The sequence below is a fragment of the Nerophis ophidion genome, linkage group LG26 (assembly GCF_033978795.1).
Source record: "Nerophis ophidion isolate RoL-2023_Sa linkage group LG26, RoL_Noph_v1.0, whole genome shotgun sequence".
Classification (NCBI taxonomy): domain Eukaryota; kingdom Metazoa; phylum Chordata; class Actinopteri; order Syngnathiformes; family Syngnathidae; genus Nerophis; species Nerophis ophidion.
The window spans coordinates 16,908,768-16,980,856 of NC_084636.1; the positions used below are offsets into that span (position 1 = coordinate 16,908,768).

The following is a 72,089-nucleotide window of genomic DNA, read 5'->3' on the forward strand; positions in this document are numbered from 1 at the left end:
ATAATAATCCCCTCAATTCTCCCCCAAAAATTGATTAACTCGCTGGAATATAAACACAAAATAACATACATCCATAAACGTGGATGAATATGCAAAAGTGCAATATATTTACTGTATCTGTACAGTAATCTATTTATTTATATGTGCACCTTATTACTCTTTTATCCTGCACTACTACAAGCTAATGCAACAAAAGTTAGCCCCAGAAATATCCCCAGCAGGGCCAAATAGGGATTTTAAACATAAAAACACAAATAGCTTAAATGTAAACAATAAAGTTTCAATAATTTAAAATAAAAAATATGCACAAAGCAAACTATAGCCTGCTACCCAAGTATGTACAACAATTATTCCCAACAAAAGAGGAGAAATATAACCTTAGAGTGTTGTTTGTCTATCTGTGTTGGCCCTGCGATGAGGTGGCGACTTGCCCGATTGTAGCTGAGATAAGCACCAGCACCCCCCGCGACCCCAAAGGGAATAAGCGGTAGAAAATGGATGGAACATCTATTTTAAAACATTTGTATTCACGTACCAGAGGTGGGACCAAGTCACCGTTTTGCAAGTCATAAGTAAGTCTCAAGTCTTTGCCCTCAAATCCCGAGTCAAGACCCGAGTCAAGACAGACAAGTCCCGAGTCAAGTCCAAAGTCAAGACTGAAAAAGCCTCAAGTCAAGTCCCAAGTCCTGCATTTTGAGTTTTGAGTCCTTTCAAGTCCTTTTAACCACAGACTCATATATTTACACAGATTGTGTATGCTTTTAAAATGCTGTATTTATTTATTAAAACAAGTGCATTTAAAATTGCAGGAAAAAAAATTGTGCTGACTTTGCACTTCAAAATTGCACTATAAACTAGTCATTCTAAACATCCAACTAATTCCTTTACAGAATAAACACATTTGAAAAAAAAACAAGTGCAACTGTGCTTATTTGCACAAAAGTGTCAACCTTGTATTTCCATGGCATATTGCATTGGAACTAGTTCCCCGGCAGTTTCTCTCCTGTTCTCACTGTATCTCATTGATCTCATCTCATACTGTATGTGTGTTGATGTGTGCGTCCACATGAAAAACACAACAAATACATGAACATAACAATGAACAGAGTTGTACTTTTTAGATGTCAGGGATCCTATGTCAGATATCAGTCCACAACACTTAAAACCTTTAGCATATTAGTGTGTGGAATTAAATTATGGAATGGATTACCCAAAGAAATCAAACAAAGCACCAATAAGATTCAGTTTAAGAGACTGTTCTAACTACAAGTGTTCACAAAGTACACAGAACAAGAATTACGAAGAACATCTTCAACCCTTTTGTTTTTTCATTGACACAATGATTAATTATGTATTTAATATTGGTTTGCTTACTATAGTATATTATTTATTTATTTTATAATTTGCTCACTGTTCTGGTACAGAGAATAAGGGAATGAGATACAATTGCTATAGTATGAAGAAGCTCTGCTTCTTCATACTCCTTTTCAGACATGCTGTAATGAAACAACTGGAAATATGTGATGAATTACATTGTATTGTATGCATGTTCCAAATAAACTGAAACTGAAGTGAAAGTTCCTTTAATCATCGCAAATTACTTGAGTGGATTCCAACTAATTAGCCTATCGGACATGCCGTCAATGATTGTTTGAGTTTTAAAAAGGTCAGCATGTGTTACAGTGCTGCAGAAGCAGTGTCGGGTCGTGCGTTTCCCACCTAGGCCTTCAGTGATGTCCAACTTCGATGATTACCTCTCAAAATACCATAATTGATGTCACCACATGACCATTGCTGGAGATATACTATGCAGATACACATTCACGCACTAATGGGCACTCAAACCACATCAACAGTGTACAAAACGGGTTATTTTCTGGCGTATTTGAAAATCAATAAACCTGCATCAGCAATTAAAACATATTTTATGTGGTGCTGTCAAAATTAAAATGGCAAAAAACATATTAAACGTGCAAAAAATACAGAAATAAGATATTTGAACTCACAATTTGTAGCACCCCTTCAACGCCGTATAAGCCAGTGGTACCCCTCGGATGATTCGAATGGAAATGGCGGGCGTTTCCCTATTTCATGACAGCTGAGCTAGCTTCCGGGGTTGGCCAGAAATCGTCTCACAATATGTAGTTTCTCTTGAAATATCCTTCTTGAAAATGGCCTTGCAAATATATCTCTCTCATCTAATCAACATTTTGTTTTCCGTCTTTGTGGGTCAACACTTCCTACTTCACTTTGGAATGACAAGTGAATATACAATCACAGTCTCGTTAACATCAGGCTACCTAGATAGTCTACTGTCAACAACTTGTGATCTGATGGGCTATCGCAACTGTCTATCACCTGTATGTGTCCTCAAATTCATCCGGTAATGGTCCCGTGTATGGCTCTGCTGATCTGCATAGCACCGCGGCGGCTCAAACCAGTGAGTATCCAATCACAGGATGCATACATGTCACGTTTAACATGAGGCCAGCTAGAGGGCCTTACTGACAACAACTCGTGATCTGATTGGATATCGCAATTGTCAATCAACTCATGGAGAGGTTTACCTTCCGGCTCAGCTCTTTCTTCACCGCAACGGATCGATACAGCGTCCGTATTACTGAAGACACCACACGACATCTCACGATCCACTCTTCCCTCACTCGTGAACAAGACTCCGAGGTACTTGAACTCCTTCACTTGGGGCAAGATTTCCTCCCCAACCTGGAGATGGCACTTCACCCTTTTAAGCAAACAAATATTAAATACATATATAATTTTTGTCTCAATAAAAAAAACAAAAAAAATACTTGTGAACACTTGTAGTTTGAACAGTCTCTTAAACTGAATCACATTGGTGCTTTGTTTGCTTTCTTTGCTTAATCCATTCCATATTTTAATTCCACTTACTGATATGCTAAAGGTTTTAAGTGTTGTACGAGCATACGAATATTTTATATTAGATTTTCCTCCAAGTTTGTATTTCTCCTCTTTTGTTGAGAATAATTGTTGTACATTCATGGGTACCAGGTAATAGTTTTCTTTGTTCATCATTTGAGCTGTTTGCAAATGCACCAACTCGTTGAATTTCAATAATTGTGATTTAATAAATCCCAATTATTCTATATTTACATTGTAGATTGTCACTGAAGGCATCACAACTATGACACCTGTGAAGTGAAAACCATTTCAGGTGACTACCTCTTGAAGCTCATCGAGAGAATGCCAAGAGTGTGCGAAGCAGCAATCAGAGCAAACAGTGGCTATTTGGAACAAAATAGAATATAAAACATGTTTTCAGGTATTTTACCTTTTTTTTTTGTTAAGTACATAACTCCACATGTGTTCATTCATAGTTGTGATGCCTTCAGTGAAAATCTGCATTGTAAATAGTCATGAAAATAAAGAAAATGCATTCAATGAGAAGGTGTGTCCAAACTTTTGGCATGTATCTATTTATTTCACAATAAACACCCACACATATACATTGACAGGAAGTAGTTGCAAAAGTGACACCGCCAACTACAGGCCTGGCGTGCACATTACCGCATTCTTACCGTATTTTTCGTACTATAAGTTGCAGGTTTTTTTTCATAGTTTGGCCGGGGGTGCGACTTATACTCAGGAGCGACTTATGTGTGAAATTATTAACGCATTACTGTGAAATATCAAATAATATTATTTAGCTCATTCACGTAAGAGACTAGACGTATAAGATTTCATGGGATTTATCGATTAGGAGTGAGAGATTGTTATAAAAGAAGGTATAGCATGTACTATATGTTATAGTTATTTGAATGACTCTTACCATAATATGTTACATTAACATAGCAGGCACCTTCTCAGTTGGTTATTTATGCGTCATATAAGGTACACTTATTCAGCCTGTTGTTCACTATTCTTTATTTATTTTAAATTGCCTTTCAAATGTTGGGTTTTATCGAATAAATGTCCCCCCAAAAATGCGACTTATACTCCAGTGCGACTTATATATGTTTTTTTTCCTTCTTCATCATGCATTTTCGGCAGGTGGGACTTATGCTCCGGTGCGACTTATACTCCGAAAAATACGGTAGTCGTTTTTGCAGAAACCTTGTGTCTCTCCTATGCGAAAAATGCTCACAGAAAAAAAACAAAAAAAAAAACTATTTCTTTTTAAGTACGACACGATGCCACAAACATGCGCACATTAATTCACTGGGGTGTGTGCCCACCGTCTCCCTCCTCCCCCACCAGACAGTTTCATACAGAAGTGATAATTACCTCAGTCTGCATGTCGGCTGACTCAACACACACGCAGACGTGCAAACACCAAAACATGACACAAAGGCAACAGCGGCTTGTTTTGTCTTCCCGGAAACTTTTTTTGTCGACTGCGTGCATGCTCACGTGTGTGTGAGTGTGTGTGTGTGTGTGTATACGCTCACATGTCTCTGTGCAAATACTGTGTGTGTCTCGCTCATCCCCCTCCCCTTCACCCCTCTTACAGCCCCGCTGGGATTCGCACCTCCCTCCTCGTCCCATCTCCTCGCCTCTGACCCAGTCTGGAGGTGGCGAGGCTGAAGCGAGCTCGCCTTCCTCCGGGGGATTTTGACTGAGTAACAGCACAGGCTGCCGGGCACGAAGCTGACGTCCAGCCAGCTACAACAGCAGCTCCCACACAAGGAGCGCCAAACAAAGAGCCGTGCTGACATATAGGCTCAACCTCCAGTGAGGGGAGCCTTTTTCCTATACGGGGGGCCATTACAGTCCATTTAGGGACCGTATTACATTTATTAAATAAACTAATAAAATATGATATGGTCTTTTTGTAACACTTACTATGAAGTTTCTTTATTTTGAAAGTTAAATGCGTTCTATTACTTAGGGGTGTAACGGTACACAATAAATTCAGTTCGGTACTTACCTCGGTTTAGAAGTCATGGTTCGGTTCATTTTTGGTTCTGTAAGAAAATATGAAATATAATTTTTTGGGTTATTTATTTACCAAATTTATAAACAATGGCTTTATCCTTTTAACATTGGGAACACTGTAATAATTCTGCCCACGTTAATCCACATTGAACTGCCTCAAATTGTTGCTCAGATTAAATAAAATGACAAAACTTTTCTTCCACATATAAAAAGTGCAACATTTAACAGTTTCAAATCCACTCATGATGGTTAATTTATCACAGCATTGGGAAACATCTAGTTGATTTTTACTATGTAAATGTTATATAGTTATCAACATGTGATAGCAGGGACCCTGCCATTCAAAGCTTTTCTATCCTTAAAACACACACACACACACACACACACACACACACACACACACACACACACACCGCAAAATGAGCAGGTCCATTCTATATGTCATACTTGATCATTTTGCGATATTGCCATATTTTCGCTGAAAGGATTTAGTAGAGAACATCCACGATAAAGTTTGCAACTTTCGGTGCTTAAGACAAAAGCTCTGCCTCTACCGGAAGTTGCAGACGATGATGTCACATGTTTGATGTTTCCTCACATATTCACATTGTTTATAATGGGAGCCTCCAACAAAAAGTGCTATTCGGACCGAGAAAACGACAATTTCCCCATTAATTTGAGCGAGGATGAAAGATTTGTGTTTGAGGATATTGATAGCGACAGACTAGAAAAAATAAAAAGTTTTAAAAAAAAACGCGTTTGCATTGGGACGGATTCCGATGTTTTTACACACATTTAGCAGGATAATTCCGGGAAATCCCTTATCTTTCTATTGTGTTGCTAGTGTTTTAGTGAGTTAAATAGTACCTGATAGTCGGAAGGGTGTCTCCACGGGTGTGTTGACGCCAATGTCTCAGGGAAGTCAACGGCAGCTATGGACGGCACAAGCTTAGCTTTTCTCCGGTAAGAACTGACTTTTTAACCACAATTTTCCCACCGAAACCTGCTGGTTGACATTCCGTCGTGTTTCATGTTCGCTTGACCGCGCTCTGATCCATAGTAAAGTTTCACCTCCAGGAATTTTAAACAAGGAATCACCGTGTGTTTGTGTGGCTAAAGGCTAAAGCTTCCCAACTCCATCTTGCTACTTTGACTTCTCCAATATTAATTGAACAAATTGCAAAAGATTCAGCAACACAGATCTCCAAAATACTGTGTAATTAGGCCGTCAAAGCAGACAACATTTAGCTGTGTGTGTGCGTAGCGCTCATACTTCCTAAAAACCCGTGACGTCTTGCGTACACGTCATCATTACACAACGTTTTCAAGACGAAACTCCCGGGAAATTAAAAATTGCAATTTAGTAAACTAAAAAGACTGTATTGGCATGTGTTGCAATGTTAATATTTCATCATTGATATATAAACTATCAGACTGCGTGGTGGGTAGTAGTGGGTTTCAGTAGGCCTTTAAGTTTCTAGAAAGTCAACGGGCTCATAGAGATGTTAGTAGTAGTTGACTGGGAGGTGTTTATTATAATTCGGGGAGAGTCCGCTGCTCACTTGCTAAACACCTGTCTGCTCGACGCTGAAGCATTTACGACATGCGCTCTGAATACGCACTGCTGATTGGCTGTTACCGCTATATATGTAACCAATCAGATGATTGTGTGGGTGGGACAATGCTGGGTGCTGAGACAGAGTCAGAAGAAGCAAAGCAGCCTGTTAAGACTTTAGTTTAGAAACTCGTTCGGTACACACCCTGTACTGAACCGAAACCCCTGTACCGAAACGGTTCAATACAAATCCACGTACAGTTACACCCCTACTATTACTGTGTTTTCTGGACCATAGGGCGCGCCGGATTTTAAAGCGCGGGTCTAGTCGGGGTTTTTTTCTTACAAAAGGCGCACCGCATTACAGGGCGCATTAAAGGGGTCATATTATGATTTTTTTCTATATGTAAAACACTTCCTTTTGGTCTACAAAACATGTAATTGTTAAGTTAAAGTTAAAGTACCCATGATTGTCACACATGCACAAGGTGTGGCGAAATTATTCTCTGCATTTGACCCATCACCCTTGATCGCCCCCTGGGAGGTGAGGAGAGCAGTAAGCAGCAGTCGTGTCCGAGCCCGGGAATCATTTTTGGTGATTTAACCTCAAATTCCAACCCTTTATGCTAGGTGCCAAGCGGGGAGGGAATGGGTCCCATTTTTATAGTATTTGGCATGACTCGGCCGGGGTTGGAACTCACGACCTACCGATCTCAGGGCAGACACTCCAACCAGGGGGTTCTTTGGTCGAAATGTTGCATAGATTATGTTTTGCAGATCATCTTCAAGACGCTTTCTGACAGTCGCTTCAGGATGCGCCGTTTTGTGGGGGGTCTACCGTGAATTAACGTGGACCCAGACTTAAACAAGTTGAAAAGCTTATTTGGGTGTTACCATTTAGTGTTACCATTTAGTGTTCAATTGTACGGAATATGTACTGTACAGTCCAATCTAGTAATAAAAGTTTCAATCAATCAAAAAGTCTTATTTACGTGGCTCACCTTCGACAGCGTCATCTTTGTTGTAGCGGTGTAGCGTGCAAGGACGGGAGTAGAAGAAGTGTCAAAAGATGGAGCTAACTGTTTTAATTACTTTCAGACTTTACTTAAATCAATAACGTAGCAGCATCTCCTCATCCGAGGCTCACTAGTGTAATAACAAAGCCAGAAAATCGTCTGACCGGAACTCTCTAATAACTAAAGTTCCTTGGGTGAATAATGTAAACTTACTACACCGGTATGTTTTAACGCTTTCATGGCGAGTTTACTGACAGATATAAATAAGAACTTTATACTACTTTATATTAGAAATGGCATCAGCGGAGGATCAATGTCCCATAACAAGAAGATAGAGAAAAAGAAGACTATTGTAGGCTATCACGTCCTCACAGACTACAAAGGCGGATTCTCACAAATTTTAAGGACTCACGCAGATCCCAAATACAGCTCAGCAGGTACCAGAAAGTAAAAAAAGGTGCTTTTGCATAACAATGCAAAACAAAACGCCAGCTAATGTCTTACATTTTACACACACCATATTGGTATGTTGAAGCACAGTTCAAAATTTCTCAGCTACATAGCTTACAAAAATTGTACTAACACATTTCGACAGATTTTTGTAATGTTCTATATTTTCAACGGAAGGGAAATAAGCGGTAGCAAATGGATGGATGGCATATAACATTTTGGTGTTGTTTATTTGAGTCATACTGCAGTCTACACATATCTGCCATCTACTGGTCACACTTGTCATTGTACCAAATAAAATAGCTTTGAAGTCGGTAAGCACAACCAAAATTATTCCGTACATTAAGTGCACTGGGTTATGAGGCACACTGTCGAGTTTTGAGAAAATGAAAGGATTTTAGGTGCGCCTTATAGTCCGAAAAATACGGAAAATGCTCTCTTGGTTACCCATCCCTGACCTACACATCCTCTACGTGTCCCATTTTGAGCACATGCACAACATACTATAAAACGAGGTACTAAATCAGTGAACAAATACATGTATAAAAAATAGGAAGAGAATGAAAATACTCGGGGAAATGTTTTTAAAGCACCACCTAAACATAATGAAAAACAAAATGAAACAATACTTTTTTTTTCATTCATATAGTGTTCTATAGGCAGATCGGTGCGGCGTCTCCAGTAATGCGGACGTTGTATCGATCCGTTGTGGTGAAGAAGGAGCTGAGCCGGAAGGCAAAGCTCTCAATTTACCAGTTGATCTACATTCCCATCCTCACCTATGGTCATGAGCTTTGGGTCATGACCGAAAGGATAAGATCATGGGTACAAGCGGCCGAAATGAGTTTCCTCCGCCAGGTGGCGGGGCTCTCCCTTAGAGATAGGGTGAGAAGCTCTGCCATCCGGAAGGAACTCAAATAAAGCCGCTGCTCCTCCACATCGAGAGGAGCCAGATGAGGTGGTTCGGGCATCTGGTCAGGATGCCACCCGGACACCTCCCTAGGGATGTGTTTAGGGCACGTCCAACCGGTAGGAGGCCACGAGGAAGACCCAGGACACGTTGGGAAGACTATTTCTCCCGGCTGGCCTGGGAACACCTCGGGATCCCCCGGGAAGAGCTGGACGAAGTGGCTGGGGAGAGGGAAGTCTGGGCTTCCCTGCTTATGCTGTTGCCCCCGCGACCCGACCTCGGATAAGCGGAAGATGATGGATGGATGGATGGATAGTGTTCTATAATAAAGCAAATGGACAATGAGCAGTGATGCTCAGTTGTGATTGACTGTCAGAGAGGTATTAGTTGTTTTTATATTTTATTGTTGTTTGTACTGAGAGTTCGTTTTAATATTTGCACCCATTTATAGATAAATAAGCCAATCAAAATATTGGAAAACAGCTTTCACTACACACCGTAATACCGCAACATATTCGTGAATACATATTATTTCATGCAGTTTTCCAATTATTCAACATTTGCATATTTTGCTAGTGTACCTATCGCATACAGAGTTCATTGTTGTTCTTCGCTTCAAATGCCCTGGAAAAAATAAAACAGTTTTCTTTGCAAAAATCTGCTCAATTATTAATATATTCATTCAATTTTGATGCGTTTCTCTTGCTACAGAAGCTGCATATAGGACATTCTATCCCGCACCCCCTCTATCTGCACCTCTGTCCGTCCGTCTTTCACCACCTCCATTCCCAACCCCTCTTTGGCCTGTGTAGGAGTGTGTCTGCGATGCCTGACAAATCGGAGGAAAAGAGCACTGGAGAGCGGGGGGAAATTAGATCATGTAATGGGAGCTGCTGGCAGTGTGACTAAATTGGCTAACTATAGCTAACAACATTACACACTGTCCATCTGGGGCCTCGCTGGTCCTCCCTCTGCTCCTCTTTGTACACCCGTGTAAAGGGCTCCCTTATCCTTTTTTAAAGAGGAAGGAGGTCTTCTGTTGGGAATAACACGGAGAATGCAATGCAATTTGGAAACGCAATCTTACAAGAATTTGGTTCGAGAATTGCACAAAAGAAATAAGCTCTGTATCACAAACACAGAATAAGTCCTACAAATAAGGTCACTATTGGCATTGTCACGCCAAATTTCTTCCCCCCTACAAAAACCTTACCCCTGGAAGAAATTTAGCGTGACAGCCCCTCTAATGCCTGAATGACCCCAATGAGGGTGGGCAGACCTTAAAGGGGAACATTATCACTATTTCAAAAGGGTTAAAAACAATAAAAATCAGTTCCCAAGTGGCTTGTTGTATTTTTTGACGTTTTTTTCTAAATTTTACCGTTCTCGGAATATCCCGAAAAAAAGCTTTAAAGTGCCTTATTTTCGGCTCTCTGCGAAAACACTATCCATTTCCCTGTGATGTCATACAGTGCTGCCAATGTAAACAAACAATGGGAATACCACAGCAAGATATAGTGACATTAGCCCGGATTCAAACTCGGATTTCAGCGACTTAAGCGATTCAACAGATTACGCATGTATTGAAACAGATGGTTGGAGTATGAAAATATTGAAGAAGAAACTGAAGCTATTGAGCGAATAGCTATTGACGCTATTCATAGCCATAGCATGGCCGAATAGCTGCGTTAGCATCGCCGGTAAAATGTGCGGACCAAACGATCAGGACTTTCGCATCTTTTGACACTGGAGCAACTTAAATCCGTCGATTGGTAAGTGTTTTTTTTCGCATTGTTGGTGGAAGGAAACGTAATATAGTTGCAAATGCATCTACAGGTTATCCATACATCTCTGTTCCATGTCTGCTTTAGCACCGCCGGTAAATAGCATGTTAGCATCGATTAGCATAACATGTTAGCATCGATAAGCTGGCAGTCAACATCAACAAAACTCACCTTTGTGATTTCGTTGACTATTGTTGCAAATGCATCTGCCGGTTATCCATACATCTCTGTGCCATGTCTGCCTTAGCATCACCGGTCAAATGTGGAGACACTCTGGCACATTCAATGGGGGTCTGGCGGCAGACACTTTCGCATCTTCGGGCCAGTGGTGCAACTTGAATCCCTCCCTGTCAGTGTTGTTACACCCTCCGACAACACACCGTCGAGGCATGATGTCTCCAGGGTTCCAGAAAATAGTCAAAAAAACGGAAAATACCAGAGCTGAGACCCGGTGTTTGCAATGTGTTGAAAATGAAAATGGTGGGTGTGTTACCTCGGCGACGTCACATTCTGACGTCATTGCCTCCAGTGCGATAAACAAAAAGGCGTTTAATTCGCCAAAATTCACCCATTTAGAGTTTAGAAATCGGTTAAAAAATAGATGGTGTTTTTTCTGCACCATCAAGGTATATATTGACGCTTACATAGGTCTGGTGATAATGTTCCCCTTTAAAGCAGCCCACACAGCTGCCTGTTTTAAAAGCATTATAATTGGCTGACTGTCATTAGTGAAAAATAATGGTGGGGAAAATTTTTTAGCATTCCAGCATGCTAACCTTTCAAGCTATTTTTGCTTCGCTAATTTTGCAGCTGTAACCCTTAAGAGTCATAATACTTGGTAAGCAGCCCACAGAGCTGCCTGTTTTAAAAACATTATAATTGGCTGATTGTCATTGGTGAAAAATAACGGTGAGGAACATTTTTTTAGCATTCCAGCATGCTAACTTTTCAAGCTATTTTTGCTTCGCTAATTTTGCAGCTGTAACCCTTAAGAGTTGTATAACTTGGTATTGTCACGCCCTCATTGGGGTCCTTCAGGCATTAGAGGGGCTGTCACGCCAAATTTCTTCCCCCCTACAAAAACATTACCCCTGGATGAAATTTGGCGTGACAGCCCTTCTAATGCCTGAAGGACCCCAATGAGGGTGGACGGACCTTAAAGCAGCCCACACAGCTGCCTGTTTTAAAAGCATTATAATTGGCTGATTGTCATTAGTGAAAAATAACAGTGGGGGAAAAAATGTTAGCATTCCAGCATGCTAACCTTTCAAGCTATTTTTCCTTCGCTAATTTTGCAGCTGTAACCCTTAAGAGTCGTATAACTTGGTATTGTCACGCCCTCATTGGGGACCTTCAGGCATTAGAGGGGCTGTCACGCCAAATTTCTTCCGGGGGGAAGGTTTTTTTGTAGGGGGGAAGAAATTTGGCGTGACAGCATGCTACACGCAAAACACTCCATTTGGCCGGAAAAATGCACCATTTTGTTGCATTTTCGTTGTGGCTTTTGCAGCCCTTTGAGACACTTGTGAGTTTGGGGATGTATAAAAAAAACATTGATTGATTGATTGATTGATTGATTGATTGATTGACGGGCTTCACAGTGGAAGAGGGGTTAGTGTGTCTGCCTCACAATACGAAGGTCCTGACTAGTCCTGGGTTCAATCCCGGGCTCGGGATCTTTCTGTGTGGAGTTTGCATGTTCTCCCCGTGAATACGTGGGTTCTCTCCGGGTACTCCGGCTTCCTCCCACTTCCAAAGACATGCACCTGGGGATAGGTTGATTGGCAACACTAAATTGGCCCTAGTGTGTGAATGTGAGTGTGAATGTTGTCTGTCTATCTGTTTTGGCCCTGTAATGAGGTGGCGACTTGTCCTGGGTGTACCCCGCCTTCCGCCTGATTGAAGCTGAAATGGGCACCAGCGCCCCCCCCGACTCCAAAGGGAATAGGCGGTAGACAATGAATGGATGAATGATTGATTGACTGATTTTGACATGTTTTGAAGCAATTAATCAAGGTAGAGAACATAGTCCATCTGGCGAGTACAAACCCCAAAACCAGTGAACTTGGCACGTTGTGTAAATCTTAAATAAAAACAGAATACAATGATAATTAACTATAGTTATTAGAGGGTTCCGGTCGGACGTTTTTTCACGGGATGCATTTCCGGCGTTGCCACGGATGAGGAGATGATAGATAGATAGATAGATAGATAGATAGATAGATAGATAGATAGATAGATAGATAGATAGATAGATAGATAGATGGATAGATAGATAGATAGATAGATAGTAATTAATTGATTCCTTTAGGAGAGTTCCTTCAGGAAAATTACAATTCCAGCCGCAGTGTACAGAGTTGAGATCAATTTAAAAAGTAAAAAGTAAATAATAGGGGTATAAATGGAAAAAAAAAGAAGAAAAATATTACAATAAGAATACAAAGAAAAAAAAACATGGTATTAAAAATATAACAGTAAAAAAAAGAATATCATAAGAGAAACTAGGCATTAGTGACCATGTTATGAAAAAAGGATGATGCTCTGTTGTTGGCGTTTTGTTTCGCAATATTATGCAAAAGCAACTTTTCTCACCTTCTGGTACCTACTGATCTGTATTTGGGATCTGCATACATCCTGAAAAATTGCACGAGTCCGCCTTTTTAGTGCGTGTCGGCAAGCTTCTTCTTTTTTTCTATCGTCTTGTTATGGAACATTCATCCTCCGCTGTTGCCATTTGTAATATAAAGTAGTGTAAAATTCAGTAAACTCGTCATGAAAGCGCTAAAACATACCTGTGTATTGAGTTAAATTATTCACCCAAGGAACTTTAGTTATTAGAGAATTCCAGTCTGACGGTTTTTCATGGGACGCATTTCAGACGTTGTTGTTGAACTAGTGAGCCACGGATCAGGAGATGCTGCTCCGTTATTGATTGAAGTAAAGTCTGAATGTCACTAAAACAGTTAGCTCCATCTTTTGACATTTCTTCCACCCCTGTCCTTGCACGCTACACCACTACAACAAAGATAACGGGGAAAAGATGCTGTTGAAGGTGAGCCACATAAATAAGACCGCCCACAAAACGGCACATCCTGAAGCGACTGTCAGAAAGCGACTTGAAGATGATCTGTAAAATATAATCCATGCAACATTTTGACCAAAGAACCACCATTATATGTTATGTAGACCACAAGGAAGTGTTTTACATTTAGAAAAAAAATATGACTCCTTTAATGCACCCTATAGTCTGGTGCGCCATATATACTGTATGATAAAAATATAAAAAAAAAATAGACCATTCATCGGCAGTGCACCTTATAAACCGAGGCGCCCCATAACAAGAAGATAGAGAAAAAGAAGAAACTAATTGACAATGGGTTCGTCTACGACTACAAAGGCGGACACGCACAATTTTCCAGGATTTATGCAGATCCCAAATACAGATCAGCAAGTACCAGAAGGTAAGAAAAGTTGCTTTTGCATTATATCGCAAAACAAAACGCCAGACAATATTGTCTTACCTTATACATTGATTGATTGATTGATTAAGAAGTTTATTGACATCTTAAAGAATCAAATCCATGTAATGCTTTAAAAAGGCAAATGGATGGCACAAAAAGCCCAAGGGCTTGTTTCCACACCATTATAATACTCGTATGTTTAATGTGTCGACAATCCATCAAGCGGTGCGGCTTCACAGCTTACCAAAGTCGCCCTAAAGAATTTTGATAGATTTGTGAGCGCCGTGTGCAATGTTCTACATTTTTAATGGAACATATACAAAGATGGTGTTGCTTACTTGAGTCATATTGCCATAATATTGCAGTCTAGATAGATCGATAGATACTACTTCATTGATCCCTTCAGGAGTTTCCTCAGGAAAATTAAAATACCAGCAGCAGTGTACAGAATTGAGATCAAATTTAAAAAGTAAATAATGGGGGAATAAATGGGAGAAAAATTGAAAAATATTACAATAAGAACACAAATAAAAAGCAAGAATGAGAATAAAAATATAACAGTAACATAAGAATATAACAAAAGAAACTCGGCAGTAGTGACCACGTTATGAAAAAGTACGGCACTGTTCTTGTTTTGCATCCCCTGTCATCCCAGTACCCCCCCTCCAGAGAGGAGTTGCCACCGCCATTCCGATCGTAGAACCGGCCCGCCTGATCGGTTTCTCCAGTCTGGAGCTGTCCTTCTTAGATGTACTGCCCCGCCCAGCACACTACGATCGTACAGAACACTGGCAACCACAGACTGGTAGTACATTCTACGGTCTACACCAGGGGTCACCAACCTTTTTGAAACCAATACCTACTTCTTGGATACTGATTAATGCGAAGGGCTACCAGTTTGATACACACTTAAATAAATTGCCAGAAATAGCCAATTTGCTTAATTTACCTTTAATAAATAAATCTATACATATAAAAAAATGGGTATTTCTTTTTGTCATTCCGTCGTACATTTGTTTTCCTTTAACGGGAAGTTTTTTGTAAAGAATAAATGATGAAAAAAACACTTAATTGAACAGTTTAGAAGAGGAGAAAACACGAAAAAATGAACATTTAATTTTGAAACATAGTTTATCTTCAATTTCGACTCTTTAAAATTCAAAATTTAACCGAAAAAAATCAAGAAAAAAACCAGCTAATTTGAATCTTTTTGAAAAAATGTAAATAATAATTTATGGAACATCATTAGTAATTTTCCTGATTAAGATTACTTTTAGAATTTTGATGACATGTTTGAAATAAGTTAAAACCCAACTGCACTTTGTTAGAATATATAACAAATTGTACCAAGCTATGTTTCTAACAAAGACAAATTAATATTTCTTCTAGATTTTCCAAAACAAAAATTTCAAAATAAATTCAAAAGACTTTGAAATAAGATTTAAATTTGATTCTACAGATTTTCTAGATTTGCCAGAATATTTGTACTTTATATTAATCATAATAAGTTTGAAGAAATATTTGACAAATATTATTCGTTGAAAAAACAGAAACTAAAATGAAGAATTAAATTAATATGTACTTATTATTCTTTAAAATAAAACAAATACATTTACTTGAACATTGATTTAAATTGTTAGGAAAAAAAAGGACGGAATTTAAAAGGTAAAATGGTGTGTTTAAAAATCCTAAAATCATTTCTAAGGTTGTATTTTTCCTCTAAAATTGTCTTTCTTAAAGTTATAAGAAGCAAAGTAAAAAAAAAAAAATGAATTTATTCAAACAAGGGAAGACCAAGTCTTTAAAATATTCTATTTGAGTTTTGTCTCTCTTCGAATCAAAAATGTCGAGCAAAGCGAGACCAGCTTGCTAGTAAATAAATACAATTTAAAAAATAGAGGCAGCTCACTGCTAAGTGCTGCTAGTTGAGCTCTTTTAGAACAGGTCCGCGGGCTACTTATCTGGTCCTTATGGGCTACCTGGTGCCCGCGGGCACCGCGTTGGTGACCCCTGGTCTACACATATCTCTTATGTTTGACTGCCATCTACTGGTCACACTTATTACACCATGTAACAAATAAAGTTGCTTCGAAGTCGGCACGCAAAACCAGAATTATTCGAGTTTTGAGGGAAAAAATAATTTTAAGTGCACCTTATAGTTTGGAAAAAACGGTACTCATAAACTCAGCGAGCAAGTGTAGATTCCCGAGTATTTACTGTATTTTCAGCGTGGCCCCAATTAAATAACATTTTATAATATTCGGCTGGCCAATAAAAATCCACCTGCGCACCACAGAGCTGAACCCCTCTGCCATTGACCTACAAGGTACAAATCTACTTTCCTGACTTTTGATCAGTAATAAGAGTTCCACTAGAACATGTGTGATGAAAAAGGGTCTCCTGGCTGCGTCCACACACCTGGAAGCTGGCCCGGCAATCTGTGCTCTGACACCTCTGCCGACCCCCCAGCTGCTGGGCGCCACGTGCACCCGTCAGAATGCGGGCGCCGCCACGGGCAGATGCTGGGAAGGAAGCCACGTATGCGGCCGACACAGGCGGACGTCAGCGGTGCTTTGAAGCCAAGTACATCGCCGGATTAGAAGCTCAAGCGGGGTCTGTCTTTGGTTTTTGAATGCATAGATAAAAAGAGCAGATGGAAGGAGAAAGGAATGAAAATGTTATCCTGTAAAAGAACTGTGGGCGGAGAGGATTTTTTTTTTTTTTTTTTTTTTTTTAAGGATAGGGGCACAAAGAGGGTCAGCACAAGGATGGAGGCGCAGTGGAGGTGAGTGGAGCAAAGAAAAAAGGGATAATAGCCGGCGAGTAATAGAACACGGCTTCCAGGCAAAGATGAAATATTTGCAATTCCGTCTGGTCCCCCGGCTGCAGGCTCTCACTCCATTTGTATGGAAATGAGTTTGTCTTTCTCTTTCTGAGGAGCACCGAGGAGGAGAAGCAGGGAATATGAAGCACACTGTCAAGGATATTGTGTTACCTGCCAGAGCTTTTGCAAGTCTGGGGGTTGGAGGGTCCATGCTTTATTTTTGCACTGCGCATATGGATAAGATAAATCCATGCCTCAATGACACACTGATCAATGTGAGCCTTTTCGCTCCGAGTCAGGGCCTTTGTCTGTTATTGACACTTTTGTTCCAAGATGGCGCGGCTGTAGTGGCTGCTGTCGGCAGGAACTCTGTGCTCTTGTGTCATTCTTATGTGTTCCTGATGGTTCCCTTTTGTTTTCATGTGGGGCTTTTTTGCCTTTTGGGACTGTGTGGCACTTTCGTGGCTTCTGCAGTGCTTTTTTTTGTGAACTTCTGGATCTACCTCCTGGGAGCCTTTTGGCCATGGAGACGAGCTGCTTGATCTCTGCCACACCATAGTCCATTTTTGAGGGACTGGAGGAGATGCGCCAGGATGGACAAGCCTAACAGTGTTTTGGCTGAATGTGCAGATATCGGACACCTCGGTTCTCCTTAGACGCATCCTCGCTCATCCATGCGGACTGGACACTGGCCGAGAGTTAGTGGGCGGCCGAGGCTGGAGTCGGCTTTCTTGGTTGCTTTGTTGGGTCTGCTCCTGTCTCTGGCAGTGATGTGCGGTTGGGGGAGGCAGGATAGGCAGTGCCTACTCTGTAATCATACAAAGAAATAAAATATATAATGATAAAATAATTGTAATTGTTGGTTTTTAATTTTCATTTAGCGTCACCGGTTTTAATTTTCGCAATCCCTCGTAAACTTCTCTGCTTGCCTTGCGGCCAGAGCGCGTTCTTGTCTGGTGTGTTGCCGAGCATTCAAAACGGCAGAGAAAAAAGTCTGAGGCGAGGCAAACAGTTCTCGTGTCTCACGATAGGGGCGCTAATGATCAGGGACATGCGGTGGCGTAAGCGAGTCAAGTGCCGCAGCGAGTAACATGTTTTGTGTGTTGGTTGAGCCAACAAAACGGCAGAGAAATAAGTCTGAGGTGAGGCAAACAGTTCTCGTGCCTCACGATAGGGGCGGGGCGCTCATGATCCCAGACATACGGTGGCCTCAGCGGGTGAGTGCCGCAGCGACTTATTTTTTCCGTCTGGTGCACCCCGACTTTCAACATGGATGACTACATTTCTGCACTTAAACAGTTTTCTAAAGTGGACTTGCATGGTTTGTTTCAATCAGCAGGACAGAAAGTTACTCGCTCTTTCCAAATGGAGTGGTATACGTGAAAAGACTGGCTTTGTGGATGTTCTGCAGGAAACTGCCTTTTCTGCTTTCCTTGCCTTCTTTTTTCAACCTGTGGAACTGTGTGGACTCAAATGGGATTTTGTGACCAAAAGAATTTGCAAAGAAGCCTCACGGAATTTTTATGTATTATTTTTTTTTTTTTTTTACTTTTATAGCTTTGTGTGGAAGTGGCTGGTTGCATCAGCCACTTCTGGATGTGATTAAAAAAAAGGGAGCATGTGCTTTGCATTACCTGGCTGTCGAGAAAAAACTATGGAAAACAGCAAATGCATTTGGACTGGCAAAGCAGACTATCAGTTTTTGTCCGCCATATATGTTGCGGACTCAACGTCAAGGTCCAGAGTATATAAAGTCACCAAAAAGGAATGGACAATTAAAGTGAAGGCTAAGGAGTGAGGAGTGTCCAGACCTGGTATCTAGATCTCTAGATTGATAGATGTTAAATGTTCTTTGTCACATTGTTTACTTGTCTAATAAAGATTTGATTAATTTATGATGGCTTGGGTGTGATTCACTACAATAGTGCCCCACAGCACACTGGATTCCAGTTAATTGAAATACCACAACACTGGAAGTTATTCAGATAAGTCAAATTCTCCTGTTTCTCACCTTTTTTGTAAGTGTTGTGTTTTAGTTTTATCCTGCCTTCTCCTTTTCTGCACCTGTGTTATCAGTGTTTCATCCTCGGCAAGGGGCGGACCTTGTGGCACACCTGCTCTCAGTTACCTGGCAGTATTTAGGCTCGTCACTGACAGCTTGGCCTCGCCGGTTATCGTGCATGCACCTGCTTCACAAGTCCTGGTACAGTCTCACTACTTTGTCCTGAATTCCCTAAAGTTAAAGTACTAGTGATTGTCACACACACATATTAGGTGTGGTGTAATTTGTCCCCTGACCCATCCCCTTAGGAAGTGAGGGGAGCAGTGGGCAGCAGCGGGGCCGCGCCCGGGAATCATTAATGGTGATTACACCCCCAATTCCAACCCTTGATGCTGAGTGTCAAACGGGGAGGCAATGGGTCCCATTTTTTGATAGTCTTTGGTATGACTCAGCCGGGGTTAAAACTCCCAACCTCCCGATCTCAGGGGGGACACTCCAACCCCTAGGCCACTGAGTAGGTTACCGCTTGTGTGTTTATTTTCTCGTCTCCTTAAGGTAAAAGGATTTCTTGTTTTGGACTCTTCCTTTGCTTAGTGTGCCCTGGCCCTTTCACCAGCCGACCTCTGAGGAACCTGTTTTGTCCTGATTACATGGTGTGCGTTTCTGCCTCATCGCCCTTAGTTATCCCTTTATGTCTAATTAAATTTGTTATCTTTTTTGTAATCCCACCTTGTCTCCCGTCTCTGCATCCTGGGGTCACCCCCAGTTGACCAAGACCCTAACAGTAAAGTTGTCAGATCCGTCAGCCATCCTGTTCTGTTCTGATTTCACCTTGGGGATTAATAAAGTACTTCTGATTCTGTCCAGGGTATACGCCGCCTTCCGCCCGATTGTAGCTGAGATAGGCTCCAGCGCCCCCCGCCACCCCGAAGGGAATAAGCGGTAGAAATGGATGGATGGATGGATGATTCTGATTTTTTACCTATATCCTTCTACCGTCAGCGCCATCCCCCCCTTGTATGCAGGACGCACAGCTGGGACTACTCGGATCCCGCCGCTGCTTCTCTACCCGGGATAGCGAGCAGATGCTCTGGAAGGCTTTCTGTTTTGCTATTTTCAGCTGCAGAAGCAGGTCTGTGTATGCATGCGTGTTGAGGCGGCTGCCACTCATGTATTCATGGCCAGCTGCTCCTCTCCGCTGAAGCCAGGAGGAGAGGAGGGGTAAAGGAGGACGGTAAGGCATCCCGGCACGGGCATCGTTTCCTTCCACCTTCTTTCCATTCTTCCTTCCTCTCTGAGTCACAGCCGCTACCAATAAGTCAGCGTGGGTCTGAGTCATGCCGCAACTCTCGTGAGATGTCTGCGAAAACCGCCGACATGAGATATGGAAAAGGATGGAAAATGAGAACAAACACACACATAGACAGGAGGTTGTATTCTTGTACAGTAGCAGGAACACGGCGGCATGAAGAAGGCAGACTGGAGCAGCTGTCTTCTATGTCAATGCTGCTGATGAATATAATGGCGCATGTGGAACCTCTGAGGTCATCTTGCCACAGCAAACAATGAAAACTGCGGCCATCAACAGTGCAGGCGATGTACAAAGTTACAATGCGACATTTTTAAAAGTCTTAGTAGTGTAATTATGACTTCAAAACTATAAAATGACGGCAAAACGGTAAAGGCGACACACAGCTCAAATATTGGTATGGGCAAGCAAGTTAAGTCACAAACGGGCTGTTTGAAGGGGTTTAATCAAACATTTAAAATACAAGGCACACTTAATTCTTTTGTGCTTACCGACCTCGAAGCTATATTATTTGGTACATGGTGAAATGATAAGCGGACCAGTAGATGGCAGTCACACATAAGAGACACGTCTACACTGCAATATGTCATGAAGAGGACTATGGTGTGGTTTGTTTTCCCTGTGGTGCAAAGCGATTGGAACGGACATGGCGTGAAGGTAAGGACATCTTTAATCTTAACTCAAAAATATTACAAAAACAAAGGGTATAAACAAAAGGCGCTCTCAGTGGAGGTTCGAAACTTGGCTATGAAAACTAAAACTCGCACAATGGGAGAATTACTCAGTAGCCTAGTGGTTAGAGTGTCCGCCCTGAGATCGGTAGGTCGCGAGTTCAAATCCCAGCCGAGTCATACCAAAGACTATAAAAATGGGACCCATTACCTCCCTGCTTGGCACTCAGCATTAAGGGTTGGAATTGGGGGTTAAATCACCATAAATGATTCCCGGGCGCGGCACCGCTGCTGCCCACTGCTCCCCTCACCTCCCAGTGGATGATCAAGGGTGATGGGTCAAATGCAGAAAATAATTTCACCACACCTAGTATATGTGTGACAATCATTGGTATTTTAACTTTAACTTAAACTATGAACATAAAACAAAACTTACAAACTACAAAACTTACAAACTATGGCATGAAAAAACTTACTTGGACAGAGACAGAGCATGGATCATCGGCATGGATAACATGGGTGTGTTGGAGGTGATAGAAGGTGATGTCGGCAAGCTGACTGCCTGGCAACTGCAGGCTTAAATAGTGATGTGGTGATTGACAACAGGTCCATGAGTCCAAGTGAATCAGGTGTGTGAGTCGTGAGAACAGGTGAACTGATTGGTAGTCATGGAAACAAAAACAAACCAGGGTGTGCAAAAACAGGAACTAATGGAGTCAAAAACAAAACAGAACATAACTAAACAGAACATGATCACAAAGACATGAGACAATAAGACTCAAGTAAAAAACACCAACATATTATTTGTTCCATTAAAAATATATAATATTACACACGGCGCTCAAAAATCCATCAAAATGTTTTAGGTACGACTTTGGTAAGCTATGAAGCTGCACCGCTTGATGGATTTGACTGTGCTTCAACAGAACAATATTATTATGGTGTGTGTATAAGGTTAGACATATTATCTGGCGTTTTGTTTCGCAATATTATGTAAATGAAACTTTTTTCACCTTCTGGTACCTGCTGATCTGCATTTGGGATCTGCATGAATCCTGAAAAATTGCCCGAGTCCTCCTTTGTAGTGCGTGTTGACACCGTAGTGAAAAACGCTCCTTCTTTTTCTCTATATTCTTGTTTTGGGACATTCATCCTCCGCTGTTGTCATTTCTAATATAAAGTAGTGTAAAGTTCTTACTTATAGCTGTCACTAAACTCGTCATGAAAGCGCTAAAAATACCGGTGTAGTGAGTTTACATTATTCACCCAAGGAACTGTAGTTATTAGAGAGTTCCGGTCGGACGGGTTTTTCACGGGGTACATTTCCGGCGTTGTTGCACCAGTGAGCCACGGATGATGAAATGCTGCTCCGTTATTGATTTAAGTAATGTCTGAATGTCATTAAAACAGTTAGCTCCATATTTTGACACTTCTTCCACTCCCATCCTTGCATGCTACACCGCTACAACAAAGATGACGGGGAAAAGACGCTGTCGAGGGGTGAACCATGTAAATAAGACCGCCCAGAAAACGGCACATCCAGAAGCGACTGTCAGAAAGCGACTTGAAGATGATCTGTAAAACAAAATCTATGCAACATTTTGACCAATGAACCACCATTACATGTTATGTAGACCACAAGGAAGTGTTTTCCATTTAGGAAAAAATAATAATGATAATCTGACTCCCTATTATTAAGTGTTTGATGAGCATTCCTCAACTTTTTCAGTCTTTTTTGCCACTTGTGCCAGCTTTTTTGAAACATGTTGCAGGCATCAAATTCCAAATGAGCTAATATTTGCAAAACAATAACAATAAGTATCTTGTCTCTGCAGTCTATTCAATTGAATATAGTTTGAAAAGGATTTGCTAATCATTGTATTCTGTTTTTTATTTACTATTTACACAACGTGCCAACTTCACTGGTTTTGGGTTTTGTAAAACACTATTTGTGGAGGTTGCCCTCCTGGGGGTTCTTCAGACCACCAAGCACCAACATGAGAGTCCGTTTCAGGGGTACAATATTGTTTTATTTTTACCCAATGTCCCAGGCTGCTTTTCAGCAACTGTCTTTTTCTCGTTCTCTCTCGCTCTCACTCCAGCTGTCCTCCAGCGCCAACTTCGCCTCTACTCCTGGTTGCTGTTTTCAACAGAGGGACAGGTAATTAGATAACAAGGCCTAGGCAGGGGCGTCGCCAGACATATTTCACTTGGCCACGTGACCCACTGTTGATCTGCAGTGCCCCAGTAAAAATTTCACCAATAAAAAAAAACGCTTTCGAGTTTTAAGTATACATAACATAGACAGCGCACATACTACTTAGTATGGTAATTGAGAGAGAGAGGATGAGAATATCACTGCATGAGGTAGGTAACGTTAGCCAACAACAATTTGTTAATTACATTATTTTGATTTTGATTTGACTCAAACTGTAACTCCTAGATGGATATCAGAAAGTTATTCGCCCGCAGCAGAGAAGAAGCGAGGAATGAGAGATGTAAGTGAAGTCCTAGCTAGCTAGGCAACATCATTGTCTTAAGTTGATGCTAAGTTAGCTAACGTTATTCCTTGTATCAAGACAAACATATTCATTTGCTGTACGAGCTGTCGGGGGAATTTCCAATGAACATGAAACATAATGTTGGTTATTGTCTGCTGGTTCTGCATCAATGATGATTTGGAGTAAGCATGTGTGAGTTGAGTGTTTCTCAAATGGTTTATCTTCAGGAAGAAAAACATTTTTCCATATCATCAAGTCGTGAGCCAATTTTTAAATCATTCAAGTTTATTTCACAGAAAAACAGCACAGTAGACTTGCCTTGTTAATCGGTGAATTTTGACTAAAATAATCCTGTTTTGTCACCAGAAAAATGGCTACAGCTAAAGCATCTGGTTTTGTTTCCAGAAAAAATAGTAACATTTCTGTATGTGTTTTCAGAAAGATGGCTGAAAATATCGGGTTTTGTTGCCCCATTTAGATTTAAAAAAATAAATTTCCATGTCTGTCCTGAGTCCTCCTCCAACTTGTTAGTTGGTTTGCCTTTTGCTAAAATACTCACTAATAGTCACTAGAAAAATGGCAAAAAATATCTGGTTTTGTTGCCACAATTGGATTTTTTTCTCATAATTTTTTTTTTTCAATGTACACATCTGACTGCGACTCACTGAAAATGACACACAATCCACTTTTATGTCACGACCCAGCAGTTGGGAACCACTAGTCAACTGTATAACAGTTACTGTAATATTTCCATGTCTGTCCAGAGTGATTGACCACTTTGCAAAAATGAAAAGGAGACGTTACAGTTTACTTCTCAAAAAATGATTCCCTGAACAGACACACAAAGGTTGTTCATTTATTCTACTACTGTGGCTTTATTGTTTTGTGTATATTTTACAGTTTTGTGTATCCGAAATAGGATTAGTCACATTGCCAAGAATGGAAATTAAATAATATAAAAGAACCCAGAGATGTAGCGGTGCTTTATTTTTTGTTTTACTTTTGTAGATGTTAAATTTGCAGATGATTACTGCAATATATATTTCAAAAAGATTCATTGCTCTTCCTTTTTGCTTTTACCAGTAGCAGTTTAGAAGTCTGGAGTAAAAAAGTGCACAAGTAGGTCAAATGAATTAGTTAATTTCAGGTGGTTAATCAAAGATCCATACGTATAAATCTGATATGATTCCATAGTTTAAAGCACTATTTATGTATTTTTTATGATAAATAAGTGCTAAAAATGTTTTTGCTTGCGCGCTTTGCACGCTCACATGAATTATTTGTGCCCCAGGTGTGCCCCAGTACAGTAATAGGTCTAGTGACGTCTCTGGGCCTAGGTAGGCCATCTACTCACCTGTCGCTGAATTCGAGGCCGGTCCTGGCACACCCCACTTCGCTGCAGGCCCGCAGGCCACGCCCCCTCCACACTATTCTTTCCTCTTTGATTACCTCTGAAGGAACTATGAATACAATTGTATCCTTTCGCAATTTGTATGGTTCCAACAAGCTTAAATAAAGCAGGCATAAAGCATTTTTCTTTGAGAAAGGCAGAAATTGAGAGGAGCCAATTAGGTGGTTGGGACATCTGCTCAGGATGCCACCCGAACACCTCCTTAGGGAGGTGTTTGGGGCACGTTTGACCAGCAGGAGGCCACGGGGAAGACCCAGGACACGTTGGGAAGACTATGTCTCCCGGCTGGCCTGGGAACGCCTCGGGATCCCCCGGGAGAAGCTGGACGAAGTGGCTGGATAGAGGGAAGTATGGGCTTCTCTGCTTAGGCTGCTGCCCCCGCAACCCGACCTCAGATAAGCGGAAGAAAATGGATGGATTGATGGATGAAAGGCAAAATTCGGTCCAAAACGCTTTGATGATGTTTACAGCAATTCATAATAAAAATAACGCATTGTAAATCTGGTTAGTGATAAACACAGCAAACTGCATTGTAGATTTGTTATAGCAACATTCAATTTCACCGTACATTACTGGTAGCTGGGGTTTCAATGTAAATAATACAGCAAATAAGAAGTTTGCGTTGGTTGGCATAGATTTTACAATCAGCAACTGAATATAGTTAATTATAAATGAAATAACCAAGCCAAAGAAACAGTTACCAGACTTACTTTTTGATTGATTGAACTAAAAAAAAAAACTGTCGGGCATACCCAAAAAGCAGAGGTAAGCAATTGAAAAAAAAACCCATCAAGTGTCGTCCATATGTGAAGGATCATTCATGGTGGAGAGAATTATAAATCATGAAAAAAATGAGCTGCCGGTCCAGACATAGCTGAAGAGGGCACTCAACACGGACATTTGTGCTTCTGCTGAGGAGTGCACATGTTGTTGATGAGTTCACTGTGGACTGACATGAACCTCCCTGCAGCCAGAAACAGAAAATAAAAGCACAAGTTAGATCAACACGTTTCCGCCTATTGACGTAGAATCGCGTCAACCCGTCTTTTTGCTGTTTTATCAAAGTCAACACTCTGCCGCAGCCTGCACCTTTGAAAGGGACATCTACTTCAAAGAGACAAAAATCAAAATATGATTTTATCACCATATGTGTCACACCCTGGTGACTGTATTGGACTTTGTTTTTTATTCTTTGTGTGTGTTTTTTTTTAGTTCCTGTCCTGTGCTGTTATTGTGTATATTCACGTGCACAGGTGTTTACATGTACTGCCGGATTGGCAACCGGACAGACCCGCACCTGGTTGCCAATCAGTCTCCTATTTAAGTCTGGCGCTGTCTCCCTGACAGATTGATTGAAACTTTTATTAGTAGATTGTACATATTCTGTACAATTGACCACTAAATGGTAACCCCCGAATACGTTTTTCAACTTGTTTAAGTCGGGGTCCACGTAAATCAATTCATGGTAGAATAGTAGAGTCAGTTTATTTTCGTTTGCACTTCCTTATGTGCACTGTGCTCCTTCGCATATTGATCATTTACAAGACACAATCTGTGTCTTGTGCAATCCAGATTGCACTCGCCTTCTTTTGTTCCTTTCCATTCCTAGTTGATTTTTGTATCGCGCTCCCTCTTGAGCGCGTTTTCTTTTGTTACATTAAAGAATATCATTCTCCCAACCGGCGTGGCACGGTTGGGAGAGTGGCCGTGCCAGCAACCTGAGGGTTCCTGGTTCAATCCCCACCTTCTACAAACCTTGTCACATCCGTTGTGTCCTTGAGCAAGACACTTCACCTTTGCTCCTGATGGGTCCTGGTTAGTGCCTTGCCGTGCATTAAATTACTGGTGTTTCTCACTCCTTCTCGTCTCTTTCTCACAGACATAAAACAAGCCCGCCATCTTACATACGTCACAAACTCTCGCGAGTGAAGCGTCATACGCTCTCGCTGAGAGCTAACGTTAGCATGGCTAATGTTAGCTGAGGCAGGTCGAGTTGCTTTTAGCTGCGTGCATTAAAATACAGGCGTTTCTCACTCCTTCTCGTCTCCTTCTCAGGGATACGGAAAACAAGCCCGCCTTCTTACATACGTGATATACTCTCGTGAGTGTAGCGTCATACGCTCTGGCCGATCAGAGAGGTATCAGCATGGCTAACGTTAGCTGAGGCAGGTCGTGCAAGCAGGGCGCAGCGGAGCTTGTGACAATACAAGAGAGAGAAGGTGTGGAACTGATCACAAATGGAGGAAGAACAATAAATGCCCAAAATAAAGAGCAGGGGGTCCATCATCTGGTGGTGGTTTGGCTTCAAGCGGGAAGATATTCAGCAGACAACAGCAATATGCAAAGTATGCAGCAGAAGTGTTACTACAAAAAGGTAGCAGACCTACTAATTTGTTCTTTCATTTAAAAAGTCGCCCGTGAGAGAATGAAGAGTATTTAATAAATACAGTTTTAGTCAATCGACTTAGTTGTGATTTCCCTTTTCTGCATGAAAGTTTAAAAGTAGCATATATTAATGCAGTATGAAGAAGAATGTTTTAATGTAGACACATGGAATCATCATACTGCTGTGATTATTTGCATCAAGTGAAGTGAAGTGTGAAGTGAATTATATTTATATAGCGCTTTTTCTCTAGTGACTCAAAGCGCTTTACATAGTGAAACCCAATATCTAAGTTACATTCAAACCAGTGTGGGTGGCACTGGGAGCAGGTGGGTAAAGTGTCTTGCCCAAGGACACAACGGCAAGTGTTCATTCAAGGCCAAGGCAAAATATCGTAATATATATCGTATATCGCAATATGGCATAAAAATATCGCGATAGTAATAAAAGCCAATATCGACCAGCTCTGGATGCTGGCTTTTGAACTTTGTACCAATCCGGATGGTTCTTTTTCTCTTTGTTCCAGAAGACACGTTGTCCACAGTTTCCAAAAACAATTTGAAATGTGCACTCGTCAGACCACAGAACACTTTTCCACTTTGCATCGGTCCATCTTAGATGAGCTCAGGCCCAGTGAAGCCGGCAGCCTGTCTGGGTGTTGTTGATGAAAGGCTTTGGCTTTGCATAGTAGAGTTTTAACTTGCACTTCACGATGTAGCGACAAACTGTAGTTACTGACAGTGGTTTTCGGGAGTTTTCCTGAGCCGATGTTCTGATATCCTTTACACACGGATGCCGCTTTTTCATGCAGTACCGCCTGAGGGTTCGAAGGTTAGTAATATTATCTCTTGCGTGCAGTGATTTCTCCAGGTTCTCTGAACCTTTTGATGATAATAAGGACAGTTAATAGTGAAATCCCTAAATTCCTTGCAATAGCTTGTTGAGAAACGTTGTTCTTCAACTTTTAAACAATTTGCTCACGCATTTGTTCACAAAGCTATGACCCTCGCCCTCATCCTTGTTTGTGAAGGACTTAGCATTTCATGGAAGCTGCTTTTATACCCAATCATGGCATCCACCTATTCCCAATGAGCCTGTTCACCAGTGGGATGTTCCAAACAATTGTTTGATGAGCATTCCTCAACTTTCTCTGTCTTTTTTTGCCACTTGTGCCAGCTTTTTTTAAACATGTTGCAGGCATCAAATTCCAAATGAGCTAATATTTGCAAAAAAATAACCTTAAGTATCTTGTCTTTGCAGTCTATTCAATTGCATATAAGTTGAAAAGGATTTGTAAATCATTGTATTCTGTTTTTATTTACAATTTACACAACGTGCCAACTTCACTGGTTTTGGGTTTTGTAAAAAACTATTTGTGGAAGTTGCCCTCCTGGGGGTTCTTCAGACCACCAAGCACTGACACGAGAGTCCGTTTCAGGGGTACAATATTGTTTTATTTTTATGAAATGTCCCAGGCTGCTTTACAGCAATTGTCTTTAATTATTAGAGAGTTACGGTCGGACGGTTTTTCAACTGTAACATTTCCGGCGTTGTTGTTGCACCAGTGAGCCACGGATGAGGAAATGCTGGTCCGATATTGATTTAAGTAAAGTCTGAATGCCATTAAAACAGTTAGCTCAATCTTTTGACACTTCTTCCACTCCCATCCTTGCACGCTACACCGCTACAACAAAGATGGCGGGGAGAAGATGCTGTCGATGGAGAGCCACGTAAATAAGACCACCCACAAAACGGCACATCCAGAAGCGACTGTCAGAAAGCGACTTGAAGATGATCCGTAAAACTAAATCTATGCAACATTTTGACCAATGAACCACCATTACATGTTATGCAGACCACAAGGAAGTGTTTTCCATTTAGAAAAAATTATAATGATAATGTGACCCCCTATTATTAAGTGTTTAATGAGCATTCCTCAACTCTCTCAGTCTTTTTTGCCACTTGTGCCAGCTTTTTTGAAACATGTTGCAGGCATCAAATGAGCTAATATTTGCAAAACGATAACAACAAGTATCTTGTCTTTGCAGTCTATTCAATTGAATATAGTTTGCTCCCCTCCAGCGCCAATTCCATCTCTATTCCTGGCTGCTGCTTATAACAGAGCGACAGGTGATTAGATAACAAGGCCCAGGTGGGCCGTCTACTCACCTGTCGCTGATTTCGAAGTCAGTCCTGGCACACCCCCATTTGCTGCAGGCCCGCAGGCCACGCCCCCTCCACATTATTCTTTCCTTTTTGATTACCTCTCAAGGAACTATAAAGAAACATGTATCCTTTTCGCACTTAGCCTGTTCACCTGTGGGATGTTCCATATAAGTGTTTGATGAGCATTCCTTAACTTCCTCAGTCTTTTTTGCCACTTGTGCCAGCCTTTTTGAAACATGTTTCACGCTTCTAATTACAAATTGCAAACAAATTAACAACGTTTTCCGGTTTGATTATTACGTATCTTGTTTTTGCAGTCTATTCTGCTCACTTCTGTATGTAGAAGTGGCTGGTTGTATCCGCTGCTTTAATGTCTTTAATGTCCTTTGTGTTCTTTGATGTTTGTCCCTTTTACACACACGTGAGAGGGATGTGTATTATGGCTATGAGTTGTTTTCGTTGTTGTGGTTGTTTTCAATCAATCAATCAATCAATGTTTACTTATATAGCCCTAAATCACTAGTGTCTCAAAGGGCTGCACAAGCCACAACACAAACCACTACGACATCCTCGGTAGGCCCACATAAGGGCAAGGAAAACTCACACCCAGTTAAGTTAAAGTTAAAGATACAAAAATGGCATGTATTACATGTATTCTTTTTCTGTCAGAATGATTAGTCGACTACATTTAGTAAGAAAAGACACTTATTTATTTATTAGTTAATTAATTCCACATGATGCAGCGGGCCAGATATTGACTTTGAAACCTGAGGCAGTCTGTTTTAGCAGGAACAACAAATAGTATTTTAGCAAGAATTTCACTCAAATAATCAAAGTATTTCTTATAGCCGTTACATATGTGTTAGTAAATGACTTTTTGTTCGAGTTGCACATTTCAGAAACACAACAAACAACAATAACAACAACATCAATGACTTTTTGTTCGAGTTGCACATTTCACAAACACAGCAAACAATAACAACAACAACAACAAACAATATTTTAGCAGGAATTTACCTCAAATAATCAAAGTTTTCCCTTCGCCTTCGTCTGGACTCCTCTCCAGGGCCCAGGCTTAAACCAATTTTTATATTTTATTTTATTTTATTTTAATCTTCAATTTTTCTCTCCCATTCAACCCCAATTGTTTACCTGTATCTCATCTTTTTTGTAAGGGGAGCTGGAAGCCGGCAGACCCGTCAGCGATCCTGTTCTGTCCCGCTGTAAAGTTTGTCTGATCTTGAATGGGATTGTGCTGAAATTTTCCTGAAGGAACTCTCCTTAAGGAATAAATAAAGTACTATCTAACCTAATCCAATCTATTCAATTTGCAAATCATTGTATTTTGCTTTTATTTACGTATATAATTACAATGCCAACTTCACCGGTTTTGGGGTTTGTACATCGACTAACTTTTTTGGATTTTATGGTGTTTGACTGTTTTACCGCAATATTTACGGTCGTTTTTTACAGTGTGGGAAAAAAGTCATTAAAAAAAGAAAGCTAGTGGGTGGCCTTAGGCATTTGCAAGCTATTTGCATACCATTACAATACTTAGCTCTGGTTCCCCTAATCACACCCATTTATATACAAATCCCCAACATCATTATTCGGCTGTGGACCTGACCCTCGGGGTCATCTCCTTGTGCCAACCTGCACCCCATTTCCCCCCAGCGCCCCCGCTGCCTCTCCTGTCCCGAGGCGACGGTCAAGAGCCATTGATCCCAGAAGGGTTAGGGTTCACACGAGGGCAGCGTTGCCAGGGGTCGAGGGGTCAAAGCAGAGTAGGTCAAGTGAGATTGAATGTGCCCGTGTTGTTGCCAGGAGCCGCGGAGGTCAGCGTGATCCAGTTCATTCGGTGACCCCGGGCTAGTCAATAGCGCCTACCCGTCCGTTATTGGACTCTGATTCTGCATGAGATTTTTTTTTTTTTCATTTGTGGCCTGCGTATGTGATACTCCTGAAGACAGCAGAGCGGCTGCGCAGATGCACGTGCGACTGCCTGGGATTGATTTTGGATGGCGATCATCTTGACCCTCAGGCTTACTAGGGACCGGTCCTTGTCGATACTGGACAATGGCTGCTGATTTGCTGCTGTATCCAGCGAGCTAAACTACATAGCTCATCAGCTGGGTCGGAAGGCCAATTGCAGCCTTGCATGGGTATACACTTTTCATCAAAGCATTTGCTTTCAAAAAAGCAGCACGATGATCAAAGGTTATAGAAATCTTCAGCTCCAGCTTGAATAACGAGTATTTGCGATTGGAGGTGCATGTTGGCATCCATTCCGAGGGCCGGCAGCTCGCTCTCCCTTGGAGGATGCCAGTCATCCACGGGAAGTCTACGGCTGTGCAGCACATACACCCAAACACACACCCACAGACACACATTTTAAGCAAACACACACACACACACACACCATGCTCGTACAGTACGTACAAGGTTACTGGCCTTGGCGCGGGCCAGGGAAGCGAGACCGGAAACAGGAGGAGAGAATGTAGGAGGACGGTACATTTGCAAACAGAAGAGGCTCCAACAGTTTCAGTTGAAACTTTATTATAGTATTGTGTGGATGCTTGTACTATAATACCAGTGGTGTGCTGCAGTGACGTGCAGTCAGGGGAGGCAAGTGAGGCAGTGCCTCACCTGCCATAAGGTGGCTTAACCATGAGATGTTCCAAAACGAAGTAATAAAACAAAATATGTTTTGATATTTCTCTTTTGGTTTATGCGTTATATGGGATTTTGGTGTGGTTCCTGTATATTTTGATAATTTTCATGGTCAAAATCGCGGAAATTCTATGTTTCCTGATCAAAACAATGCAGCAGATGAGAAGTGAGGCAGACACAGGCGGTGCCTCTACGGCTACACACAGTGTGTATCGGGTGTGTACGTGCGAGGGTGCGCATGCTTGTTGCCACGGGGAAAAGGCAGGTAATGAGGCAGCAAGTACTTCTGCCTCAAGGTAGGGGGCGATATATTATCAACTTGCAGTTCAATGCCTCAGCAGTAATCTGACTCGCCACACTGGGAGAAGTGGGGGTGCTCAATCTAGCAGACACAGGTCTCTCCAGTGGAAGCCAGCATTTTTTTCTTTTCTTTTTTTTTTAAACTGTATTTATAACAAACATGGCATTTTTATTTGAGTAAGCTAGCGTTTGTGGGTGTTTTTTGTCGGATGCAAAAATATTGTTTAATTTCTTGGAATGAAATTGAATTAAATGAAAGTTTCTGCCAATATGGAGGATTATATACTGTATCCAAGATTAAATACTTCTCTAAATTGGACTTTAAGACAAAATTAATGCGATCATACAATGTACGTTTTCATAGAGGATAGCTATTGCTGCATCAGATACAAATTCAGAAAGATAAGATACACTCACAATACTTGATTTATTTTGTTAAAAGCAAATGGGACCAAAAAGTATTTAACTTTATCAAACACTTTTTGGACCCATTTATCATATCATATCATTATGAGAATGTTTTTATTAAAGCGAATAACTCCCTTTTTCTTCCTGTAACTCAACAATGACCAGAGCTTCACATAGGAATTTAAGTAAAAAAAAAAAAAGAAAAAGAAAAAGAAAAAAAAAAAAGTATGCATGCCTCACCTGGTGTTTAGTTCACCACACGTCACTGGTGTGATGTGAGGGCCACCAAGGCCTTCTCTGCTGGCCTAACATAACCAGAAATCATGATCATAATTAAAGATAAAAGTAATTTTGTATTTATTTTCCCAAAATATCTAAAATTATTCGTATTCTCTTCATGTTATATTATCCTCCTTCCAGCGTGGTTGTTTTTGGGTTATAGAGTTTTTTATCCAATCAGAATTCAGCTAGCTTTTGTTGCCAAGCTGTACCAAATCTGCCTGGAGCCTTCAGATTCAGTAATGCGAGCATCTGTGCACTCTAAGTGAACGGACACATACAGTTGATAGACAGTTGCCATAGCCATCGGATCACGCGTTGTTGTCAGTAAGGCCTTCTAGATCAGTGGTTCTCAAACGGGGGGTATGTGCACCCCTGGGGTGCTTGAAGGTAAGACAAGGGTTACGTTAGATTTTTTTAAAATATTCTAAAAATAACAACGATTCAAAAATCCTTTATAAATATATTTATTGGATAATATCTCAACAAAATATGAATGTAAGTTTAGAAACTGTGAAAAGAAATGCAACAATGCAATTTTCAGTGTTGACAGCAAGATTTTTTTGTGGACATGTTCCATAAATATTAATGTTAAAGATTTCTTTTTTTGTGAAGATATGTTTAGAATTAAGTTCATGAATCCAGATGGATCTCTATTGCAATCCCCAAAGAGGGCACTTTAAGTTGATACAGGCTGTGGTACCGTACCCACGCGGATGTCCTTGCCGGGATGCCGTCAAGAAACTGCTCCAAAACGATCGCCTCCAACATCTTTTGGGCCTGCCCGTTGGGCTGAAGCCACCGGATCGCTGCATCCCTCAGTCGATGGGAGAACACGAACGGCCGACCCTCCGGCTCCAATTTCATGGCCCGGAATTGTCGGCGGTGATCTTCGGGGCTGCTGCCTACTCAGTCCAGGATGGCGTGCCGCTGCTTGATGTAGTGCGCGCGGCCTGACGCTGGGAGACTCAACGCCGCCCGCTGCGCCTCGCCCACCAAGAGTGGCAGCAGCCGCGCGCCCCATTCTTCCTCCGGCCACTTGCTCGAGGTCGCCGTGGCCTCAAAGACTTCCAAGAAAGTTTGTGGGTCCTCCCCCTCCACCATGCGCTTCTTGGTGGATGACCCACCTGCTGTCTCCGCTCGGCCCATCAATGCCTGCAGCAATTGGGTCTGCTGTCGGCTTGCCGCCGACACTTCGGCCAGGACTTGGCCCAGCGCTTCCAGGGGGGTTGGTGCCGACATCCTTGTGATCTGTTGGGTGCCACTTTAACAAAGATCCTGCTTGGGTTCTTCTGGGATCACAGGGAATGAGAAGCACACTCGAAGCAACATTTACAATATTTAATTTCTGTTGTTTACACAAATGTCAGTTTGGGCTTTTCAGCCCGTACTTGCAATCCACAAGGTTTGTTTTCAGTTCTCTTTTCATCTCGGCTCTCGTCCTCCTCTCCTTGTGTCTCCTCTCTGCATGAACCTCCCCTCAAGGTTTACCGCGCGGCTAATAAAGGAACAGGTGATTAGATTACTCCTTCCAGCTGAGCTCATCTACTCACCTGTCAGCTGCTTCATGGCCGATCGCTGCACACACCCCGCCCGCAGGGAACGCGTGGACCACGCTCCTGCCACAGTTGGCTATAGAGAACATACAAAACCTTTATTTATTGAGTCACAAATATTGAAATCTGTCATGACTTGGACTATGGTGTGGTTTGATTTCCCGTGGTGCAAATCGACTGTACCGGACATGGTGTGAAGGTAATGACATATTTTAATCAATCACTCAAAAAGTACCAAACAAAAGAAACAAACGAAAGGCGCTCAAAGCGGCGGTTGAAAACTTGGCTATGAAAACAAACACTTGCACTAAGGCAAAACTATGGACGTAAAAAAAAACTTGCAAACTATGGTATGAATTAAGAAAACTTACTTGGAACAAGAAAAGCATGGATCATCAGCATGGATAACAAGGGTGTGTAGAGGGTGATGTCGCCAGGTTGACTGCCTGGAAACTACAGGCTTAAATAGTGGTGCAGTGATTGACAGGTGCGTGAGTCCAAACAAATCAGGTGTCACCATGAGAACTAATCAGTTCTCATGGTGACAAAACAAACAAGAGTGCACAATGAGTCCAAAACCAAACAAAAATGTGACCACAAAACATGACAGAAATCCAAAAACTTGGTGCATTTGCAAACAACTAAAATTATGCAAAAAGCAAAATACAACCTGCTAGCCAAGAATGTTCAACAATTCTTACCAATGAAAGAGGAAAAATATAATCTGAAAGGAAAATCGAATTTAAAACATTTTTTATGCATGTGCAACACTTAAAACCTTTAGCATATCAGTATGTGGAGTTAAATTATGGAACAAATCAACCAAGGAAATAAACAAAGTACCAAAATGATTCAGTTTAAGGGACTGTTCATACTACAAGTTTTCACAAATTACACAGGACAAGAATTATGATGAACATGTGGAACCTTTTTTTTTTTTTTTTGGAAATAAAGATCATTTATCTACTTAATATCTGTTTGCTTACTATGGTATATTTTTTATTTATAATGTATTTGTTCACTGTTCTCTTACAGAGAACAAGGAAATGGGATACAATTTCTATGGTATTAAATAAGATCTGCTTCTTCCAAATCCTTTTCGGACGTGCTGTAATGAAACAACTGGAAATGTGTGATGCATTACATTGTATTGTATGCATGTTCCAAATCAACTGAAACAGAACTGAACTAAAATTGTTCCCTTTATGATCAGAATGTTTACATCTTTCACTGGAGATACAGTATGTTATTTTTCTAATACCATTCATATTTGTATGGTGCCAGGAGAATGATCTGATATGTTATGATGTTATCATCCTAAATCTCTTCATTTATGGTGGGTATTTTGGCATCGGGCTGCATATGTTGTTTTTTTTCTAATGGCATCCCTTTTTGGATGCTATGTGGAAATATGTTCATATTATATATGTATATTAAGGTTGTAAGGTATACCGTTGTTAGTATAGTACTGCGATACTAATGAATCATATTCCTCTGAAAAGCCGGTCGTCACGCCCTGACACTGTGGGTTTACGGGCAGAGGAGCATGTTCGGCAGCACACATTCACAGAGTACTTACTAGCAGACATTGCGTGGACAGAAAAGGGAAAATGGACGCATTTTGGCTTAAAAACTATCAATGAAGGTGAAGTTGTAACACTGAAATGCCCTCGGAAAGAGGTGCTTTAAGACATGGCGAGCCAGCTAGCGGCTAACGTCCTGCCCCAGTCTGCCGTGTTGTAGCTACTTTTAAATCAATAACCTTCGCCTTCATGGCGACAAATAAAGTACGTTTCTTACAAGTATCATCCCTGCAGGACGAGAAATAGCTAACATGCTTCACTACACACTGTAGCTCACCGGCATCAAAATGTAAACAAACGCCATGGGTGGATCTACACCTGACATCCACTATAATTGATACCAAGTACAATAGCGTGTCCAGTCGATACTACTACGAATGTGATTTTTTTTTTAGCTTCACAACATCTTCTTTCGTAAATGTATACATGTATACTATGTTTATGAACTCAGGAAATATGTCTCTGGACACATGAGGACTTTGAATATGACCAATGTATCAATCCGACTTGGTATCGGATTGATACTCACATTTATGGTATCATCCAAAACTAATCTAAAGTATCCAAACAACAAAAGAATAATTGATTATTACATTTTAACAGAAGTGAAGATAAAACATGTTAAACGAGAAAGTAAGCAGATATTACCAGTAAACTTACAAGTTGATTAATATTTAATTTTCTACCACTTTTCCTTAATAATGTTTACAAAATAATAGAATGGAAAATAACACAATATGTTACTGCATATGTTAGCAGCTAAATTAGGAGCCTTTGTTTGTTTACTTACAACTAAAAGTGTTACATACGGTGGGGGAAGGACCCGACCCAATGGCGGAAATCAGTTCAACAGGTTTATTGAAGCTAATGATATGCTGGGGTGTGTATGCTACTATAAGTGAATGGTGCAAGACGATTTAAAGTATTAGCAATGTGAATCTTACCAGCGGGTGTTGTACGTGCGTGTTGGATGAATCCGTCAGAAGTCCATAGGGGCCAGGCAAGAAGACAGTCCGTGGGCAAGCGAGAGGTTGGAGGCTGGAGAGAGACGACGAGGTCCTTCTCCAAGCGAGGGTCGAGGATCGAGGCAAGCTGTCCAAAGTCCGGAGGGGAGTCGAGGCGTGCAACTCGATCACAGGATACAGAGGGAACACAAAGGACATAAGACACGGGCAGAGGGAAAGCACAGAGAGCATGTACGAGGAGGGAAGCCAGCTTACTAGAAGAGTGAACTACATCCCGACACTGGTTCTTTGGGTGGGCTGGTCTTTATGCTGTCTGCAATCATCAGACGCAGGTGCGCAGATTGATGATTGCCTGCAGCCGTGCAGGCACGTGGCCATGATGCGGTAAGAGCGAGCAGGGCCGTGTCCCGGCACGCTTTGAAGATCGAGGGAAGCAATCCAAAGTCCAGAGGGGAGCCGAGGCCCACAACTCAAACACAGGATACGGCGGGATCACTGCGGGGAACACAGAGGACATAAGACACAGGCAGAGGGAAAACTCAGAGAGCAGGTACGAGGAGGGAAGCCATCTTACTACAAAGAGTTAACTACGTTCCGGCACTGGATCTTTGGGTCAGCTGGTCTTTATGCTGTCTGCCCTCATCAGACGTAGGTGCGCTGATTGATGATTGCCCGCAGCCGCGCAGGCGCGTGGCGGCGATGCGGGACGAGCGAGCAGGAGCGTGTCCCGGCGCGCTTGCAGCCGATGAAATACGGGATTGCAAAGCCAATAATGACATTTTTTGTGGTCCCCTTTATTTAGAAAAGAATCAAAAAGTACCAAAAAGTATCAAAATAAATTCAATACCGATTCCGGTACCAACATATTGGTATCAGGACAACACTAATATATATATATTTAGGTAAGTATTTTGCAGATAGCTTCTTTCGTTTTAATTTTTTTCTGATGCCATCCCTACTTGCATGGTATTTGGGGTGCTATGATATGCTGTGATATGTGCCATCATGTCATCTTATCATTTTTAATTTGCATATTTTGGTGGCTGGAACCTCGGCTACATCGGTTAGTGTTTGCAACCGACTACTGAGACAATTAAATCTTTTATCGTAAGAACAAGTGAACACTTTTTCCAATCTATGAGTATTCTGGTTTTAATCTCATTTTTATTTGAGCTAAAGCTGTTTTTTTGTACTAATAATGAAAGCGAGGCTTCACACCCTCTACTTTCATTTATTCCCCTTTTTTAATCATCTATTCTCTGTCCTCCATGCCGCCTGTCACTGTGAGGTGTGTGTAGGCAGCATTGTGTTCGGAGTAGATGCCCTCCCCCCCACGCCAGAAGCGAGACCCGGAGCATCCATTTAAATAAAACTCAGCTTAATAGAGAACAGTAGGTAAGGAGTGGGCCGCTTGTACTTTCCTCTGAACCTTTTTTTTCTCTTCTTTCTCCCACTGTCTATCATTTGCATCCTTCTGATTTTGCCCTTGTCTTCAACTTCTCTTCATCCATCCATCCATCCATCCATCCATCTCACCTGCCTCTCTCTCTGTCCGTCTCGCTGTATCTATCTCACCGCCCCCTCTTTTTGCTTTTCTTTTCTTTTACTTTTTCCTTCTTTTATCTGGGCACACATTCCTCTCCTCCCACACTCGAGATTTTCACCAAATGAGTCCAAGTGTCTGGGCCCTGTGCCTCTGCGAGCGCACACACACACACACACGCACGCACGCACGCACACACACACACATACTGGTTATCATTTGGAATGGGGACCAAGTTTTTTGATCATACCTTGTGGGGACCACCCTTTCTACAGGTTGCGGAGGCATAAAAAAAATGTGGTAGACTGGCCACTGCCCAGTTAGCTCATACACGTTTTTAAATCTCTGGATTGATGAAGGAATGTGCCGTTAAAGGAGTTAATAAGGTTCATGGGGACCAAATTTAAATAATTTTGCATAATTCTGAAAAATGTGTACGTGACTACTGAGGACCATTAAAAAAAAATTTCAAATTAAATGACCCATAACAACAAATCAGTCAACTAATGTCAACAAATGTTTCACACTCAAACTAACCAGTAAACATGTTTTATGGGCCAAAGATTAAAAATCACTTGGGCATCTTCAGAATTGATCTGACTATCATTTAAAAAAGGTTTCTCTTTAGGGGACCTTTTTTTTGGTCCCCATACTGTCAGAGGTCCCCTAAAGGTGTGTAAACAGAGTGATGTCCCCATTAAGTGAGCATTGCCAGAAGACACACACACACACACACACACATACAAACACACATACTGGTTAACATTTGGAATGGGGACCACGTTTTTTGATCGTGAATTGTGGGGACCACTCTTTCTACAGGTTGTGGAAGCATAAAAAAATTAAGGCAATTGGCCACTGCCCAGTTAGCTCATACACGTCTTTAAATCTCTGGATTGATGAAGTAATGTGCTGATCATTCTAACTGGGGACCCTGAGGAAAAAGAGTTAATATGGTTCATGGGGACCAAATTAAAGTAATTTTGCATAATTCACACAAATTTGTACGGGACTACTGAGGACCATTAAAAAAAAAAAGTTCAAATTAAATATTACCCATAACAACAAATGTCAAAAAATGTCTCACACTCAAACTAACCAGTAATAATGTTTTATGGGCCAAAGATTCAAAATCACTTAGGCATCTTCAGAATGGATCTGACTATCATTTAAAAAGGTTTCCCTTTAGGGGACCTGTTTTTTGGTCCCCATACCGTCAGAGGTCCCTTAAAGGTGTGTAAACAGAGTGCTGTCCCCATTAAGTCAGGATTGCCAGAACACACACACACACACACACACACACACACACACACACACACACACACACACACACACGCACACGCACACACACACACGCATGCACGCACGCACACACACACACACACTGGTTATCATTTGGAATGGGGACCAAGTTTTTTGATCATACCTTGTGGGGACCACCCTTTCTACAGGATGTGGAGGCATAAACAAATAATAGGTAAAATGGCCACTGCCCAGTAAGCTCAAACACGTTTTTAAATCTCTGGACTGATGAAGTAATGTGCTGATCATACTTACTGGGGACCCTGGGGGAAAAGAGTTTACATGGTTCATTGGGACCACATTTAAATAATTTTGCATATTTCACACACATTTGTACGTGACTACTGAGGCATATTTAGAAAAAAAAAATAGTTCAAAGTAAATATGACCCATAACAACAAATGTCAACAAATGTCTCACACTCAAACTAAGCTACATATGTGTGATATGTCATATACCGTATTTTTCGGACTATAAGTCGCACTTTTTTTCATAGTTTGGCCAGGGGTGCGACTTATACTCAGGAGCGACTTATGTGGGAAATGATTAACACATTATCGTAAAATATCTAATATTATTTAGCTCATTCACGTAACAGACTAGACGTATAAGATTTCATCAAATTTAGCAATTAGGAGTGACGGATTGTTTGGTAAATGTATAGCATGTTCTATATGTTATAGTTAGTTGAATGACTCTTACCATAATATGTTACGCTAACATACCAGGTACCTTCTTAGTTGGTTATTTATGCCTCATGTAACGTACACTTATTCAGCCTGTTGTTCACTCATCATCAGCCGTTGTCAGTCCACTGCTGGACGAAAGCCTCAACATGTTTCTGCCATAGTGAACGATCTCTAGCTGCTCCCTGCCACTGCATTGTTCCCCTGGAACTGCTGGGGTCTGGGGGCCGTCTTCTTGGCGTACTTTTCATGCTGGTTATTAGCCTACACCTTCCACGCTGGCTTGGTGCGGGTTGGAAGGGGTATTTTATATCAGAAATCTTTCTCCTAGACTAATTGCCTTACTGGGCAGTTGAACTTAGTCTGTCCCGTTGTTCACTATACTTTATGTATTTTAAATTGCCTTTCAAATGTCTATTCTTGGGGTTGGGTTTTATCAAATAAATTTCCCCCAAAAATGTGACTTATGTATGTTTTTTTCTCTCTTTATTATGCATTTTCGGCAAGTGCGGTATATACTCCAGAGTGACTTATACTCCGAAAAATATGTTAATTTTGTACTTTTGTTTTTATTTTCACAGGTTTTCCCCTTTTTGAATTTTTGCTTTTGTTGAATGTTTCAAAAGTCGATGCAACATAGCTCGGAAGTTTTTAACTGTGTGATGTAATGAGTTGAATAAGAAAGAGTCATTTTTGGGGGGAGTGTCTGGGTGAATTTTACTGTATTTAAGTAAAGCTGAGGACCATTTAAAAAAATAATCGTCAGTAGAACCATGTTTTTAAATGATCCTAATGAGGACCATTAAAAAAAAAAAAAAGTTCAAATTAAACTAACCAGTAAAAATGTTTTATGGGCCAAATCTTAATGGATCCGACTATCATTTAAAACAGTTTCCCTTTAGGGGACCTCTTTGTTTTGGTCCCCATACCGTCAGAGGTCCCCTAAAGGTGACTGTGTAAACAGAGTGATGTCCCCATTAAGTAAGCATTGCCAGAACACACACACACACACACACACACGCAGAAAGATGTATGTAAGCGTCACACTGGCTGCTGCAACACGAGGATAACAAAGTAAACAAAAGAGAGGCAATGGTTAGCAAGAAGGAGAGAGAGAGGGGAGGATGTGAGGTCTCTTTATTCCATTCTGCTAAGGGAATCACAGGCTAAACATCACCCATCCTTCCATCAACCCGCCCATTCATGTCAACAGAAACACCCTTTTATGCTACGTTACTATATATGTAGTTAATTTGCGTCTTCTTTTTTTGACATTGAATTTATGTAACTGAATTTTTTTGCATTTGAATTTTTGTGAATTCATTGGGGAAATGATCAAGTGTTTTGGAATATAGTGTATACAAAAACAAAAATCTGTGTTTTTGTCATGATCCGTGGCCCGGATCATGTTTTGTTATTTTTTGTCAGTTTTGTAATCCCTTAGTTCCTGTCTGTGCACCTCTGGGTTTGTTTTAGTTTCCACGGGGATTCATTGGGTTCACCTGCCTCTGGTTAGTAGTCGGCACACTCACCTGTTGTCGACCACTAATCAGAGAGCTATTTATTCACCTCTCTCGCCACACTCGTCCTGGCTTCATTGTTTGATCCACGCAACAAGTTACGTCGGTTATTCCTGTGATTCTTGAATCTTGTTCCTGCGCTAAGCCTCCCATGCTATCGGCCCGTTTTTCTGTTTATTTTTGTCTACTTGTATCTACGGTGTATAATTTTTGAGAAATAAATCATCTCCTACCTTCTCCCAGATGCAGAACGGAGTTGTCCATTCAGCATCTGGGAGGAACGACCTCGCAGTAAGTTGCAACCCACACGTGACAGTTGTATTATTTATGTATAAAAATTCAGTGTAAAAAAATTCTGTGTTTACAAATTCAGTGTAGAAATAATCAATGTGTAAAAAATGTAGTGTACACACACCGTTTCCATATGAGTTGGAAAATTGTGTTAGATGTAAATATAAACAGAATACAATGATTTGCAAATCATTTTTCAACCCATATTCAGTTGAATATGCTACAAAGACAACATATTTGATGTTCAAACTCATAAACTTTATTTTTTTTTGCAAATAATAATTAACTTAGAATTTCATGACAGCGACACGTGCCAAAGTAATTGGGAAAGGGCATGTTCACCACTGTGTTACATCACATTTTCTTTTAACAACACTCAATAAACGTTTCAGAACTGAAGAAACTAATTGTTGAAGCTTTGAAAGTGGAATTCTTTCCCATTCTTGTTTTATGTACAGCTTCAGTCGTTCAAGAGTCCATGGTCTCCACTGAGGTATTTTGCGCTTCATAACGCGCCACACATTTTCGATGGGAGACATGTCTGGACTGCAGGCGGGCCAGGAAAGTACCCGCACTCTTTTACTACAAAGAGCCACGCTGTTGTAACACATGGCTTAGCATTTTTTTGCTGAAATAAGCAGGGGCCTCCTTGATAACGTTGCGTTGATATGTTGCTCCAAAACCTGTATGGACCTTTCAGCATTAATGGTGCCTTCACAGATGTGCAAGTTACCCATGCCTTGGGCACTAATACAGCCCATACCATTAAGGCTGGCTATGGTTATTTTCCTTGTTGTTCTGGAGGACACCACGTCCTCTGTTTCCAAATGTAATTTGAAATGTGGACTGTTCAGACCTCCGAACAATTTTTCACTTTGCATCAGTCCATCTTGGATGAGCTCGGGCCCAGCAAAGCCGGTGGGGTTCCTGGGTGTTTTTGATAAATGGCTTTCGCTTTGCATAGTAGAGTTTTAACTTGCACTTACAGATGTAGCGACCAACTGTAGTTACTGACAGTGGTTTTATGAAGTCTTCCTGAGCCCATGTGGTAATTTCCTTTACACACTGATGTCGGTTTTTGATGCAGTACCGCCTGAGGGATCAAAGGTCCGTACTATCATCGCTTACCTGCAGTAATTTATCTAGATTCTCTGATCCTTTTGATGATTTTACGGACCGTAGATGGTAAAATCCCTAAACTCCTTGCAATAGCTCGTTGAGAAATGTTGTTCTAAAACAGTTCGACAATTTGCTTACAAAGTGGTGACCCTCACCTCATCCTTGTTTGTGAATTACTTAGCATTTCATGGAAACTGCTTTTATACCCAATCATGGCACCCACCTGTTCCCAATAAGCCTGTACACATGTGGGATGTTCCATATAAGTGTTTGATGAGCATTCCTCAACTTGATCAGTATTTATTGCCACCTTTCCAAACTTCTTTGTCACATGTTGCTGGCATCAAATTATAAAGTTAATGATTTTTTGCAAAAAAATAAATGTTTATCAGTTTCAACATCAAATATGTTGTCTTTGTAGCATATTCAACTGAATATGGGTTGAAAATGATTTGCAAATTCTTGTATTCCGTTTATATTTACATATAACACAATTTCCTCATATGGAAATAGGGTTTGTAGAAAAAAACTTAGTGTATAAAAACTCAGTGTAAAAAAATTCAGGGCATAATAATTTGGTGCCAAAAAAGTCAGTGTTGGAAATATCGCTGTTTCAAAAAGCAGTTAAGTTCTGTTTATTTCGAACATGCAGACGATGCAATGCAATACATCACACGGGGGGACGGCGTGGCGCAGTTGGGAGAGTGGCCGTGCCAGCAACCTGAGGGTTCCTGGTTCAATCCCCACCATCTACCAACCTCGTCACGTCTGTTGTGTCCTTGAGCAAGACACTTCACCCTTGCTCCTGATGGTTTGTGGTTAGGGCCTTGCATGAATACTATTAACTTGGGGTGTAACGGTACACAAACATTTCGGTTCGGTACATACCTCGGTTTAGAGGTCACGGTTACGGTTCATTTTCGGTACAGTAAGAAAACAACAAAATATACATTTTAGGTAATTATTTAACACATTTTTAAACAATGGCATAACATACATACATACAGGGTCCATTGCCAGGGTTAATGTGGTCAACATATATAAAATAAAAACTAAATAAGATAAGGCTCAGAATGGTTTCTTAACAAAACCTTTTTACATATAAAGTGCTTTTTTTTGATTGATACTTTTTTAGTAGATTGCACAGTACAGTATACATTCCGTACAATTGACCACTAAATGCAAACACCCCAATAAGTTTTTCAACTTGTTTAAGTCGGGGTCCACGTTCATCAACATTAAACTGCCTCAAGTTGTTGCTCTTACTGCCAAGTTAGCCTGGCTAACTTGGCAGTAAGAGGATATATGGGCTCAGTGTTCTTCCACCATAGAAGTGGGTCAAAATCTAGTTTTTAATGCAATACAGCAACCCCCTGCTACCCCGAACTGGACAAGGGGTAGGAAATGGATGGATGGTCTTAAATCTGCTGCTATAAAAACATTTGTTATTGCTTCAGCCCTGCCTGACTCGCCGAGGAGAGGCTGCTTGAATGCGATAGTGACACTTCAAATGGGATAGCATATTTGACGTGTTGGCAGAAGCATACCCGACTGCTGCTCAACATTGTCGGCAAACCTCCTTCCCCTATTGTTGTATCGCACCGCGCAGCCAAAGTGTTTCCAAACGGGAGATGTAAACGAGTCAGGAGGGTCTTCTAGCTCTGGCTTTTGCATGTTGTCCTAGCCCGGTCGCTGCTAGCCTGTCGTGTGTTGTGCCTCGCTCTGCATTGTTTACACAACATGCGGTGCGCTACCTAATACGTAAGTGTGGAAACTCATTCGGTACACCTTTGAACCGAACCAAAACCCCGGTACCGAAACGCTTCAATACAAATACACGTACCGTTACACTCCTACTATTTATCGCAAAATGTAAGTGTAAAAAAAATAAATAAATAAAAACACATTAGGATTTGTACATTTTCAGAAGGCGCTTGTTCTATATTTAAACCAAGAAAAAAATCTGAAGTTGTTTTTATTTTTAAGTTATCGTGCCGTGATTTTACCAGTCCAGCCCACTTGGGAGTAGATTTTTCTCCACGTGCCTCCGCCCCCCCCCATTTAAAATGAGTTTGACACCCCTGCTATAGAGACTTTCTACAGACATGCTTCCTCATTTGTACATTTGATATTTTTTATTCCCAAACTCTTATGTTTTGCACCAGTAAGGATTTTGCTTTAACTGATTAAGTGTCACATTTTCCATTTAGTGGATATTTTGCCATAAAACAGTAAATAATGATGAAATCTCAATCCTTTTTCTCCATCTTACATCATGTCTCCTGCTTGCCTTTTTTTTTTGTTTAAAGAGATCAATAATTCAGGCATGAAGTTAAGGATGAATAATTCACACGCTGATGTCAAACATAAAGCCCGTTTTTTTTTTTTTTTTTTTTATTAGCAAGGAGCAGAAACAAACAGCGAGCTTCTATGGAGGCCAATTTAGCTCTAATTCAAACCTCTCGCTCTCTCCTGCCTCTCACCTCCGTGCATTCTTCTCGCTGTCATCCCATTTCTGTTCCCTTCATCCACATGCAATTCTCTTTTCATTTTTCCTTGTCTGCTAGATTACATGCATGTGGAGCGAGGCGCCGCTGCCTGAAAGAGACAACACAGGGACAAGCATAAGTAGCGCTGGCTGAAAAAGGGATTTGACTGCCTATCCTGTCAGCGCACAATGCCAGCCAACAATCCCACAAACTAATCCCGTGGCTGCTTCGAATTGGAGGTGTAAAACATTGCAGGGGGTGAGCCATGAAGGCGGGCAGGACGGCTGCAAGGCCAGGATGGAGCGATACACAACTTATTTAAATTTTACAAATCCCAAAACCTGTGACGTTGGCACAATGTGTAAATGGTAAATAAAAACAGAATACATTGATTTGCAAATCCTTTTCAACGTATATTCAATTGAATAGACTGCAAAGACAAGATACATAAATGAGCTAATATTTTTTCATTTGGAATTTGATGCCTGCAACGTGTTTCAAAAAAGCTGGCACAAGTGGCAAAAAGACGGTGAAAGTTAAGTAATGCTCATCAAACGCTTATTTGGAACATCCCACAGACGAACAGGGTAATTGGGAACAGGTCGGTGCCACGATTGGGTACAAAAGCAGCTTCCGTGAAATGCTCAGTCAATCACAAACAAGGATGGGGAGAGGGTTAGAACTTTGTGAACAAATGTGTGAGCAGATCGTCGAACAGTTTGAAAACAACATTTCTCATCGAGTTTTTGCAAGGAATTTAGGGATTTTGCCAACTACAGTCCGCATTCGGAGAATCTGGAGAAATCACTGCACGTAAGCCATGATATTTCGGACCTTTGATCTTTCAGGCGGAACTGCATGAAAAAGCGACATCATCGTGTAAAGGATATTAACACATGGGCTCAGGAACACTTCAGAAAAACCAGTCAGTAACTACAGTGTGTCGCTCCATTTGTAAGTGCAAGTTAAAACTACTATGCAAAGCGAAAGCCATTTATCAACAACACCCAGAAACATCGCCGTCTTAAGCTGGGCCCAGGCTCATCTACGATGGACTGATGCAAAGTGGAAAATTGTTCTGGGGTCTGACGAGTCCACATTTCTAATTGTTTTTGGAAACTGTGGACGCCGTGTCCTCAAGAACAAAGAGGAAAAGAACCATCCGGATTGTTATAGGTGCAAAGTTCACAAGCCAGCATCTGTGATGGTATGGAGGTGTATTAGTGCCCAAGGCATGGGTAACTTACACATCTGTAAATGCACCATTAATGCTAAAAGGTACATACAGGTTTTGGAGTGACATATGTTGCTATCCAAGCAACGTTAGCATGGACGCCCCTGCTTATTTCAACAAGACAATGCCAAGCCACGTGTTACAACAGCATGGCTTCGTAGTAAAAAAGTGCGGGCACTAGACTGGCTTGCCTGTTGTCCAGACCTGTCTCCCATTGAAAATGTGTGGTGCATTATGAAGCAAAAAATACCACAACAGAGATCCCGGTCTGTTAAACAACTTTCAAGCAAGAATGGGAAATAATTTCACACGAAAAGTTTAAAAAATGATTCTCCTCAGTTCACAAACGTTTACTGAGTGATGTTAAAAGGAAAGGCCATGTAACACAGTGGTAAAAAGACCCCTGTGCCAACTTTTTTGCAATGTGTTGCTGCCATTAAATTCTAAGTTAATGATTATCGATCCATCCATCCATTTCCTACCGCTTATTCCCTTTTGGGTTCGCGGGGGCGCTAGTGCCAATCTCAGCTACAATCGGGTGGAAGGAGTGGTACACCCTGGAAAAGTCGCCACCTCAGCGCAGAAGTTAATGAGTATTTGTACAAAAAAAAACGTTTCTCAGTTTGAACATTAAATATTTTGTCTTTGCAACCTATTCAATTGATTATAAGTTGAAAATGATTTGCAAATCATTGTATTCTGTTTTTATTTACCAACTTTACTTGTTTTGGGTTTTGTGTTATAATTGATAAGTTATTGCTAATAGTAGACTGCTGTATATTCTACATTATTTCATCCATTTTACAAGGTGTCGATCAGGTTTTAGTTTTCATGTAAATAATGCATTCAATAACATTTTCTGTATTTTTATTTATTTCCAATTGGATGTACATCAAACCTGGGCAAATTAAGGCCTGGGGACAACATGCGGCCCGTTGAGTATTTCATCTGGCCCGCCGGACCTTCCCAAATAATTTATTTAGATCTTTAAGATGGAAAGTGTAGCTTCCATTATGATGAGCAGTGATGTTTTCTAATGACCTTAAGTCTTGAACTATACAAAGTATTTCAATGGGTGGAATCTGCACTTTTGCATGATATACTAGTTACTATGGTAATCTAATTAGTTACTATGGTCATCTGATTAGTTACTATGGTAGTCTATGTCACAGCAGCTCAGACGAGGCACCAAGCAGTGTGGGTGAAGAGTGTTTCCACAGAGTGTCAGCCTGAAATGTGGGTGCTAGGGACAGACGTGAAAGGAGATTTTCACAAAAAAGTTATAAAGCTTACTTATATATCAGATTGTATATTGTCTTTTACCCTTTACATTCATATTTCGCTGTTTGTCACATTTTGACGGATTTTTGTCGCATTTTGCTTGATTGTAAAATATGTCGATCGGGAGGGTGTGTGACGTTCATATGTTGTCAATATTCAGTGTTTTATTCTTCATAGAAAAATGTAAAATTCCATTCCGTTTTTTAAAGCGGTCTGTCAAAACGTTTTTAGCATTCAATCAGACATTATTGTAAGGTTTTGTATTAGTGTTCATAAAAATTGATGGACCGGCCATTGGACACACTTCTTTCTGTAAATTTGTCCCCCAACTCAAAATTGTCAGGCTTTGACTTGGACGTGGATTGTTTCCCTGACGCAAAAGAAAATTGGCACAAGCCAGGCGAGAATGTGAGTACATCTTTATTTATTAAACACTATAACTAACAAAAAGGCAAACAAATGGCGCGCACAATGGCGGAGAACAAACTTGACTGCTGAAAACAAATGACTAGCACAAAGGCATGACTATGAACAAAAGAATCAAAATACATTAACTGTGGCATAAAACAAACCAAAAACTTACGTGGCATGGACAGAAATAATAAACAGCATAGCATGGCATGAAGCAGATGAATAATATGAAGTTGCCAGGCTGACTACCTGGTAACTGTGGCTTAAATAATAGCTATGATAATTATTAACAAGTGTGAAAACTGAGGACAGGGGCGTGACTTGAAGACAAGGTGGAAACTAATGAGTTGCTATGAAAATAAGAAAAACAAGGAAGTGCAGAAACAAGAACTGAATGTCCAAACAACCAAACCGAACATGACCAAAACAAAACACGAACCTCATGGGGATGACAAAAATAATTGCCCAGGCCTGATCTCGATAGATAACACTTTGTTGTCTTTGTTCTTAAAAAGTAGGACAACATATTTTTTTTTTTAGCACAGACTCATTAGCTTTGACTGTTATGCTGATGACACCCAACTCCATCCATCCATCCATTTCCTACCGCTTGTCCCCAACTCTACATGCCCCTAAAACTGACCAACATGCCAGATTGTAGTCATTTAAATTAAATTAAACAAAGTAACTTTTTGCATCTTAACACCAAAAAACCCCCAGAAATGCTTATTATCGGTCCTGCTTGACACCGGCACTTATTTAATAGTACTAATGACACAGAGTGTCGCTAGTATATTTGACTCAACTCTCTCATTTGAGTCACACATTAAGAGTGGGACTACCGTATTTTTCGGATTATAAATCGCTCCGGAGTATACGTCTCACCGGCCGAAAATGCATAAAAAAGTGGGGGAAAAAACACTGAAGTACAAGTTGCATTTTTGGGGGGAGTTTATTTGATAAAATACAACACCAAGAATAGACATTTGAAAGGCAATTTAAAATAAATAAAGAATAGTGAACAACAGGCTGAATAAGTGTACGTTATATGACGCTTAAATAACCAACTGAAAAGGTGCCTTCTATGTTAACGTAACATATTATGGTAAGAGTCATTCAAATAACTATAACATATAGAACATGCTATACGTTTACCAAACAATCTGTCACTACTAATTGATAAATCCGATGAAATCTTCTTCCTCGATGTCGCTTCTAAACAACTCTGCCAACTCCAAAGGTATGCGCCGCTTCCTCTTGTCGTTTTCTGCTGCATATTTCACTACGTCCAACTTGTAATCTCCCGTCCAAAGGCAAAACCTAGTAACTCACTTCTAGCTGATTTTGAGAAAACAAAGGAAAACCAATCTATCTTGATGCTGTCTTACAAAGATCTACAAAGTCATCAAATGTATAGATGTTTTCTTGAGCTTTCATTTTCTTGCTGATTGAGCCATGGATTGAATCTGCTCTCATGAACGTGTGCCCTTTCTCCAGATATTTTATCACAATCTCGGGTGGGCCCCATTCTGCGTTTGAACATTGGGCAAGAGCCGTGTACAGTGTCCAGTTTTTATTTTGACCTCCACAGTTATCTGCCCAAAAGAGTATGTATGCAAGGGGAAGAATCAAGAACAATACATTTAATGAAGGTGCTTGCAACGTCCTGGGCCAATCTTCCAAATATCCCCTCGTGCCATAATATCACATAATCAGGTTGACCGTCGGCCCCCATTTGTGCAAATGTCTCATTAAAGACAATAAGGCAACTGACAAAAGCTCCGATGGGTCCCTTGAGATACTAGGTTTTTCTGTTGTATCTACGCGGTTATGTGGTAGTTGCTAGGTCCTGCCATGCGCGTAACAGCTTACTTACGGAACAAATTACAATATCGCATACATTAATGTAAAGCATATCACCTAGGAACTCCAAAATTATTATCAGCTCAGTTTTGACCAACATTGAGTTACTGGGTTTTGCCTTTGGACGGGAGTAATCTGCAGTACATGAGTTCCTTTTCGGTCCAATTTTTGTTCAGCCCTTCTCAGTTTTTATAAGTTACCGCCAACGATGAAATGATGCATTTTAATAGCTGCGGCAGTAGCATGTAGCATATAGCAGTTAGCATTCCATGACCCACAATGCACTTCTGCCATGACCCTCCCCCGCCAAATTCTTATTAGCTGACATGTGTGTGACGATTGTTGACGTGTGTGTGACGATTGCTGACATTTTCTTCGTCTCTACCGCGAATGAGATAAAAAATGTTATCTGATATTTTACGGTAATGTGTTGATAATTTCACACATAAGTCACTCAGGAGTATATGTCGCACCAAACTATGAAAAAAAACTGAGACTTATAGTCCTAAAAATACGGTATTTGTTTAAGCGGGTTTGCTCAAAAACTATATAACCATGCAACCAAATGATGTCTCAGTTGCATATTTCGAGTTGGGGAGGTTTACTGGACCAAGTCCAGATCACCAGTGCATAGTGTGCGAAAAATATACACAGTGCAAACATGGATGAAATTGAAAAGTAAATACAAAAAAAATAAAGTATTTACAACATGCAGGAATTAAAAAAAACACCAACCGTTCAACAATCCTCAATCACTGTTTGTAATATTCTCCAACTCTCCACAACCAACCTGTTTACCTATTTCCACCCTAACTGAATGAATAGTCTCCTTTAAATAGTCCAAGCCCCTCTCTCAACCATACCACTGACAGGGAAACAGGGTGAAAAAAAAGCTTGTACCCTTAAAGTACATACTTGACAATATTTCATGCTAAACGTGATACAATATACACTTTTTTGCAAAAAGTATTAGGCCACCGGCCTTGACTCACATATGAACTTGAAGTGCCATTCCATTCCTAACCCATAGGGTTTAATATGATGTCGGTCCACCTTTTGAAAATATTACAGCTTCAACTCTTCTGGGAAGGCTGTCCACAAGGTTCTTCCAACACTGATGTTGGTTGAGAAGGCCTGGCTCTCAGTCTCTGTTGTAATTCATCCCAAATGTGTTTTATCAGGTTCAGGTCAGGACTCTGTGCAGGCCAGTCAAGTTCATCCACGCCAGACTCTGTCATCCATGTGTTTATGGACCTTGCTTCGTTCACTGGTGCACAGTCATGTTGAAAGAGGAAGGGGCCCGCTCCAAACTGTTCCCACAAAGTTTAGAGCATGGAATTGTCCAAAATGTTTTCGTATCCTGGAGCATTCAAAGTTCCTTTCACTGGAACTAAGGGGTCAAGCCCAACTCTTGAAAAACAACCCCGCATCATAATTCCTCCTGCACCAAACTTCACACTCGGCACAATGTGGTCCGAAATGGAGCATTTTCCTAGCAACCTCCAAACCCAGACTCCTCCATCAGATTGCCAGATAAAAAAGCGTAATTAATACACAAGGACATTAACACATCCGACACGTACGTAGGATTAACCGAAGGAGCGTTCAAAACAAGATGGAATAATCACAACGCCTCCTTTAGAAACCAGACTTTGCAGAATTCTACAGAACTCAGCAAACACATTTGGAACCTCAAAGACAATAATGTTGAATATTCAATAACATGGCAAATTCTTGCATCCAGCACACCTTACAACAGTGGTAATAAAAGATGCAACCTATGCTTAAAAGAGAAACTGTTTATTATATATCATCCAGATCTATCATCCCTCAACAAGCACAGTGAAATCATTTCAACATGCCGCCACAGACGGAAACACCTCCTAGGTAACACATGAGCCAATCACCACACCCCTACGCCTGCTTGTACCCACCCACTCTGTGCTCTATATAAACCATTGTATGTGAATGCTTCCATTAAAATCTCCTGATGATTGAGGGAACCCCTCATGAAACAGATCTGTAGAGATGAAGTAGTCTTGTGATTTTTTCCCACACCTACATATTGCGCTCTACCACGGTATCGAGCACTATTCTCTGGATAATCCAATCAAGACATATATATACATATATATACATATATATATATATATATATATATATATATATATATATATATATATATATATATACATACATATATATATATATATATATATGTATATATATATATATATATATATATATATATATATATATATATATATATATATATATATATATATATAGCCATCCACAAGCTTCTGACAAGCTTCTGGTTGAGTTTTTGACCACTCCTCTTGACAAAATTGGTGCAGTTCAGCTGAATTTTGACTTGTTTCTTCAGCATTGTCCACACGTTTAAGTCAGGACTTTGGAAAGCCCATTCTACATTTGTAAATCCTCAATTCCAGCCTGATTTAGCCATTCCTTTACCACTTTTGACGTGTGTTTGGGGTGATTGTCCTGTTGGAACACCCAACTGCGCCCAAGACCCAATCTCCAGGCTGATAATTGTAGGTTGCCCTGAAGAATTTGGAGGTAATCCTCCTTTATTCATTGTCCCAATTACTCTCTGTAAAGCACCAGTTCCATTGGCAGCAAAACAGGCTCAGAGCATATCATCGGTGGTCATTTGAACGAGTATGACGATCCTCCTGGTAGGGGTGTATCCTTTTATGAAAGAAACCTGTGTGTGACTTTGTGTAACGTGGGGAGACTGGTGCACAGAGAGTCACCACACAATCTTTGACAGAATCGGATTAGGGTTCAGTAGCATGGAGTCCAAGACAACTGGGGACCCTTTTTTGCTGCAGCCTTTTACCGCCATCGCAACCGTTGAGGTCTTCACCGTATCCCTGACGAGGGGGCAGTCAGGTACTAGGCCTTTGCCAAGGGCCACCTGGGGTAACAGCAGTAAAGGGGTTAACCTCCTAGTGCCCCAAGACCCCATAGAGGAGCCTCCACTGCCGGATGCACTTTAATGTCATGCCCAAAGCATAATACTACCACCACCATGCTTGACGGTAGGAATGGTGTTCCTGGGATTAAAGGCCTCAACTTTTCTGCTCCAAACATATTGCTGGGTATTGTGGCCAAACAGCTCAATTTTAGTTTGATCTGACCACAGAACTTTCCTCCAGAAGGTCTTATCTTCGTCCGTGTGATGTCAGATTAAACACAAATTGAGCTGTTTGAACACAATACCCAACCAAAACAAGTCAATGTCAAAAAAGGAACTGCACCATTTTTTTAAGAGGTCAAAAATTCAACCAGAAGCTTGCCAGAAGCTTGTTGATGGCTACCAAAAGCACCTTATTGAATTGGAACTTGCCAAGGGACATGGAACCAAACATTAACGTTGCTGTATGTATACTTTTGATCCAGCAGATTTGGTCACATTTTCAGTAGACCCATAATAAATTCATAAAAGAACCAAACTTCATGAATGTTTTTTGTAACCAACAAGTATGTGCTCCAATCACTCTATCACAATAAAAATAAGAGTTGTAGAAATGATTGGAAACTCAAGACAGCCATGACATTACGTTTTTTACAAGTAGATGTAAACTCTTGACCACGACTGTATGTGGGGGTGTTGTTCAGTTTGGGGCCAGGAAAAAAACAACCTCCAACCAAGAGAGGCTTTTATAGTCAAAACAAGACGAGACAAGACTGAGAGCTAAGGAAAGAGAGGGAATGCAACAAACCTCGCCAAGAGCTAGAATGAAAATGTATTTAAAAATGTATTCTTTTTCATTCATTTATTTATTTTACTTTAATACGGGGGTTTCAAACTCATTTTTATTGAGGGACACTTTTTTAAAATTAATTTAAATTATGCATGCGACAACAACCTGTGATGAATAAAAAAAATAATAACAATAAAATAATTTGACAGTATTGTTAGAAATGTGTACTTGTAATCCCCTCACATTACATTATTATCCTTGCACCTAATTATTAGTTGTTTTTTTTTAATGTACAAATTAATGGATGCATCATCTGTAAAGGGGCTTCCCGGTGGCAGATGGGTTAGTGCGTCTGCCTCACAATACGAAGGTCCTGAGTAGTCCTGAGTTCAATCCCGGGCTCGGGATCTTTCTGTGTGGAGTTTGCATGTTCTCCCCGTGACTGCGTGGGTTCTCTCCGGGTACTCCGGCTTCCTCCCACTTCCAAAGACATGCACCTGGGGATAGGTTGATTGGCAACACTAAATTGGCCCTAGTGTGGGAATGTTGTCCGTCTGTCTGTGTTGGCCCTGCGATGAGGTGGCGACTTGTCCAGGATGTACGCTGCCTATCGCCCGATTTTAGCTGAGATAGGCACCATCGCACCCCGCGACAACAAAAGGGAATAAGTGGTAGAAATGGAAGGATGGATGGATCATCCGTTAAGGTCCTGCGATGAGGTGGCGACTTGTCCAGGGTGTACGCCGCCTTCCGCCCGATTGTAGCTGAGATAGGCACCAGCGCCCCCCAAGATCCCAAAGGGAATAAGTGGTAGAAAATGGATGGATGGATGGATCATCTGCAAAGGTGACACGTGACATGACGGGGGGTTTTTCGCAGCTTACTGCGAGGATTGTTCTCCCAGGACGCAAACTGACTTTACCGGACAAAGGTAGCAGGTAGGAACATTATTTAATTATCTAGACTCAAAAAGTAAAAACAAAAGGGTGCACAAGGCGAAAGCACTACTTAGCGTAGGATACAAAAACTATCAATAAGACAGGACTATGGATAAGAAACAAAACTTGCTAACTGTGGCATAAATAAACAAAACTTACCTGGTAAGGTAGCAAAACTTACGTGGGCACGGCATGAATCGATGGATTGGTTCGCAGAAGGGACCGGGATGAGAATCAGCACCTCCAAGTCCGAGTCCATGGTTCTCGCCCGGAAAAGGTTGGAGTGCCATCTCCGGGTTGGGGAGGAGACTCTGTACCAAGTGGAGGAGTTCAAATACCTCGTAGTCTTGTTCACGAGCGAGGGAATGGATCGTGATATCGACAGGAGGTGCGGCGTCTTCAGTAATGCGGACGCTGCATCGATCCGTCGTGGTGAAGAAGGAGCTGAGCCGGAAGGCAAAGTTCTCAATTTACCGGTCGCTATGTTCCCATCCTCACCTATGGTCATGAGCTTTGGGTTATGAACGAAAGAACAAGATCACGGGTACAATCGGCCAAAATGAGTTTCCTCCGCCGGGTGGCGGGGCTCCTCTTCCTTAGAGATAGGGTGAGGAGCTCTGCCATCCGGGAGGAACTCAAATAAAGCCGCTGCTCCTCCACATCGAGAGGAGCCAGATGAGGTGGCTCGGGCATCTGGTCAGGATGCCACCCGAACGCCTCCCTAGGGAGGTGTTTAGGGCACGTCCAGCTGGTAGGAGGCCACGGGGAAGACCCAGGACAGGTTGGGAAGACTATGTCTCCCGGGTGGCCTGGGAACGCCTCGGGATCCCCCGGGAAGAGCTGGACAAAGTGGCTGGGGAGAGGGAAGTCTTGGCTTCCCTGCTTTGGCTGCTGCACCCACGACCCGACCTCGGATAAGCAGAAGAAGATGGATGGATGGCATGAATCGAACAATACCAGAGCATGAATCTATGGCATGAAAACTAGCATCAACAGAGCATGAAAAGAACAATGTCACCAGACCGACTAACTGGCAGCGTCAGGCTTTAATAGTAGCCTCCTCATTAGAACAGGTGTGTTTCGCCGGCATATGAGACATAGTGACAAAACAAACAAGGAAGTGCAATCAGCTACTCATGGAGTCTTAAACAGAAACTAACATAAAACATGATCCAAACCACAGATCATGACAACAAGCAAATATTTTTGTCTTTACTCACATATATTTGTAATATCCAATCCACTTTATTTGTATAGCTCATTTAAACAACGTAAATGTTTCCAAAGTGCTGCACAACAATATTAAAAAAATATATTAAAATATCCTTAGCTCCACCAATGACTTAATAAAAAATAAAACCAATACAAAAATAATAATAATAAAAAATAGATATGATTACAAATTATTTTAAAAGGTAAAACCAATTAAAACAATGAATAGAAATCAAAATTAAAAAAACACAAAATAATACACTATAATACACTGTATAATAATGAAATATTTGGCATGATTAGATAACGTTTTTCCTGACAAAATCGAAATAATTACTTGCATTTAGTGAAGTATTTTACTAACACACACTTTTCCCAGGCTTCGCGGGCCACATACAATGATGTGGCGGGCCAGATCTGGCCCCCGGGGCCTTGAGTTTGACGCCTGTGCTCTAATACATCTGGTCTCTTCTTTCAATAGCTACAAATTCCTTATTTCTTTATCTCCCCTTTAGAAAGCGATAACATGTTAAACCCAAACGAGCATGTATCAGTAAATGTTGATTAAAATATACTATGTTTGAAAGTGTTTCTCAGAAATAAATAAAACTTACTTGTTGTCACGACTTGGATTTTGGTGTGTTTTTTTTTTCCCGTGGTGCAAAGCGTTTGAAACGGACATGGGGTGAAGGTAAGGACATATTTTAATTAATAACTCAAAAAAAAGTTACAAGCGAAAGGCACTCACAGAGGAGGTACAAAAACGTGGCTCTAAAAACAAAAAGTCACACAATGGGAGAGCTAGGAACTTAAAACAAAACTTACAAACTATGGCGTGAAAAAACTTACATGGACCAAGAAAGAGCATGGATCATCAGCATGGATAACACGGGTGTGTAGGTGATGTCTTCAGGCTGTCTGCCTGGCAACTACAGGCTTAAATAGTGTTGTGGTGCTTGATCAGGTGAATGAATCAGGTACGTGAGTCCTGAAGACTGATGAACTGATTGGTAGGCATGGAAACAAAACAATGGAGTGAAAAAACAGGAACTAATGGGGTGTTGAAGTAATCTAACAACTAAACAAAACATGATCACAAAGACACGACACTTGTCTTTTTCTTTCCCTTGTCGTCGCATTGCACTCTGACTTCATCGGCCTCCTTCTCATGGCAAATGTGACTCACGAGCTATTACTGTATTATCCAGCCTCGAGGTCTATTTAGACACACGCTGCCTCCTTAACAACGCTTGGCATTCATCATTAGATCCAGCGTGACGCTAATTAGGATTCATCAATACCATTAATCTGCTCATCCAGCCCCTGATATCTGACTCATTTACATTGAAGGTGTTTATCCACCTATTGAGTTTTGCTGGTCTCCTCCCAAATTGTCATTCATTTTCGCCACGCTTTGTCACCTGCAGACATTTTCACGTTTGTTAGAATTTTACACTGCATTATGTTGCCTCTATGTACCGCATGTCTGCAATGTAAAGCTTGTGTATATGACACTAGTGTTTTAGTACCGGTGCCAAAATTATTTTGATACTTTTCGGTACTTTTCTAAATAAAGGGGACCACAAAAAAATGGCATTATTGGCTTTATTTTAACAATTTAGTCCTTAATTAAACTAGTGAACATAGAAGACAATACTTATTGTATTAGTAAGTAAGCAAACCAAGGGTCTTAATTTAGCTGCTGTCATATGCAGTAACATATTGTGTCATTTTCCATTCTATTATTTTGTCAAAAGGATAAATGACAAGTGGTAGAAAATGAATTATTAATCAACTCTTCATTTACTGTTAATATCTTCTTACTGTCTCTTTCATCTACACTTACAAACCCCGATCATCTTAGATTATCTCGGGCCCAGAGAAGCCGGCAGCGTTTCTGGATGTTGTTGATAAATGGCTTTCGCTTTGCATTGTAGAGCTTTAACTTGCACTTACAGATGTAGCAACGAAATGTATTTAGTGACAGTGGTCGCAACTTTCTCCGGAGCGTGGAACAAATATAAAACTGTGGCATGAATCAATTAACACAATTTGGTGGCTTGGAACAAACAAGCAACTGTGGCAAGAAATAAACACGACTTACCTAGGAGTATTTAAGCTCATCACTGACAGCTTGGTCTTGCCGGTTATTGTCTCCTGAACCTCCCACGTGCATGCGCCTGCTTCACTTCGTCAGTCCTTGTATGTTGTCTCTCCTTATTCCTGTAATCCCTCACCTCTTTGTGTGTGTTTCCTAGCCTCCCTGAGGCAACCAGGTTTCTGTGTTGGACTTTATGCTGTGCTCAGTGCGCCCTGGCCTCTTAATCTGCCAACCACTGAGGAACCTGTTTTTGTATTCATGGTGTGCACTTCTGCCCCAACACCTTGTGTTACACTTTCTGGACAAATTCAGTTTTTTTATTTTTTGTAATTCAACGTTGCCTCCCATCTCGGCATCCTGGGGTCACCTCCTTGATCAATTCTTAACAGATAATATGACTTACCTTGTACACACACCATAGTAATACTCGTATGTTTAATGTGCTGACAATCCACCAAGCGGTGTGGTTTCATAGCTAACCAAAGTCATACTAAAACATCTTGATAGATTTTTGCACTCCGTGTGTAATGTTCAATATTTTCAATGGAACCTATAAAATTTTGGTGTTGTTTACTTCAGTCATATAGTCAACACATATCTCTTTTGTGTGACTGCCATCTACTGGTCACACTTATCATTTCACCACGTACCAAATAAAATAGCTTCGAGGTCGGTAAGCACAACTAAAATGACAACCGCACCGGGTTATAAGACGCACTGTAGAGTTTTGAGACAATGAAAGCATTTTAAGTGCGCCTTATACATAAGAGTGTGAAGAGAAAGCCATAAATGGAGCTTAGCAAAGGCTGCGAGGGGAAATAAAAAGACCCCCAACAATTCTGTCTAAAAGATTCTCTGCCGAGTTAGTTTGAAACATTGCTTTACTCCACAGACATAAAGATGTTTTAAGGAATGGGGGAAGAGGTGAAGACTTTAAACAGGAGCTATAGACCAGGTTAGACAGGCCAGCCGGCGTGGGAGACAAGAGAGAGAGGCTGTGGGATAGAGCTTTGTGTAGGCACCAACTTAACCCCCCGCATCCCCCACAAACCCTTATCTCTCGTCCTGTGTGCTCACCCACGCGCTCTCCTGCATCCCCGACTCCCCTTCTTCCTCCATTGTATTCATCAGCCTCTGCCCACACTGCAAACTTCACGTGCAGACCAGAGAATACCAGGAATAAGGCTGGTCTGTTTTGGCTTGAACATGTCACGTAAGAATTCGCTGCACCCCGCCCACCCCCACTCTCCGCCATTCCATTCCGTTGTAGGGACTGCACTGCAAAAAGTCGGCGTTCAAAAACAAGAAAAAAAAATACAAAAATGAGGGGTATTTTATTCGAACTAAGCAAAATGTTTTGCCAATAGAACAAGAAAATTCGGCTTGTCAAGACGTTACAAAACAAGTAAAATTAGCCAACCTCAGTGAACCCCAAAATACCAAATACAAGGAATACCCAAAAATAAGGAATAAAAAGCCATCAAAGTAGATTTCGGAAAGGAAGAGACACAAACGACCCAGGCAGTGCAGTTAAAAGAAGAAATTAGGAAAATGAAAATTAATAAAGAAAGTAAAATTGCAGTATTTTTTTTTTTTTAATAAGGAAAGCTTATGATATGTTGTGGAAACAAGGGTTGCTGATAAATTAAATACAGTTGGGATTAAGGAAGAATGTGCAGATGGATAAAAATACTAGTAGGAACTAGGGGTATAACGGTATACAAAAATTTTGGTTCGGTACTTACCTCGGTTCAGAGGACACGGTTTGGTTCATTTTGGGTACAGTAAGAAAAAAACTAAAATTATTATTTATTTAACAAATTTGCTAAATCTTCCACCAAAAATATTTTTCTTAGTGGAATATTTGATGTGAAGTAATCGGAAGCTTGGATAGGTCAATAATTCATAATAACATTGATTTTGATTCAATATTATGTTTTAAGCAATGACAGTTTGAAAGAAAAAAAAAACAGCTTTGTTTTATTAGTCAACGTTGCAACTTTTTCTAAATTACATTTAGCCTTTAAGCTTTTTTATTTCACTTTTGTTTATGTTTTTGTTTATTTTAATAGTATTTTTAGAATGTGCCGTGGGCCTTTAAATTATTAGCTGTGTGCCGCAAATGGCCTCCGGGGCATGGCTCGGTTGGTATAGTGGCCGTGCCAGCAACTTGAGGGTTGCAGGTTCGATTCCCGCTTCTGCCAACCGAGTCACTGCTGTTGTGTCCTTGGGCAAGACACTTTACCCACCTGCTCCCAGTGCCACCCACACTGGTTTAAATGTAACTTAGATATTGGGTTTCACTATGTAAAAGCGCTTTGAGTCACTAGAGAAAAGCGCTATTTAAATATAATTCACTTCACTTCACTTCACTTTTGACACCCCTGCTATAGATAATAAAAAATTAAATCTGATTAATCAATGGATAAAAGCAGAGCCTGGCAACGCATGCACGTTTATCATAACTCTCTCGCTCTCTCTGTCTCTGCCCCTCCCTCACGAATGTTAATGCTGCGTTCACCACTTTTTTTTGGTTTTTAACCCCTTCTTAATCCTGAATGTACATTGAAAATACATGCAATCATGACTCAAAATGCCGGACATTCGAGGCATTTAAGAAACTCCACCTGGACAGCTCCACAAAGAGGACATATCCCATGAAAAGATGAGGTGTGGTCAGTCTATCATAGCCCAGTCGTTGCTGGCATGCCGTGTGTTGTTATTTTTTTGATTGATTGAAACTTTTATTAGTAGATTGTACAGTACAGTACATATTCCGCACAATTGACCACTAAATGGTAACACCCCAAGAAGTTTTTCAACTTGTTTAAGTTGGGGTCCACGTTAATCATTGCCTCGGTGTGCACTGTTTACACAACCCGCGGTGTGCTACTTATATGTCTGTGTCGTTCGGTACACCTCCGAACAGAACCGAAACCCCCGTACCGAAACGGTTTAATACAAATACACGTACCTTTACACCCCTAGTAGGAACATTTTATTAAAAATAAAGACTGAATATAGCGAAAAATATGAAGTGGAAAATGGTATTACACTGTCAAGGGAGTATAATAAATCCAGTACTGTTTTTAATAATGATAAATGAAGAGTTTGGTGATGTGGAAGGATTCGTGGAGGTGGCATTGTTTGCATTATTTAGTAAAAAAAAAAAAAAAAAAGAAGAGAATGTCCATATACAACAATTTGGATGGCATCATTGACATGTGATACTCTATACCAGTGTTATTCAACTACTGTGTGCTGTGGGAGATCGTCATTTCAGCTATTTGGGTTAAAAATATGTTTTGCAAACCAATAATTATAATGCGCAAATAATGTGCCGTTGTTGAGTGTCTGTACTGTCTGAAGCTCGGCAGAGTAACCTTGTAATACTCATACCAGTAGGTGGCAGTAGGTAGTGAATGGCTTTCTAGATGCTTTGTCACGATCACAATATGAAGACGACAGTGGGAAGCAGGGTGTAGGTAAAAAAAGGTATCTAATGCTTAAACCAGGGGTCGGGAACCTTTTTGGCTGAAAGAGACATGAAAGCCAAATATTTTAAAATGTATTTCCGTGAGAGCCATATAGTATTTTTTTTAATACTGTGTACAACTAAATGCTCGCATTTTCAAGTAAGACCAACATTTTTAGAGTATAAAAAGTCTCTCATTCTTTTTATTAGCATTGTTATTCTGAAACTAACCAATAATAAATAAAATACATCTTACCATTGATGCGACTTCTCTAACTGGTGCGGTAGAAAACGGACAAATGGATTAAAATGCATGAGAATGTTTTATATTTTGAACGTTATTTTTAACATTGAGATTACCAGCGAATTATTAATTACTCATCCTGTTAAGCAATTTCAGCTAAGATTTATCTGAGAGCCAGACGCAGTCATCAAAACAGCCAGATCTGCCTCCACAACCAATGGTACCCTACCCCTGGCTTAAACCAAAAATAAACAAGAAGGTGAGTGCCCCTAAAAATAGGCATTAAAGCTTAGAGATGGCTATGCAAAACTGAACTGGCTACAAAGTAAAGAAAAAAAGAATGCTGGACGACAGCAAAGACTTACAGCGTGTGGACCAGTGATGGCTTCCACAAAGTACATTTGTACATGACATGACAATCAACAATGTACACGCAAAGAAAGATAGCAACAACTGAAACTTGATTGCTAAAACAAAGCATGTGCAGGGAATAGAGCTCATGAAACTCCAACAGGAAAATATCAACAATTTTTTACCGCTTATTCCCTTTGGGGTCGGGAACTTTTTGTGTAGAGTTTGCATGGTTTGTCATGATTACAATATGAAGACGACAATGGGAGGCAGGGTGCAGGTAAAAGAGGTACAGTATCTAATGCTTAAACCAAAAATAAACAAAAAGGTGAGTGCCCCTAAAACAAAGGCATTAAAGCTTAGGGATGGCTATGCAGAACAAAACTACAATTGAACTGGCTACAAAGTAAACAAAAACAGAATGCTGGACGACAGCAAAGACTTACAGCGTGTGGAGCAGAGACGGCATCCACAAAGTACATCCGTACATGAAATGACAATCAGCAATGTCCACACAAAGAAGGATAGCAACAACTGAAACTTGATTGCTAAAACAAAGCATGTGCAGGGAATAGCGCTCATAAAACACCCAACATGAAAATTCCAACAAAACAGGAAAAGCCACGACACTCCATACAGGAAAATACCCAAAAACTCCAAATAGGTCACAACGTTATGTGACAGGTCGTGACAGTACTTTGAGAAAAGTGATGCATGCTTGGTTATGGGTTTAAATTCATATTCAACAATTGCGACAAGGACTTTTTATTGTCAATATCGAGTTCAATTTTAATGATTTCTGCCAGTGGTGTGCCTCCGGATTTTTTCAATGACAAAAAAGGTTGAAAAACATTGCTCTATACCAGTGGTTCTCAAATGGGGGTACGCGTACCCCTGGGGGTACTTGAAGGTATGCCAAGGGGTACGTGAGATTTTTTAAAACATATTCTAAAAATAGCAACAATTCAAAAATCCTTTATAAATATATTTATTAAATAATACTTCAACAAAATATGAATGTAAGTTCATAAACTGTGAAAAGAAATACAACACTACAATATTCAGTGTTGACAGACAGATTTTTTGTGGACATGTTCCATAAATATTGATGTTAAAGATTTCTCTTTTGCGAAGAAATGTTTATAATTAAGTTAATGAATCCAGATGGATCTCAATTACAATCCCCAAAGAGGGCACATTAAAGACCTACTGAAATGAGATTTTCTTATTCAAACTGGGATAGCAGGTCCATTCTATGTGTCATACTTGATCATTTCACAATATTACCATATTTTTGCTGAAAGGATTTAGTAGAGAACATCCACGATGAAGTTCGCAACTTTTGGTCGCTAATAAAAAAGCCTTGCCTGTACCAGAAGTAGCAGATGATGTGCGCGTGACGTCACGGGTTGTAGGGCTCCTCACATCCTCACATTGTTTATAATCAAAGCCACCAGCAGCAAGAGCAATTCGTACCAAGAAAGCGACAATTTCCCCATTAATTTGAGTGAGGATGAAAGATTCGTGGATGAGGAAAGTTACAGTGAAAAAAAAAAAAAAAAAAGGCGACGGCCGTGGGTGCGATTCAGATGTTATTAGACACATTTACTAGGATAATTCTGGAATATCCCTTATCTGCTTATTGTTTTAATGGTGTTTTTGTGAGATTATAAAGTCATACCTGAAAGTTGGAGGGCTGCGGTGACCGCCAGTGTCTCTGAGGGAAAATGGAGGAGCCAAGATCACAGTGTTAATTTTGACAGAAAAATTTGATTTAGTTTTAGTCATAGTCTTTTGACTAAAATATAATTTAGTTTTAGTCATAATTTAGTCATCTAAATTGTTTTAGTTTTAGTCTAGTTTTAGTTGACGAAATATCACAAGATTATAGTCGACGAAAACTACAGTAGATTTAGTCCACTAAAGGGTAATATGTAAACTTTCCCTTCAAGCAAAACAGCGGAAAAATCACCGATACGAGTCGTATTTTGATGAAAATCATGTCTCAAATTTAGTATTTCACGAGTAAGCCATGTAATAAACGGGATAACGTCGAGTGAGTTGTGGGAAATGCTTACCTGTGTGTGGATTTCGGGGTGATTAGACAGTAGATGTCGCGTCAAGTTTGTTGTGTTTTTCCCCGTAATCCTCACGCTGCATTTCTTACACTCCGTCTTGTTATCTTTGACTTCAAATATAAAATTTCCCCATATGTCCTCTCTCCTCTTCCTCCCCGGGGTTGACATGTTGTCTTCTGCAGCGCATTCCCGGGTCAGTCTCAAACGCAAACTACGTTTACGTAACTTCCTTACCACGTCGCTCTGATTGGTCCTCTTCCCAACTTCTCCCGCTTCTTCCTAACGAAATGAGTTCCGATTGGATCTCGTCTCTGGCAGACATTTTCGTCTCGTTTTTATTCGTTGACGAATATGTCGATACACCTCGTCATCGTCTTAGTCCACGTAAATTATTTTTGATTTAGTTATTGTCTCGTTTGAGTCAGAAAAAAAAGGTCGTTGACGATAACTATGACGAAAAATTTTCGTCAACAAAATTAACACTGCATGATCACAGCTGCCTTTTTGACAGCTGCTGCAGGAGGACGCAAACTCCGCTCAAGTCTCCGGTGAGAGCCGACTTGATATCACAACTTTCTCATCCAAAAACTTGCTGGTGGTAGAGAAACATGTTCGCTTGACCGCTCTGTTCCATTTTAAAACTTCACAACAAACAAAGAAATACCGACTGTGTTTTGGTTGCTAAAGGCAGCTGCAATCCACCTCTTTCCACCAACAGCATTCTTCTTTAAAGTCTCCATTATTAATTGAACACATTGCAAAAGATTCAGCAACACGGATGTCCAAAAAACTGTGTAATTATGCGATTAAAGCAGACGACTTTTACCCGTGAGTGGTGCTGGGCTAAAATGTTCGCTCCAACCAATAACGTCACAAGCACGCGTCAACATAAGCGTCATCATGCTGCGATGTTTTCAACAGGATACCCTCGCGGGAAATTTAAAATTGCAACTTAGTAAACTAAACCAGCTGTATTGGCTTTTGTTGCAAGGTTAGCGGGTAACATTATCACAATTTCAAAAGGGTTGAAAACAATAAAAATCAGTTCCCAGTGGCTTGTTTTATTTTTCAAAAATTTTTTTCAAAATTTTACATCTCCCGGAATATCCCTAAAAAAAGCTTTAAAGTGCTTGATTTTCGCTATTTGCGATGCGACTGTCCATTTCCCTGTGACATCATACAGTGCTGCCAATGTAAACAAACAATGGCGAATAGCACAGCAAGATATAGAGACATTGGCTCGGATTCAGACTCGGATTTCAGCTGCTTAAGCGATTCAACAGATTATGCATGTATTGAAACGGATGGTTGGAGTATGGAGGCAGATAGCGAAAACGAAATTGAAGAAGAAACTGAAGCTATTGAGCCAATAGCTGTTGACGCTATTCAGCCATAGCATGGGTGTACCTAATGAAGTGGCCTATAGCATGGCTGCCTTATTAGCATCGCCGGTAAAATGCGCGGACCAAACGATCAGGACTTTCGCATCTTGTGACACTGGAGCAACTTAAATCAGTCGATTGGTAAGTGTTTGTTTCACATTAAATGTGGGTATTTAGTTTCAAATGTACATAAAGCTAGCGTAAATAGCATGTTAGCATCGATTAGCGTAGCATATTAGCATCGATTACCTGGCAGTCAAGCCGTGACCAAATATGTCTGATTAGCACATAAGTCAATAACATCAACAAAACTCACCTTTGTGATTTTGTTGACTTTATCTTTGCAAATGCATCTGCAGGTTATCCATACGTCTCTGTGCCATGTCTGTCGTAGCACCGCCGGTAAAATGTGCGGACACTCCGGCACATTCAATGGGGGTCTGGCTGCAGATTTCTTGCCAGTGGTTCAACTTGAATCCCTCCCTGTTAGTGTTGTTACACCCTCCGACAACACACCGACGAGGCATGACGTCTCCAAGGTTCCAAAAAATAGTCGAAAAAACGGAAAATAACTGACCTGAGACCCCGTGTTTGTAATGTGAACATGGCGGATGTATTACCTCGGTGACGTCACGTTCTGACGTCATCACTACAAGACCGATAAACAGAAAGGCGTTTAATTCGCCAAAATTCACCCATTTAGAGTTCGGAAATCCGTAAAAAAAATACATGGTCTTTTTTTCTGCAACATCAAGGTATATATTGATGCTTGCATAGGTCTGATGATAATGTTCCCCTTTAAGATTTCATCATTGATATATAAACTATCAGACTGCGTGGTCGGTAGTAGTGGGTTTCAATAGGCCTTTAAGTTGATGATTACTTCTATGTGTAGAAATCCTTATTTATAATCGAATCATTTGTTTATTTTTCCAACAATTTTTTAGTTATTTTGATATCTTTTTTTTTCCAAATAGTGCAAGAAAGACCACTACAAATGAGCAATATTTTGCACTGTTATACAATTCAATAAATCAGAAACTGATGACATAGTGCTGTATTTTACTTCTTTATCTTTTTTTTTTCAACCAAAAATGGTTTGCTCTAATTAGGGGGTACTTCAATTAAAAAAATGTTCACTGAAAAAAGGTTGAGAACCACTGTTCTAGTGTATTATCCAGAGACAGACAGATTGTCGGTTGTGTTACTGCTCACTGGCACGTTGATATTTCTCCCCCCAGTCTGGAGGCAGCGAGCCGTCTGTCTGTCAACACAACACTCCCCCTCTCCCAATCTGCATACACAAAGGCGGCGGCAAAGGAAAATGCGTCAAGATGTAACCGGGGGTACGTCACACTGTGCCGCCGACGTCACGCCGTGCCAGCACGTGCCTAGCGCACTTCCTCAAGCATATGCTGTGTGCCAGAGTCACGCGGCGACTCGAGTGCAATAACAGGCCGTGTTCCTTCTCTCCACGTATTAAGGCCAGAAGAATAATGGAGTGGAACATAAACAGCCAGATCGACCATAAACGGGAGAAAAAAAGATGGGGACAAGCTATTGGACACTGGGTACGTCTTTCCCTTTGTTTTGACACAAAACAACGGCCGGGGTGAGGAGAAACACACAAAAGTCAGGGAATAAGAAACAGGAAGATGTCGAAATGAAACGTAAACAAAGGCCGACAGCTAGAATAACATCCATGCAAGTTCCCTGACCTTACATAGTCTGGCCTGGACGGAGTCTGCAGGATCCATTATTGTAGCGTCAAATGGGTGCAGAGACAGTTAGTGCATATTTGGGACGGCGTGGCCAAGTTGGGAGAGTGGCCTGAGGGTTCCTGGTTCAATCCCTACCTTCTAACATCCTAGACATGTCCGTTGTGTCTATGAGCAAGACACTTCACCTTTGCTCCTGATGGGTCGTGGTTTGCGCCTTGCATGGCAGCTCCCGCCATCAGTGTGTGAAAGTGTGTGTGAATGGGGGAATGTGGAAATAGTGTCAAAGCGCTTAGAGTTCCTTAAAAAAAAAAAGGTAGAAAAGTGCTATACAAGTACAACCCATTAACACATTTTATCATTTACCATATTAGTGTTGTCCCGATACCAAAATTATTCCGATACTTTTCGGTACTTTTGTACATAAAGGGGACCACAAAAAAGGGCATTATTGGCGTTATTTCAACAAAAAAAATCTTACGATACATTAAACATATGATTCTTATTGCAAGTTTGTTCTTAAATAAATTAGTGAACGTACAAGACAACTTGTCTTTTAGTAGCAAGTAAACAAAGGCTCCTGTGAACGGCTTCCTGCCGTCATCTTGCGGGTTGCATGGACCACCAAGGAAGGACATTGCTTTTGCCGGTTTGACTCGCTTTATTTTTCAATACCAGCTTTGCCTTTTGGTCGGATTGCTTTTCAGCCGCTCCGCTCCTGCTCGCTCCTCGCTCGCCTTCAGTCGACCGCGTCTTCGTTGCTGTCTTCGGCTCGCTCTCGGTTGTTTTTGCTCGTCAGGTTCTTCTGCTGGTTCTCTTACTCCTTCTGCCTTGATCGCTCCTCCTTCTCCCCTTTTCAACAGCCAGAGGCGAAATGTCAATTGTGTCACGGTGTGTGACCCACGCATCTAAATTACATTGCGGCGGCGACGCTTCCAGCACGCCCCGCCTCTCCGTTCCGCAGCATCCTCCGCTTTCTTGCCGCCATCTTGGGCAGGGCACGCTGCAGCCCTGCCCCGCCGTCGGCCCTTCGGCTCCGCTTCTCCACAGCTCCTAATTTAACTGCTGACATATGCAGTAGCATATTGACTCATTTTCCATTCTATTGTTTTGTCAAAATTATCATGGACAAGTGGTACACTGCAAAAACTGAAATCTAAGTAAGATTAAATATCTGAAATAAGAGTTTCTGTCTGTTAAGATAATTATTCTCACCAAGCAGATTTTATGTTAGAGTGTTTTACTTGTTTTAAGGGTTTTGGTCCTAAATGATCTCAGTAAAATATTACAGCTTGTTGCTGAGATTTGATGACCTATATTGAGTAAAACATGCTTGAAACTAGAATATCAACTGTTGCACAACACTCAAAAGTATAAAACTACGTTTTTAAAATAATCATTTCTTACTTCCAGCATGAAAAAAAATCATGATGCCGAGTGCATATCATTATGTCAAGATAATGGCACTAGCATTTAAATAATTTAAGAATATTTTTCAACATATTGGGCAAAAAGGTCAAATGTTTTTTTCCTACCCAAAAAAGTGCAGTTGTTATTAGTGAGAATTTACTTATTTTAAGGTATTTTTGAGTTCATTGAGGCTAGCTAATTTTACTTGTTTTGGAAAGTCTTGACAAGCCACATTTTCTTGTTCTATTGGCAGAAAAAAATCCTTAGTTCAATAAATACACCTATTTTTTTTTTCTTGATTTTGAACACTGACTTTTTGTATTGTAAAAAATGAATTATTAATCGACTTGTTCATTTACTGTTCATATCTGCTTACTTTCTCTTTTAACATGTTGTATCTACACTTTTGTTCAAATGTAATAATTATTTTTTCTTCAGTTGTTTGATACTTTACATTAGTTTAGGATGATACCTCAAAATTGGGCATCAATCTGATACCAAGGAGTTACAGAATCATACATTGGTCATATTCAAAGTGCTCATGTGTCCAGGGACATATTTCCTGAGTTTATGAACATCCATCCATCCATTTCCTACCGCTTGTCCCTTTTCGGGTCGCGGGGGGTGCTGGAGCATATTTCAGCTGCATTCGGGCATACTTGCCAACCCTTCCGATTTTGCCGGGAAACTCCCGAAATTCAGTGCCCCTCCCGAAAATCACCCGGGGCAACCATTCTCCTGGATTTCTCCCGATTTCAACCCGGACAGCAATATTGGGGGCGTACCTGTCGTCATGTCCGCTTTTCCTCCATACAAACAGCGTGCCGACACAGTCACTTAATATTTGTGGCTTTGACACACACACAAGTGAATGCAAGGCATACTTGATTAACAACCATACAGGTTACACTGAGGGTGGCCGTATAAACAACTTTAACACTGTTACAAATATGCCCCACACTGTGAACCCACACAAAACAAGAATGACAAACACATTTCGGGAGAACATCCGCACCGTAACACAACATAAACACAACAGAACAAATACCCAGAACCCCTTACAGGACTAACACTTCTGAGACGCTACAAAATACATCCCCTACTACCACCAAACCCCCCACCCCCAACCCTGCCCACCTCAACCCCACCGCCACCGCAAGTGTGCATTCAGGCGGAAGCCGGTACATAATATAAATAAAAAAAAAACGAAAGAAGATGTGATGCCAAAAAATATTGACAAAATCATATTAGTATCGATTAGATACGCTACTATACTTGATATCATTACAGTAGTCAGGTGTAGATCCACCCATGGCGTTTGTTTACATGTTGACGCCGGTGAGCTACGGTGTGTAGTGAAGCATGTTTAGCTATTCCTCGTCCCGCAGGGATGATACTTATGAGAAACTTACTTTATTTGTCGCCATGGAGACAAGGATTACTGATTTAGAAGTAGCTAAAACACTGCCGACTACGGCTGGACTTTAGCCGCTAGCTACCTAGCCATGTCTTAAAGCACCTATTTCGGTGAGAGTTCAGTGTTATAACTTCACCTTTATTGTTAGTTTTTAAGCCAAAATACGTCTGTTCTCCCTTTTCTGTCTACACACTGTGTCTGCTTGTAAGTACTCTGTGATTGTGCGCTGCCGAACATGCTCCTCTGCTCGTAAACCAGCAATGACACGACGTGACGACGACGGAGACGCATGGGAGGTGGTAGGCCGGTACTTTTCAGAGGCGGTATAGTACTGAATATGATTCATTAGTATCGTGGTACTATGCTAATACCGGTATACCGTGCAACCCTGGTGCATATATTGAAAAATTATGGTGGTTTGACATTTTGTGAGGTACCACTTTCCAAGAGTTTAGTGGGACAATCGGGACAACCTCACAGTCGTTTCAGAGAATGTAAACTCGAGGAAATCGCTGCTCCTGGTGTTTAACCAGCTAATGAGCCACAATCAGCCCGAGCTCACAAACACGTGAAGTGACCGTGACCTCCGCAGAGCACGCACCCCCAAGTCTGCCCGGCAACAATTAATGCTGAAAGCGTATGCTATGTCGCACCGGGCCACGTGGCTTGCCTTGCATCGCAATCTGCTCTAGATTGATTGGAGAACAAAAATCAATGGGGCTCGGGGACCGACTGCCAGCATTTATAGAGTTGTCATTGTAGCCTGAGCCTGGCGGACGGGAAAGGCACGGTGTACAATGGCTGCACGGATGTTTGTTTAAGCCTGGAGGCCTGTGGGTGTTGACACAGCTGCCAGGGAAAGACATAAAATTTGGTAATACTACATTGTGTGTCAAGGTTGAGGGGGGCAATGTTTCTGAGAGTACAACTGGTGATTTTGTTAAAAAGTACTGTGAACTCTTGTTGTGTTTGTGCTGAGGAATTACTGACTGTTTGTACCATTAATAGCATTCATGCTCAGGGGCGATCCTTAGCTTATTCCTGGCAAACTCTCTTAGTGTCTCTTTATCTGTGTACTTACTTAAATGCATGGCTCGATGTTTTCTAAGAAGTATTTGTAAGAAGCACCTGCCATTCCATTCCTAACCCACAGGGTTCAATATGATGTCGGTCCA

At 40.9% G+C, this 72,089-nt stretch overlaps 2 long non-coding RNA genes across 3 annotated transcripts; both read right to left on the reverse strand.

Moving 5' to 3' along the window:
• Positions 1-1,567: 1,567 nt before the first annotated feature.
• On the reverse strand, positions 1,568-4,393 carry LOC133543751 (uncharacterized). Its single transcript, XR_009804507.1, has 2 exons — positions 4,264-4,393; positions 1,568-2,743 (listed from the first exon to the last, which is right to left on the reverse strand). It is a non-coding gene; the product is annotated as an uncharacterized LOC133543751 (long non-coding RNA).
• A 29,072-nt stretch (positions 4,394-33,465) lies between these two features.
• On the reverse strand, positions 33,466-46,188 carry LOC133543495 (uncharacterized). 2 transcript variants are annotated; one of them, XR_009804393.1, is made up of 6 exons: positions 46,063-46,188; positions 37,374-37,613; positions 37,098-37,280; positions 34,942-35,095; positions 34,568-34,646; positions 33,466-34,512 (listed from the first exon to the last, which is right to left on the reverse strand). It is a non-coding gene; the product is annotated as an uncharacterized LOC133543495 (long non-coding RNA). The 2 variants fall into 2 exon arrangements; XR_009804392.1 differs by having other exon boundaries at positions 34,942-37,280.
• Positions 46,189-72,089: the final 25,901 nt, after the last annotated feature.